This window comes from Zingiber officinale, chromosome 4A (genome assembly GCF_018446385.1).
Source record: "Zingiber officinale cultivar Zhangliang chromosome 4A, Zo_v1.1, whole genome shotgun sequence".
In the NCBI taxonomy this organism is placed as follows: Eukaryota; Viridiplantae; Streptophyta; class Magnoliopsida; order Zingiberales; family Zingiberaceae; genus Zingiber; species Zingiber officinale.
In genome coordinates, this window is record NC_055992.1 from 144,519,365 (window position 1) to 144,581,324 (window position 61,960).

At 38.0% G+C, this 61,960-nt stretch overlaps 3 protein-coding genes across 4 annotated transcripts; 2 read left to right on the forward strand and 1 right to left on the reverse strand.

Moving 5' to 3' along the window:
• Nucleotides 1-17,862: 17,862 nt before the first annotated feature.
• Nucleotides 17,863-26,783, forward strand: LOC121971560 (glucan endo-1,3-beta-glucosidase 6-like). The gene is made up of 2 exons (XM_042522882.1): nucleotides 17,863-18,471; nucleotides 25,562-26,783. Exons 1-2 carry the CDS (start codon nucleotides 18,140-18,142, stop codon nucleotides 26,664-26,666), a joined length of 1,437 nt encoding a protein of 478 aa, XP_042378816.1. The 5' UTR covers nucleotides 17,863-18,139; the 3' UTR covers nucleotides 26,667-26,783.
• Nucleotides 26,784-30,609: 3,826 nt separating this feature from the next.
• Nucleotides 30,610-31,343, forward strand: LOC121971562 (preprotein translocase subunit SECE1). The gene has a single exon (XM_042522885.1). It carries the CDS (start codon nucleotides 30,673-30,675, stop codon nucleotides 31,213-31,215), a length of 543 nt encoding a protein of 180 aa, XP_042378819.1. The 5' UTR covers nucleotides 30,610-30,672; the 3' UTR covers nucleotides 31,216-31,343.
• LOC121971561 (DExH-box ATP-dependent RNA helicase DExH10) lies at nucleotides 31,279-46,298 on the reverse strand. 2 transcript variants are annotated; one of them, XM_042522884.1, is made up of 17 exons: nucleotides 46,054-46,298; nucleotides 44,791-45,777; nucleotides 38,577-38,891; nucleotides 38,223-38,327; nucleotides 37,955-38,023; nucleotides 35,141-35,308; nucleotides 34,979-35,050; nucleotides 34,788-34,904; nucleotides 34,337-34,564; nucleotides 34,061-34,219; nucleotides 33,303-33,392; nucleotides 33,133-33,228; nucleotides 32,524-32,677; nucleotides 32,295-32,443; nucleotides 32,129-32,224; nucleotides 31,761-31,853; nucleotides 31,279-31,551 (listed from the first exon to the last, which is right to left on the reverse strand). In XM_042522884.1, the coding sequence occupies exons 2-17, from the start codon at nucleotides 45,775-45,777 to the stop codon at nucleotides 31,441-31,443; spliced, it is 3,009 nt and encodes a 1,002-aa protein (XP_042378818.1). In that variant the 5' UTR covers nucleotides 46,054-46,298; the 3' UTR covers nucleotides 31,279-31,440. The 2 variants fall into 2 exon arrangements, with proteins under 2 accessions (XP_042378818.1, XP_042378817.1); XM_042522883.1 differs by having other exon boundaries at nucleotides 44,791-45,827.
• Nucleotides 46,299-61,960: the final 15,662 nt, after the last annotated feature.

Sequence of the window (61,960 nt, forward strand, 5' to 3'; positions counted from 1 at the left end):
TTAAAAATAAATAACTATCCAACCAATTAGTTACTTATCAACTATTAAAAGATAGCAACTTTCACTTGGTTAGTCAGATTAAGTTAATTATAATCAGTTCGTGTTAACTTTCAAAGCCCTAACATATTTTTCTACCTAAACGTTCTAGGAGATTTAGTAACACTTATATTATTTACATAATTATCTCTGTATCCTTGGTATAATTGTTTATTTGAGTTTGATTAATCAATAATTAATTTTAGATTCAGGTGCTTAAGCTTCAGTTAAAGGTTAAATGAGATAAGATTTTATTAATTCAATAACAGTTAACCATTATCAAAAATTTATTGATTAATTTTTACTTGATTTAATAATTTAATACTTATTAAAATAATTTAAATTTCGTATTAATTGATTGAGTTGGTCAATGAAAGTGTTAGTTCACGCCGTTAATTTTTTTTATTTACTTCCTTTTAAGTAGGATTAACTTAGTTTGAAGTTAACATGAAGTTAAAGTTATTAAACACAGTTAAATAATATTTAATTCAAGTCAATTTTAGTTCTCAAATAAAGTTAGACTTAAACAATTAAGTTCTACTTATTAATTACATAATTAAGTTTAAAGTTTAAGTTAATAGAATTTAAATTTCTAAGTTAGGTGTCTAAGTTTTAAATGAATTTAAAAGTTTTTTTTTATTTTTTTTAAGGAATTTCTAACAGGATTTCTAAAACAGTGTTTAAAAGGATTTTAAAATAATTTTTATAATATGTTTAATGACAATTAACATACGTTTAATTCAGTTTCGATTTTAGATTTAAATTAATATTAGTGGTTAATTTAAGTTTAAGTTTAATTTTACGCTTAAGTTAAATTTTTAAAGTTTGATTGTAATTTCAATATTAAGTTTTAATTTAAGCTTTAATTTTCAGTTAAGTTAAATTAAGTTTAAAAATATTTTAAGGTTAAAATAATGTTTAAGGTTAAAAATAAGTTTAAAGTCTAACTAATAATATTTTCTTTTTACGTTAACAAAATTGTATTAAAGTGAAAAATAATATTTAAAAGATTTTTTTAAATGATTTTTAAAAGATTTTTTAAATCATTTTTAAAAGAATTTTTTAAATAGTTTTTTAAATGATTTTTAAAAGAGTTTTTTTTAATAATTTTCAAAGAATTTAAAAGAATTTTTAAATAAATTTTAAAAGAATTTTTAAATAAATTTTAAAATATTTTTTAAATGATTTTTTAAATAATTTTTAAAAGAAGTTTTAAAAGATTTTTAAAATGATTTTTTTAAAAAATAAGATTTTTTTAAAAAATAAGATTTTTTAAAGTGATTTTTAAATAATTTTAAAAGACATTTTTTAAAAGATTTTTTAAATGATTTTAAAATAATTTTTTAAATGATTTTTTAAATAATTTTAAAAGATTTTTTAAAATGATTTTTTAAATAATTTTTAAAAGATTTTTAAAATGATTTTTAAATAATTTTTAAAAGATGTTTAAAAACATTTTTAAATGATTTTTTAAAAGATTTTTAAAATGATTTTTAAATAATTTTTAAAAGAATTTTTAAATAGTTTTTAAAATGATTTTTAAAGAGTTTTTTTAAAAATAATTTTTAAAAGAATTTTTTTAAAAAAAATTGAAAATATTTTTTAAATAATTTTTTTTAAAGTTAAAGAATTTTTTAAAATAATTTTTAAGTTAAATTAATTTAATTTTATTTAGTTTTAGTTAAATTAATTTAATTTTTATTGGATTTAATTAGATTAGATTTAATTTAATTTAATTTTTAAACCATAGTCATCTCATCCGATCTAAATTTTCAATTAGAAAATCCTATAATTTTGTGAGATGAATTAGATTTAATTTTTTAGAATTTGATTTAACTTTGTGTTAGATTTAGGTTTAGCTTTGGGCTCAACAAACAAACATTCTTTGGATAAACTTCTGGGTTATGGTGAGTCACCTGGACATCATTAGAGTAACCATGGCTTCGAGGTTTTCCAAATAGCCCTATCCACTGAACTTAGTACAAAACCTTGGTCTAACTGGTTATGATCTATAAAAGGTAGTTTCGGTTAGCTCCACTTAGCTAAATGCACCAAGTTGAAACAATATCTTCCTAGACATGCATAGACTAAGCTTCCCTAACATACTATCATCCAAAATTTCACCAGTACCATTGGTCAAGTTAAACCTTGCCCTTTTACTCTAGTCCCAATTACCCTGCCGGGTAGATTGGTTTCAGTTACCCTGTCGGGTAAATTATTTTTGGAGGTGCCAGCTATTCTAGAGTCTCCCCTAAATTATTGATTTTCCTTTTAAGATTTTTTTTGGTATAATTTAGTTTTAGTTAAGATTTAATGCTTAATTTATAATTTAAATTTAAGTTTTTAATTTTGAATTCATTAAATTGGTCAAATTATTTTTCTTTAAAAGAGTGTATTTAATATTTGAATTTTCTTTCAATTTTAATTTTATTGAGTTAATTGAATTGTCTTTATTTAATAGATGATCGTTAATGATTGAGATTTTATTAATTTTTAAATTTGAATTAATCAAATTATTTAAATTATATTTCTTTAAAGGGTTTATCTTTTAACTTTTTATTAACTGTTAATTTTGAATTTTCTAGATTAACTTTGTTTAATATTTTATCTTTAACATTTAATTTTAAGTTTGTTAAATTTATTTTTAATTTTATCAGAATGTTTAATTTTATCCTTATATTTTCTTTACCTTTTAAGTTGATATAATTAGTAGAATTTATTAGATAAGTCTTATCTTTAAAACTTAATTTTTTTTGTTAATTAAATTATCTTGGGTTTGGATAGGATTTTCTAAATTGATATTGTCTAGATTACTCAACAATTTATTAATTGTATCTAGATCAATATTGACCTTATCATTATTATTTGAATTTTTAGATTTGTTTAGGTTTAAATTTGAATTTTTAGGGTTATTAATTAATTTCAGATTTTCTGAATTTTCTAAATTAATTAGATTTATTTATCAGAAAATATCCTAGGGGTATTTTTACAAGTATTGTCAGCTACACTATTTTCACAGATATTTTCAGAAATATCCAAATTAACATGTATATTCTTTAAACTACTATTAGCAGGGATATTTTGATAAATATTATTAACCTTGAGCGCAACCCCTAATTCAGTAGGTTTTTTTGTTGGATTTGACTCAAGTTTGGATTCGATTTCGACTTGATCGTCCAACTCCAACGGCTCCTCGTGAAGTTTGATCAATTGTGTCCAAAGCTCATATGCATTCTTATACTTTTCTAGTCTGCATAAAATATTGTTAGGTAAAATATTACAAATAATTTTACTTACATTTTTGTTCAGTTCCAAGTCTTGAGAAGGTTTTCTCAATATTAGCACATAATCAAAATCTAAGCTTCCTAAGAAGCATTCCATTATTGCTTCCAGTAGTTGAAATCTTCTTGATCGTATGGTGGTGGTTCATGGGGGTTCCATCCTTCTTGAAGAGTCATTAAATGTTGAAGATGGAAAACTAAAAAGTGGTGCCAAGACTTGGTCTTGGATTAGCAGTGCTGGAAAAAAAATAGTCTTATACTAATTTCGAGAAAAATAATAAAATATTAATAAAAATATTAATAAAAAATATTATTTCAAAATTTTGAAAATGTAATATTTTGTCAATAATAAGCAATGGTGAAAAGATGACGATGTATTTTTCAAAAACAGTTTTGGAGGAAAAAAACGAAAGGCGTGAAGAATCGATACCACTTGTTGGATCACCCCCTTTACTCGATTGGTGGTTGCACCAAATCAGAGCGGTACTTGCTCTGATACTACTTGTTGGATCGTGAAGAATCGATAGAGGGGGTGAATATCGATAAAAAAATTTTGTAAATAGTAAGCATAGCGGAAAAAGAATAAGCAAGAAAAGAGTAAGGCTAACACAAGTTCTTTTTACTTGGTCCGGTGCCTTTGGTGACTCCTACTCCAAGGTCCGCACACAAGGGTGCTTTGGATGGACAATCCACTAGCAATTAGAATAAGTTTTTACAAATTGAAAGTATAGGAAATACTAAAAGAAATGAAGTATCGACAATAATAAAAATAAATGAAAGAACACGTTGTCGGAGAAGCTTCAACGTCGCAAGAGCACAGGAGAGCAGTTCTTCAGTTTTTGAGTTGATGTTCTAGTTCCAGCCTTGACCCTCCTTATATAGGAGGTTTGGGGTGCCCGCATCCCTTCGGGGCGCCCTGAAGTGACATAGTCGAGCCAACCAACGAACTCCACGTGGCACAGCGACGTTGGGGATAAAACTTTACCTCCGGGCGCTCGAGTACCTCCGGGCGCTCGAGTACCTCCGGGCGCTCGGGTACCTCCCAGGCGCCCGGACCCTGTTTTCCAGCGGTTTTCTACCTGCAAGAAAACGTTAGTCCGAGGCAAATATATATCCTGTAAAATAGATTGTTAGCACAGTTCATAGTTTAACAGAAAGAGCATTAATTAGATTCCGTCTCTCCGAGACCGGAATCTAGTCACGATCTCGACTTAGAGTTCCGAGATGGTTCTAAGTCGGATCGGCGCCTAAGTTCCCTTCCCGGGAATGCGTCCTCACAGTCACTCTCCTCCAGTGACTTACCTTTACTTACTTGTCAGACGTCAAGTCAGCCCTTCGACCCATCTGGACTTCGTGCCAGCTATCCGATCAGCCCGTCGACCTAGTTGGACTTCATGCCAAACATTCGGTCAGTCCGTCGACCCGTTTGGACTTTGTGCCAGCTATCCGGTCGGCCTGTCGACCTAGCTAGGCTTCGTGCCAGACATCAGGTCAACTCGTCGACCTGTCTGAACTTATCCTGCACACTCGGTCAGAGTGTTAGATAACAATGAAACTAACTTAACCTACTTTGTCATTCATCAAAACCTGGGTTAGACCGTTAGTGCTAACCGCACCAACACTAGGAAGTGACGTTGGTGGAAGTCGGACGGCTGCGAGTGACATGGCGGATGCCACAACTGACCTTCTTCCCGAACGGTCGTCTATGGTCACGATAGCGGTAGCTTCAGAATTGGCTACCTTCGACGAGCCCCTTCAACATCGAAAAAGGCATCGAACAGAGGGTTCTTCTTGCACTACTACTTCGGCCCTACAGACCTCCTCAATGATCAACTCTTGTCCTCCATCTGAGCAGGGTGAAACTCTTCCACCCCTATCCGAGTGAGGTGAGACTTCCCTTCAACCACTTGAGCAAGGTCTAGGGGAATTCCCTGTATCGATGTCCTCCGACCAGATGCCTTCATTGTCCGAGTTGCCTCAAGGGATGATCTACGCGCCATCGATCACCTTCATACCTCCACTGATGGCACAGGTGTCTCGTATCCGTCTAGTCTCCTCACTGCCTGCCGGCCGGACATCTTCTGCACCTTCTGGCCCAAGCGGCCAGAGATCTATAACGACAATTATCCATTTGCTGACTGACGAGTACCTCCATCCGGATGACCCAGCGTCCCTCACCCCCGAACATTAAATAAGAATACAAGGGCCACTCGCACAGATATAGGCTGACACACGAGCCCGCGCAGTGGTCGTAGCTCCGGGGGAACTGGTGAATAGCCACACCAAGATGTCTGCTGGGGTATGTAAATCTTTCTCCTTTTCGTTCATCCGCTCTGTTCGTATAATGTTTAACGTTCTTTGCAGTATTGGGTGGAAAGCGTGGTTATATGTCATAGGCTCACTTACCTGGAGTGTGAAGTCCAGCAGCTCCATGCTTCAAGCGGCCAGTCATCTGTTTCTCAAGCCCAACTAGAGCAGATGAATGTCGAGATGGCTCAGTTAAGGGTCAATCTAAATAAATGCTCCAAGCAACTCGAGGCGGAGAAAGGCAAGAGCGTCGAGTAGGTGACGCAGCTGGCTCGATTTAATAAATAGGCTACCTCCTTTGAGTCTAAAATCCACTCGGCCAACACCAAAAAGCTTTAAGCTATTGAAGATCTAGAGATAAAAAAATAAAGAGTATCAGGTGTTGGCTCAGAATCTGAAGGAGGTTGAAGCTGTGCTGACGGCCAAGCAAGATGGATGATCAACCAAGCAAACTGCAGTGAAGGCCCAGCTCGACACCAAAGATGAAAAGCTGGCCAAGTTGAAGAGTTGGAGGCTTCCCGAGCGGCCTTAGAGACTTACCGGGGAGCACAATTACAAGCAGTGCCACGTCGTAGTGGGAGGGTTGTTCGGCAACCTAGTAGATTCATATTTTTTGGAGAGTCTTGGACTTGATCCCTGGTGAACATGAACCTGATTCCTGCACATATGATGAAGCACTCCAAGATAAAGATGCATCATCTTGGCAAAGTGCAATGAACTCTGAAATAGAATCTATGTAGGTCTGGGAGCTTGTAGAACTACCAAATGGTGTAAAAGTCATTAGGTGTAAATGAGTCTACAAAAGGAAAAGAGGAACAGACGGGAAGGTAGAAACTTTCAAAGCAAGGATTATTGCAAAAGGATATACTCAGAAAGAGAGAATCAATTATGAGGAAATCTTTTTGCCGGTAGCTATGCTTAAGTTTATCCATATACTTTTATCTATCACTGCTCATATGGATTATGAGATTTGGCAAATGGATATCAAGACAACTTTCCTTAATGGAAGACTTGAAGAAAACATCTATATAAAGCAACCAGAGGGGTTTATTGCAAAGGGCAAAGAGTATCTTATATGTAAGCTCAATCGGTCTATTTATGGACTGAAGCAAGCTTCAAGATCTTAGAATATCCGGTTTAATGAAGTAATCCAGTCTTATAGATTTATTCAGTGTTTGGATGAGTCTTGTGTATACAAGAAGTGTGATGGAAATGTTGTGGTATTTCTTGTACTATATGTAGATGACATTTTGTTAGTTGGCAACAATATCAAAGTGTTGTCAGAAGTAAGTGTATGGTTGTCCAAGCAATTCGATATGAAGGACTTGGGAGAATGCGGACATATTCTTGGGATCAAAGTAATAAGGGATCGCAAGAAAAGAATATTATGCTTATCCCAAGCTTCATATCGATACTATCCTAGCTCGTTTTAGCATGCAAAACTCCAAGAAAGGTTTTCTACCTTTTCAGCATAGAGTATCTTTATCTAAAGAGATGTCTCCTAAGACATCAAAAGAGATAGAGGAAATGAAGGGAATTCCTTATGCTGTAGGAAGCCTAATGTATGCAATGATATGAGACCAGATATTTGTTTTGTCGTGAGCATGGTTAGCAGATATCAAAGTAACCCAAGACAAAGATATTGGACTGTCGTAAAGCATATATTAAAGTACCTGAGAAGAACTAGAGATTATATGCTGGTTTACCAGGCAGATGACTCGCTCCCTGTGGGTTACACGGATTCGGATTTCCAATCAGATAGAGACAATAGTAAGTCAACCTCAGAGTTTTGTGTTTACTTTAGGAAATGGAGGCATAACAATAGAGAAGTGTTAAACAAAAATGTGTTTTAGACTCCACTATGGAAGCAGAGTATGTGGCAGCTTCAGAGGCAGCCATAGAAGCTGAATGTCTCAGTAACTTCATGATGAACTTAGATGTGATTCCTGGTTTGCCCAAAATTATTTGGTGCAGTAGCAAACTCGAAGGAACCATGAGCCCATAAGGCAAGTAAACACATAGAGCGCAAGTACCACCCAATACGAGACATAGTATAACGAGGAGAAGTTGTTGTCGCCTAGATTGCATCAGGAGATAACCTGGATCCTTTCACTAAGACCCTTAAGGCAAGAGCTTTTGATGGGCATGTTGAGGGGATGGGAATAAGATGTATGGCAGCATAGTCTTTTAGTATAAGTGGGAGATTGTTAGAATGTATACTAAAAATCTAACTTTTTGTATAAACACTTAGTTTGAAATAAGAATTACATTTGTCAAATATCTGCATTTATGTTAAATGTAGTTGTCCATTTAATTTATATTGTAGATAACATGGTGTGAGGTGTCACACAGAAGATCATGTTATCAGTTCCTTATAAATTATAAATAGTAGCTCACAACCAAGATGGAATGGGGCAAACCATTGGAGTGGTTGTAGTGTAATTTGGTATTAGTTTATCTTAACTATAAAATTACACTAGTGCACTAGGTGTATTGAGCAGGACCATTTGAGGTAGTTCTTTTTATACTGATTTAATAAAAGAACAAGACCTCTGTTATTATGGAAGTGTATGCTCTTAATCCCGATATAATAACAAGCAAGTATATTTAGTATTTATTTCTTTAATTTATCAATGGGTGAGATTTAATTCGATAAATCAATAAGTCCGATAAGTTGGGAAATAATATTATTTATATGATATGTTGTTGATTATAGAAGGAAACTGTGTCCTAGTAATCTAGGTTGATAATGTCTCCCTGAGGAGCTCATAAGGATTATCATGTAAAACCCTGCAGATGGACTTAGTCCGACATGACAATAAAGTTAAGCGGTACTACTCTTGGAGCTAGATATTAATTAATTGAGCTGTCAGTAACTCATTTAATTAATGGGCATTCAATATCTTAAACACAAGGAGATTAATGCACTCATGATAAGAAGGAGCCCATAATGTAATTTGGGATTGGTGCGGTAGTTCAATAATAACTCTTTAGTGGTATGAGTTATTATTGATGAACTTGAGTTGGGTGTTCGGGACAAACACAGGAAGCTCAAGCTCATTGGGAGACCAAAACCAATTTCTCCTCTCGGTCCCTGTTGTAGCCTCTATAATGTCTTATATCCACAAAGCCCACTTCTTACCCAAGTAATGGGCCGGACACATCCTTGCTTGGAGCAAGGGGGTCGGCCTAGCATTATTTTGGAGCTCATATAGTGGTCGGCCAAGTCATGCTTGGTGATCAAGCACGGGGTCGGCCATAGGTAAAGGAAAAAGGAAGTTTTGTTTAAAACAAAATTTTATTAAAATATTTCCTTATTTAGTTATCTACAATCGTTAAAAGAGATATTTTATTTTGTTAAAATCTTTCCTTTTTTGTAGTTAAAAGAAAGATTTTAATTTCCTTTTATAGCCATCCTCATGGCTTTAAAAGAGAGTTTTAAAATTTTAAAATCTTTCCTTTTATAGCTATCTACAAAAGATTAAAGAGAGATTTTAATTTTGTTAAAATTTTTCCTTATTTGTAGTTATCTATAATGTTTAAAAAAGATATTTTAATTTTTGATAAAACTTTTTCTTTTTGTAACCATGATTTAAAAATGAGAAGTTTTAGTTAATCTTTCCTTTTTGTAGTTGTCTACATGTTTTAAAAGAGAGAGATTAATTTTAAAACTTTCCTTTATTGTCATGTACAATCGAAAATTTAGAAAAGAGAGATTTTAATTGTTGTTAAAATTTCTTTTTTAAATGGGAGGCCACAAATAAGGAAGTTTTAATTATGTTTAAAACTTTCCCTTTTTGTCGTGACCAAAGATTATAAAAGAGAGGTAGAGGGTGCCTTATGGTGGGGAATTGATCTCTTTTAGCTCCTCTCTTTTCCTTGGTGTGGCCGACCCTTGCTTCTCATCTTTCTCCTTGGTTTCTTTCTCTTGTGGCTGGCGGCACCCTTTCTTTATCCTCCCTTTCTTCTCTCTAGGGCTGGCACCTCATCTACTCATAGTGGTCAAAGCTTGGAGAAGAAGAAGAAAAGGAGAAGGAGCACATAGGTGGTCGGTTGCTTGGAGGAGAAGAAGAGGAAGAAAATTTCCTATTTTGGCATCCCTTGGTGGCTCGAGAGTCTTGGAGGAGAAGTGGTTCGAGTGGATCTCATCTTGGTAGATTGTTGCCCACACAACATCCAAGAGGAGGAGAGGAATACAACAGAAGATCAAGAAGTCTTTAGCTACAAAGAAAGGTATAACAAGTTATTTGTTTCCGCATCATAACTAGTTCATGTTCTTTGTGTAGATCTTGAAAAACTAAACACAAGAGGCTATCAATTTTATGCTATCATTTTTGTTATCAATTTTGTGTTTCGATATTGTGCTTTTATTGAGGTCTCTGTAGTTAAACCTAGTTTACTGTAAGAAGTTAAATATCTGATTTCTTTGTGAGGCTTTGTCTAGGAAGTGGTGGATGATCTCATACCCAAGAAGACCTAGTGTCTCACCATGTTTAACCTAGAAGTCGATCTTTGAAATAGATATTTGATTAACTTCTATAATATGATTTAACTTAGGAATATCACATCAGTTAAACTTGGAGTAAAAATGTTAAGTATCGTTTCCAATCCAAGTTTAACTTCAGTAGAGCACATGGGTAGCTAGGACAGTTCTATGCTTTTACAAATTTTTATACAGGGGAACTAGGACGGTATTTCGAGTAGCAACCAACAACTACCTCCTACGTGGTCGAGCCGAGTTTGTAAGCCTTTTAGGATCTCCCAGTTTGTGACCTCCGCCTGGCTGTTGCTTTGGGGGTAGGCGACTGAGGTGAAGGTCTGCTGGATGTCATAGCCTTCGCACCACTTTTTGAGCTTCTGACCCGCGAACTGCCTCCCGTTATCTGAGACGAGCCGGCGAGGGACGCCGAACCGACAGAGGATATTCTGCTAGATGAACTTGATGACCATCTGCTCACTTATCTTTGTCAGGGGTTCAGCCTCCACTCATTTTGAAAAGTAGTCCACATCAACGAGCAGGAACCTTCGCTAACCCGTCGCCATGGGAAATAGTCCTACGATGCCCATGCCCCATTGGTCGAACGAGCAAGATACCGTGGATGACTTCATCTCTTCGGTCGGTCGATGTGAAATATTGTGATACTTTTGGTAGGACAGGCATGTGATTGTCGTCTGAGCAGCATCCTCTTGGAGAGTTGGCCAGAAGTATCCGGCTAGAAGAATCTTTTGAGCTAGCGACTGACCGCTTGGATGGCTTCCACAGGAGCCTTGGTGTACCTCTTGCAATATGTACGTTGCGTCCTCTGGTCCAACACACTTGAACAAGGGCCTAGAGAAGGCTCTTTTGTACAGCTAATCTCCAACCAAGGTGAACTGTCTTGTCCTCTTGTTTAATAGTCGCGCCGCCTCCTGGTCGGTCGACGCACTACCTGATCAAAGAAATTCGATTAACGGTGTTCTCCAATCGCTCAGAAAGACAACTCCCTCCATCCGATCAATATGTGCCACCAAAGAAACCTGTTCAATCGGCTGGCTGATTACTACCGGTGATAATGAACTAGCTAACTTAGCAAGTTCATCTGTTGCTTGATTGTCCGATCGAGGCATCTTCTGTACAGTGACTTCTTGAAAACTTGTCTTTAGCTTCTCGAAGGCTTCTGCATATAACTTGAGTAGGGGCTGCTAATCTCGAACGCCCCCATCAGCTGCTGGGGGCCAACTGGGAGTCTAAGTGAATGAGGATCTTTGTGGCTCCGACATGCCTCGTTGCTTGTAAGCCGACTATCAAGGCTTCATATTCAGCTTCATTATTGGTGGCGCGATAATCCAGCCAAACAGAAAGTTGCATTCGGTCTTCCCTTAGAGAAATGACAGGATGTCGATCCCGCTGCCTTGTCAGGTGGAAGAGCCATCAACATATATTCTCCAAGTGGCTTCTAGCTCATCGTTCTGGATTTCTGTGATAAAATCAGCCAAGACCTGAGCTTTTATCGCCGTTTGGGGCTGGTATTGGATATCAAACTCGCTTAGTTCAGTTGTCCACTTGATCAACTGGCCGGATGCTTCTAGGTTGAGAAAGACTCTTCGCAAGGTACTGTTGGTCATCACGACGATTGGATGGGAGAGAAAGTACATGCGAAGTCTCCGAGCGGCTAGTACCAAAGTGTAAACTAATTTTTTTAAACTAGTGTAGCGGGATTCGGCACCTTTTAATATACGACTTAAAAAATACACGTCATGTTGCTCTTGCCCATTCTTCTTAACTAATGCCGAGCCGATCGCATTCTCGGTGGACGACAGATAGATCCAGAGCGGCTCTCTTGTGTTCGGCTTAGTTAATATAGGCAAGGAGTTGATATAATCTTTAAGCTCTTCGAACGCCCGATCGCACTCCTCATCCCACTAGAATTTTGTCACCCGACGCAGCACCTTGAAAAATGGTAGGCTCCGGTCGGATGATTTAGATATGAATCTAGACAGAGCGGTAATACACCCGGTCAGCCATTGGGCTTCCTTCAAGTTGCTTGGTGGTGTCATATCTTGTAGAGCCTTGACCTTGCTCGGATTCGCCTCAATCCCCCACTTGGTGACGATGTATCCCAGGAATTAGCCGCTCTTGGCACCGAACAAGCACTTGTTCGGGTTCAGCTTTACTCCATAAGCCCTCAGAGTTTGGCAGGTCTCCTTGATATATGTGCAAAGACCAATAACTCTTGGAGATTTTATTAATATGTCGTCGACATATACCTTTATGTTGCGGCTGATCTACCGCCAGAACACCTTGTTCATGAGCTTCTACTAGGTGGCGCCGGCATTCTTTAGTCCGAACGGTAAGACGTTGTAGCAGAATGTTCCATCGGTCATGATAAAGCCAACCTTTTCTTGATCTTCTTGGGCGAGCGGCACTTGGTGATAACCTTTATATGCGTCGAGAATGCAGATCAGCTCATAGCCAGCCGTAGAGTCCACCATCTGGTCTATTCGGGGTAGCGAATAGAAATCCTTCGGACACGTACGCTTTATTTAGGTCATGAAAGTCTATGCAAACCCTTTATTTGTTGCTCGGCTTGGGGACCAGTACGATGTTAGCAAGTCAGCTCAAAAATTGTACCTCCCGCATGTGGCCAGCCTCCAACAATTTCTCTATCTCCACTCGGATGATCAAGTTTTGTTCCATGCTGAAGTCCCTTTTCTTTTGTTTTACTGGTCGAGCGTCCGGTCAGACGTGTAGCTCGTGTTGAGCCACACTTGGTAAAATACCGGAAAGCTCATGTGTCGACCAAGCGAATACATCGTGATTCTGTCTGAGACAGGCTACCAGCTCCATCTTTTTCTCACCCTATAGATTGGCAGTGACGAAGGTAGTTGCTTCCGGGCGATTAGGGTGGATCTGAACTTCTTCTTTCTTCGTAGACCAGCGTGGGGTTTTTCAATGATGGCGTTCACCTCCAGGCGAGGTGTCTTCCGAGCGGCTCGTGCTTCCGTTCTGACCATCTCGACGTAGCATCGCCAAGAGGCTAACTGTCTCCTCTGACTTCTCCTACCTTACCGTCCACCGAGAATTTGATCTCCTGGCAGTAGGTGGACACCACCGCTTGGAACTCATTGAGTGTCGGTCGCCCCAAAATGACATTGTAAGTTGAGGGTGCATCTACCACTATGAAATTTGTGGTCCTTATCCGCTTCAGGGGTTCTTCTCCGAATGAGATGACCAACTTGATCTGGCCAATTGGCAACACTTCATTGCCCGTGAAGCTGTAGAGCGGAGTCGACATTGGCAGTAGTTCACTCCGGTCAATTTGCAATTGATCGAATGTCTTCCTGTATATGATATTCACCGAGCTCCCTATATCAATAAAAGTTCGATGGACCGTATAATTGGCAATTACCGCTAGGATGATTAATGCATCATCGTGGGGGACCTCTACTCCCTTCAAATCCTTAGGCTCAAAGCTAATCTCGGGTCCCTCAACTTTCTACTTGTTGTAGCTAACGATGTAGATCTAGAGCCGCCGCGCATGCAACTTCCTTACTCGGTTAGAATCTCCGTCGGTCGGCTTGCTAGCGATCATTCCTATCTCCCCCCGAGCTGCGTTACTTCGATTCTCTTCTTCCCTTGCAAACGGTCTGGTCCAGTTGGAGGAGGCTCGAGTAGGGATTCGGTTCCTTTGTGGTTGGTGGTGGCGTGGCCCGATCGTCCTTTCTGAATTCCTTCATTCTGTAAATCGACTTCGGTGATGTCGATCCGGAAGTGGCTATCGTCGGCGGTATCTGCGCGGAATAGACCTACTAGCTACCAGGTTATAGCAGTCTCTGGTGTTGTGCGTCGTCGACTGGTGGAAGGTGCAAAACATCGGTGTCCACCTCTTGCTTGTTGGATGAGTGGTTGCCACTTGCTGTACGGCATATGGTCGAGTCTCCTGGTGTGGAGTCATAGTTTGCAAAATCGCGATCCGGATCGTAGGATCGTACAATCCTATGATCCGGAAACCCAAAATCGATCTAGGATCATGCAAAATCATTTTTTGCAGTAGGATCGCAGTAGAATCGGTAGGATCGGAACAAAATCGGTAGGATCGGAACAGGATCAGAATAGAATCGGAGCAGGATCGGTGGAAGCTTTGAGAGGTCATAACTTTTGACTCGAATTGAACCACAGGGCCTATAATATATCAAATCAAAACTCGTTCAGAGATCTTTAATAAATTTCAAAGTTTATCCTTAACCACCCTATTTTAAACCCAAAAAATATCATTTAAATCCTTTTCGAATGTCTAGAAGATTTTATCTTTTTTTATTATCTTTTTTTTCATTTTATTAGGGTTTCAAATTATTTAAATATATGTTTAATTATTTTTTAGTTAGTTTTTTTATCAATAATATTATGTCATTTCTTTTCCCCAAAATAATAAGTTTTTGGATACCTATGGTCTAGTATTGTATGGCATCAACCAGTCTTTAGAAGATTATTTCCAGCGTTCATATTTGAATCAAAAGATTTAATAGCTTCTGTTATATACGTTAGGAGCTTTGTTGACATTTAAATTAAATTATCTTATAAATCAAGAAAATATTTTTGACATTGAATGTGTTACTATTATTGTGTTAATAGAAATTTTATATTCTTTCATTTTATGATATAAAAATATAAATATTATTACTATGCGAGAATGATAGTTGAATTACAAGTTAATTTAAATTTGTACATGTAGTAATGTAATTTGAGGTGTTGAATGTAAATGATTGTATATATATATATATATATATATATATATATATATAATTAGTTAGTTATTTATATGTAAATGAGTTCTTTAGTCATTTTTTCTAATTATTAATCATATATGATAAGATTTTAAGGGTTTTTGGTAGGATCGTACGATTCTACGATCCGATCCTGACCCTAAATCGATCCTGCATAGGATCGCGATTCTACAAACTATGTGTGGAGTGGCTCCCGATCGAGACCCTTTAGATGGTTGATGACTGCTCGGTTGACGCTGCTCGGATGCTCCTGTAGGCTCAGCGGTCGTCTCCTTCTTCTTTGTTGCATGGGCTTCTTCCATATTAATGTATTCATTGACCTTCTTTTGGAGATGACCAAAGTCCTTAGGCGACCGCCGAATGAGCGATCGAAAAAACTCTCCCTCGGTGAGCCCTTGGGTGAAGGCGTTCACCAACACATTTGAGGAGACTATTGGAACGTCCAGTGCCACCTGATTGAAGCGTTGGATATAGGCCCTCAGGGCCTCTCGAAGCCCTTCCTTCAGCGACAATAGATTCACGCTCGTCTTCTGGTGGCGGCGACTACTAGCAAAGTGATGTAGGAATGCCGCTCGGAAGTCCTTGAAGTTGTGGATCAAGCTGTTCGGTAATCGTTTGAACCATCGTTGCGCCAATCTAGATAAAGTGGTAAGGAAGACTCGTCATTTCACCCCGTTCGTATATTGGTGAAGGGTGGTTGCGTTGTCAAACTTGGCCAAATGGTCGTCGGGATCGGTTGCTCCATTGTACTCCCTGATCGTCAGCGGAGTGTAATGCTTTAGTAGAGGGTCATTTAGGATCCCCTCCGAAAATTGTTGATTGACCCACTTGAGCGAGTCGTCTTCCCTCAACTTTTCCCTTTCGTGCATCCCGCACGGGCACCTCATCTGAAGAAGATCCCCGGTCTCTATCCGCTCGGCCTCTTTCTATTGGTACCCCAAGATAATTTTGATGTGATCAAACAAGTTAAGTTAGGTCCTGTTGTGTTTAACCTTGTGTTTAAGTGTGCAAGAACTTACGAGCACAGAGAGTCTAGTAAAAGACGCAGCTAGCGAGAAGGACGGCACGGGAGAAAGTCGACGGGCTCGGTGCGTCTAAGGGACGAGGTGCTGCGGAAGAGTACGCGAGGGAATGAGAAGGAGGCGCGCGACTTTTCCGAGAGACGAAAAGCCGGAGCGGAAGGTTGCTCGAGAAGGCTGGAAGTTCGATTTGGGTGAGCCCTATTCTGGATGGCCGAAATCACCCAAGCGAGCGGAAGACCCGGACCGAAGCAAGCGAAGCCGGAGCGGAAAGCCCGGGCTGGAAAAATTCAAGGTGGTTGACTTTCCTGGTCCGGGCGTTCGGAACGGAGTTTTATTCGGATCGCATTTGATTGCGATCCGTTGCAAAGGGGATAAAATTTTATCTCTTTCCAAACGCCTGGAACCCTTCCAAGCGCCCCGACCAAGGCTATAAATACAGCCTTGGTCCAAGAAACTAAAAACAACAAGCATTTTGAGAAACAACACTTGTACGTTTCCAATTTTCCATTTAGCTTTTTGTTTTTGTGCAATCATTGTTGTAAAGAGACTTTTCCGCTTGAATGAGATATTAAGGCGCTCTACTTTCTTAGATTAACAACCTCCGCGATTGTAAACAAGTAAAAATTTCTGTGCCTCTATCTTTTTTATTTCCTTATTATTTAATTAAGTTAGTTGTCCAAGAAAGGTTGTTCTTTTGTTTCATTTGTGCAAGGGCTATTCACCCCCCTCTAGTCGGTCGTCAAGGATCCTAACACTTTCTTCTGGGGAAGCTCATGATAGCGCTCGGTTGAAGGGAATTGGTGCATTACCGGCGCCCTCATAGGAGCCGATCGGTCTCCTATTTGGCTCCCGAGCGGAAAGTTTATCCGCTTGATCTTCTCTGTCTCTTTCAACCTGTCGACCTACTGCAGAGGCAGTAGGCTCATGCGTTGGCCGATCGACCAACGCCTGTTGTTGTTGTTCCAATATCTTTATCACTCGAGCTTATATTAGTGCATCGAGATCCTCTTACGTCAGCGTCACTGTTGTGAGTCGTCCAACGTCTTTTATCTTCTTATTCGGATACAAGTCATGTTCCCACAGACGGTACCAAAATGATCTTGTCCAAATGAAGAAAGCTGGAAACCCGGGGATGGTGTTACTGACGGGATGAAGACCTCAATCCTGCAAAATAAAACCAAACCAGGGAAAGAGTCCATGGCGTTGGCCCTCTGACGCTTAAGTCAGAATTAAGAAGAGAGAATGAGTAGTCGAGAAATAGAAAAATCTTGTCTTTCTTCATACCTGATGTATCCTTTTATATCTTTTTTAGAGGTCGTTCATCTGCCCTTATTTAATGATATTAATTGTTAGAGGAAGACTTCTTTATCTTGACTTTCGCGCATTAATGATAGATGGAGTGTTCTTCTTTGTCTTGGCTTCTTCATATTTAATAATAGACGAAGTGCTCTCTTTTATTTTCTCGTCCCCTCCTGTGTAATGTCATTCCTTGCATCGGACGGGTGGTCCGAGCGACTCGCTTTCCTGTTAACTGAAACAACCGACTATGAGTTTGTTCATTCGTCCGACCGACTCATGATGTCCATTCGCCTGACCAGTCGAGTAATCCACCCGTCTAACTGATCGGGTGATCCGCTCGCCCTACTCCTTTGCCGACCGGGATAAATAGACAACCATCTTTGGCTTAGGTTCTTTCCGTAAGTCCTGATGTTGACCGCATTGATTTTAATCGACATCGTATCAACTGACCAGTGATAAGTGAGCTCTTCTCATCGCATCAATACTTTTTTCATATATATATATTTTAATAATTAATATCCTTTTTAATCATAATAAAAAATATTTTTTTATTTTTTCTCCAAAATTAAAGCGCGGGAAAAATAATACCATGTGGCAGTAGTAGACAGTAGTCCTTTTGGACTGTTTTGGGTAGACAAAAATATTCCTTTTCTCTTTCTCTGAAAAAAAAAAACCAAGAGAGTAAAAAGTGTATCGAGTTCTCTGTAATCTCCATGATTCCTCTCTATTCTTATCTGTTTCAGAGCTTTCTCCTCTATTTGCAGCTCCCAGTTCAATAATCAAACCATTTTATTGATCTTTTGTTTATTTCTGTTGAACTTTGAGGTTGTTTTCGTAGATTTGTGTCGAATTTTTGGTGGTCGTCGCCGGATCTTGCAATCCGAACTCGAAGCGTGAAGAAAATGACCTGAGTAGGGTTTCTTGAGGATCATGGGATGGGTTTCGATTGTTGCTGGGGTGATCTGTTCGCTTCTGATCTTGATCGATCGCGTGAGTGGGATTGGCGCTAACTGGGGAACTCAGACGAGCCACCCACTGCCTCCTGATACGGTGGTCCAGATGCTCAAGGAGAACGGGTTTCAGAAGGTGAAGCTGTTCGATGCTGAAGAGGGCACGATGAATGCCCTGAGGAAGAGTGGGCTGGAGGTCATGGTCGGCATCCCAAATGACATGCTGGCTGTGCTCGCAACTAGCATGAACGCAGCAAACACCTGGGTCTCCACCAATCTCTCAGCATACATCAATGATGGAGTCCATATCAGGTAAGTTTGCACTTGCTCCTCGGTAACTTATGATGATGAGTCTCGAGTATTTGATTAACATTGCCTAGAACAATCCTTTCCTAGTATCTAGGTTTCTTGTTTTTCTCCTAGGGATTTGATGTGTTACCATCAATCCTACACTTTTCTACTTTTCCCTGAGAAAGTGAGTTTGCAACGGAACCTGCCAAAGTCTCTCTTTCTCCATATCAAGTGAAGTTCCAATAATTCAGACAAGCAAGAATTAAGCAAGAAAAATAAGAACCAATCTTCTTAGACAAAACACAAGTTTGGACAATTAGGTTCGGTCAGATTCTAGATAAGCTCCTATATATTTTTTTTCTAGATTCAAGAATTGTAAAACATTCTTGTTGCCGGAGATATAGGGAATGTAGTCTGAACGGAAATTACAACCGAAACAACTCATATTTATCTGGTGAGATGACTTGAACTGATAATCTCAAACTGTCTGCCTGGGCTCATTGGCCGAACGCCAAGGTTGTTCGAGCGTGAGTGGGACTTTGCTGGGTGCCTGCTGAATGTTTTCTAGCCTGAGTGGGGAGCTTAATGTCTCCCGAGCACTGAGTGGACTTCTCAAGTGGATGTTGCTAGACGAAGCCGAGTGCTCTTGAGTGTTTCCCAAGTACTCCCGAGTGATGTGAAGTTCTATTGAGTGGATCTGTCGCCCGACTACCGAGTCGGTTGAGTCCGAATGGGTTGCTACTGCTTGTGCACCTAGTTAGGAGAGCGATGTTGAGTCAGGAAGATGTGTTCCGACTGTCGAGTTCGCCTGTGCCAAAATGGGTCACTGTACCGAAAGCGATACCGAATCAGGAATTGAGATGTCAAGGCCTACGTTTGACACAGTTTCCTTAATGAGGTCATGTTTGGATGTCTATTTCCCATGATATAATAGGAAGACCATGCATACAACCAAGCATTAGTTGTTTATGGCGAATTGAGCAATACCCGAATGCTATCATGGGAAGATCCGTCGAGCAAAGTGCACAACAAAGAGAAAACGAGGGGAACGAAGGTGGAAAGATTTCTTTTCTATTGCATCTACTCTTGCACAAGGTCATGGCCTTCTTATAAAGGAGCTCCATCCTTCGTAGCAGTAAATGACCAATTAAAGATCATTTAATGTCTTTCCTTGCCCAACTCGATGACCGTTTCACTCGAATACGGATATGTCGTTAACATCCGAAAATTTCACATTCATACCTCCGTTTCACACTTGACCAGTAACAAAAAGTGAATTCATGTGGCAAAATGTTGGTTGATTCGCTTGAAAAAATTTTGCCCTGACCGGTTCGGCATTTCACGCGTGCAGGTCGTGCTCACATACGAGTCACCTTTGATTCAGTGCAATCCGGGATTTGGATTTGCACCTCCTATGCAAGTGCACATGAGAGAGAGTCTTTCCTCATACATTTGTTCACAACCTCAATACTTGTGATACATTATAAACCAACCATAATGTTATTAAAACTCTGAATGTGAGACTAAAATCTCATTCACAATAGAGTCTTCTCCCTTTCCACCTCTCTTGTTTCCCTTCAAATTTTCAACAATCCCCCACATGAATGAAAACATCGTATGTGATAATATGCAACGATTGAGTCTAGTATAGGACAAGTAGGTTTTACCATTTGAATCTTCCCTTACGAAAACATGCTTGTTTACTAGCTGACAGTAGATACGATATCCTTGAATTGTTCTGTCGTTTATGTAAATATTTACACATCTCACCCAATACTCCCTGATACAACTTAGTTCTCATGGTGTATTCATTCTTGGCCATGAATACGTCTAGTTCTGGAAGAAGTTTTAAGAATTATTCATTTCAATTATTTTCGCGGGTCCACTTTTTTCTCACATGTGATCTCTCTAGAGTAATTCACATAGCTCCACTAGATAATTAAAAGTTGTATGCTTAACCTCCAACGTTTCACTAGGCCATCGGCAGTTTTCCCATAGTGATCTACTTAGTCAGTGCAGTTAGATTATCCCATTGAACCTAGTTTTCGCGATTTCCAATCTACATAAGTTGGGTTTTCTTTTCACCAACTTTTTCCATCGACATCATGCTCATTCCTCACAAGGAGCTTGCAACTAATTCTTTGTTTAATCCTTTGGTTAGCGGATCTGCTAGGTTATCCTTTGACTTTATATAGTCAACGATGATAATTCCCGTTGAAAGTAGTTGTTTAATGATATTGTACCTGTAATATATATGTCTAGACTTACCATTATACAAATGAATTTGTGTCTAACTAATTGTCGATTGACTATCGCAATGTATGCAAATTGTCGAGACATGCTTCGGCCATCTAGGAACATCTTCTAAGAATTGTTGTAGTCATTCAGTCTTTTCACCATATTTTCGAAGAGCTACAAACTGATATTCCATCATGGATTTGATTATTACGGTTTATTTAGAATATTTCCACGAGATAGCTACACCTCTCAAAGTGAATAAATATTCACTCATAGACTTCGAATCTTTCATGTCAGATATCCAATTCGCATCAATATATCCTTGAATCACAAGTGTATCTCAAGTATTTTAGTACTCTTATTTTCCCTTTCCAGCGTTCAACACTGAGATTACTCATGTGTCTACTCAATTTACTTACCGCGTAGGCTAAGTCTGGTCATATATAACTCATTAAGTACATCAGATTTCCAATTAGTACTATATCTGAGAGATACTCTTTTCTCAATTCTTTGATGAATATTGACTCGTATTTATCGGAGTTCATGCTAATGCAGTATCACCCTTGATGATTTTTTTAAGAATCTTGTCCACATAATGAGACTGACTTTAAAGTTCATGTCTTTCAAGTCAAATCTTGAGTTCAACATATCTTGATAAATATATCATCTAACATAAAATAATATAGTCATTTTCTATCTTTCATGTAGACACATTGGTCACATTCATTGATCTTAAATCTACTTTCCTTCATGTCATTATCAAATTTTTCGTGTCACTGCTCTGAAGCTTATTTCAATTCGTATAATAATTTCACCAATCTATAATCTTATTTTCCTCCCTAGCACAGAAACCCTTTAAGTTACTTCATATAGATTTCATCTTCTAAATCCTCATTTAGAAAAACAGCCTTTACATCCATTTGATATATTTCTAGATTCCATATAGCGACAATAGCCAACAATACTCTAACGGAAGTTATTTTTGACATCGGAGAATACGTATTAAAATAATTAAACCTTCACATTGTTGGTAACCTTTAATTACCAATCTAGCCTTGTATTTCAATCCTACCATTTGATTTTATTTTATTTTTGAAAATCCACTTGTAACCTAGTGATTTACTTCTCGGAGGATTTATAAGTTTCTAAGTGTGATATTGCAAGATAGAGTCAATTTCAGATTCAATTATCTTTTTCCAGTGAGGTTCATTAGAAGAGCCTATAGCTTCTAAGTAACATTTGGGATCACTTTCCAACATGAAAGTGATAAAATTTATTTCAAAGAATTCTTTCACCCGAGCTCGCTTGCCTCATCTAAGCTCAACCCAAATTGGTTCATCTTTTTCTTCTTGTATTTCATATGTCCGTTTTGAGAAAGTTCCTTCCTCTCGGGTCTTATACAGAAACACATATTCGAAGAACGAGACATTTCTTAATCCAATAATCAAATTCTTGTGTATCTCCGATATTAGAGACTCATACACAAAGAACCGATAAGCACTGTTTCTATGTGTATATCCAATACATATGTAATAATAGATTTTTGGTTTTATCTTAATTCTTTTCGGATCAGACACCAAAACTTTGCCAAAACACCAGTATTTGTAGGATGTTTCTTTTCCATTCCACATCTCATAAGAGCTCTTATTTATTTTCTTTCAGACCACCTTATTTAAAAGATAATTAGTTGTTAACACAGTTTCCCTCCACTTGTACTCTTGCAATCTAGAGCTCAATAGAAAAGCATTCATCATCTCCTTTAGAGTATGATTTTTTCGCTCGACAACCATATTTTGTTAAGGAGCATAGGGAGATATTATTCGTGTTTGATTCCATGTTTAGCACACAACTAAGCGAACAGGGATATATATTCACTATCTCGGTCACTTCGACCTACTATAAACTTTTTATTAAGTTGGCTTTCAACCTCATTTTATATAGAACAAACTTCTCTATAGTTTCATCCTTACCTTTGAGAAGATACACAAAATAATATTTTATGTTATCATCAACAAAAGTGATGCAGTATTTATTCCCACCATATGTCGGTTTACCTTTAAGATCGCACATGTTGATGTTGACTAGGCCGAATGGTTCATTGCTTCTTTCAACTTGTTAAAATGATGACATTGTCATTTTCGCTTCAACACAGGACTCACATTTGTGCTTCGGGTCAAGGTGGAATAAATGTATATATGTTTTGCATGTTTATTAATCTACGCAATACATCGTTGTTAACATGCCCTAATTACATAATCCTTTCCTAAAAACATTCTATTCTTGGACAGTACAACTCTATTTGATTCAAAAATAATGCGAAAATCATGCTTGTTAAGAAGTGCTCCGGATATTAGATTCTTTCAAACCTCAGAAACATAAAGTATATTGTTCAGAGTGAGTTCCTTACCTAATGTCATCTTTGTAACCACTTTGCCTTGCCCATTAATGTCCAAGGTTGCTTAGTTCCCATGAACAATTTGTCCTCATCTTTGATTTCTTTAAAGTTGTGGAGCAACTCCTTGATGCAACACACATGTTTGGTGGCACCGATATTAATCCACCATTGCGAGTTTAAACCCACCAGGTTCAACTCGGAGACCACAACGCAGAGGTCGTCCATTTCTAGTCCCACGTTTAGGTTGGCCTCCTGTTTCTTCTTTAGCTTCATGCACTTTGAAGATTTGTAACCAACTCGGTCACAATTGAAGCATTTCCCAAAGAACTTTTCGCTTACACCTCCTCTGGTCCCATCTTGGAAGATTTGGGATTCTTTCATTTCAAATTTTGACAGTGCTAGCCTGAGAGAACACCTTCCTTTTTGAACTCTTGTTGTGTTCCTCAATGTGAAGACTAGCAATAAGCTCTTCAACATCCATCTCCTTCCGAGTTCTTCAACATTCATATCCTTTCACTTATGCTTTAGGTAGTTCATGAAGTCCTAGCCAAGAGACAACTTCTCAATTATCGTTGTCAGTTGGAAGGTTTCACTCAGATGCATGTCTTCCGAGTGAATCTTGTGCAAGATCACCTGAAGCTCTTGAATTTAGTTGATTATCGCCTTAGAGTTAACCATCTTGTAGTCCGGGAATTGACCCACAATAAATTTCTTGGCCTCCATATCCTCCGTCTTGTATTTCTTGTCCAGGGACTTCCACAGTTCCTTAGTATTTTTCTTCGTGCTATACAATGTACAATTAGTCGACAAGGAATTTGAGAATGTAGTTTCGGCATAGGAATTCAAAATAGTTCCATGCTTCTACTACATTGATGGTCTATACACAGCGTACATTAGTCGCATCCTCAGCTGGCTTAGGAGATTCCTCTGTCAAGAACCGAGTCAGATTCAGCATGCTTAAGTAGAAAAGCATCTTCTGCTGTCAATTAAACCAGTGAACTTCTCTAGCCTTTTCCCATGGTTGATTGAAATTTTTTCAATCGGGGCGGAGAGGACCTTCACATGTTGAGCCTGTTGCATCTCAACATTTTCAATGGTCATCTCTACAAAACTTTTTTGTTTTAAGATTGTTACACAATCTTGTTACCGGAGATACAAGTAATGTAATCTGAACGAAATTACAATCGAAACAACTCAAACTCAATTGGTGAGATGACTTGAGATGATAATCTCAAGTTGCCAAGGTCGTCTGAGCGTGAGTGGGACTTTGTTGGGTGACTGCCGAATGCTTCCAAACCCGAGTGGGAAGTTGAATGTCGCCCAAGCATTGAGTGGACTTCCCAAGTGGATGTCGTTGGACGAAGTTGAGTGCTCTCGAGTGGACCCGTCGCCCAACTACCGAGTCGTCCGAGTGGGTCGCCACTACTTGTGCGCCCAGTCGGGTGAGCAATACTGAGTCGGGAAGCTGTGTGCCCAACTGTCGAGTGTTGCTCGTGCCCGAATGCATTACTGTACTTAATCGGGAAAGCGATGCCAAGTCGGGAAGTGAGATGTTGAGGTCTGCGTTTGATAGAGTTTTCTTAAAATAGATTCGTCCCATCCAACTGCGTTTTGAGATCACGTTTGGGATATAATAGAAAGACCACGCAGACAATCAAGTACTGGTTGTTCGTGGCGAATTGAGCAATACCCGAACGCTATCACATGAAGATTCGTCAAACAGAGTGCACAACATAGAGAAAATGAGGGGAACAAAGGTGGAAGGATCTCTTTTCTATTGCATCTACTCTTGCACAAGGTCATGGCCTTCTTATAAAGGAGCTCCATCCTTCGTAGCAATAAATGACCAATTAAAGGTCATTTAGTGTCTTTCCCTGCCCCGGCTTGAAACGGCAGCCATCGACCATCAATGGTCGGCTATTTCACTCGAGTGAATACGGATACGCTATTAACATCCAGTCATTTCGGATAGCCACATTAATGCCTCCGTTTCACACTTGAGTAGCAACAAAAAAAGGATTCATGTGGCAAAAACGTATGTTGATTCTCTTGGGCAAATTTTGCCCTGATCAATTTGGCATTCGACGCACGCAACCCCCCCCCCCCCCCCCCCCCCATCCCTGCACCACCGCAATGTGCGTGAGAGAGAGTCTCTTCCTATGTGTATATGTTCACAACTTCAATACTCGTGATACATTATAAATCAACCATAATACCATGAAACTCCGAATGTGAGAAGACTAAATTCTTATTCACAAATCACAATGGAGTCTCCTCCATTTCCACCTCTCTTGCTTCCATTCAAATTTCCAACAAGAATTATTGTAGCAAACACACTGGATCCTTTTTAGTTTTGTGTTTTGAATGATTTAGAACTCTTTCCCAAATGCTTGAGGAAAAGGATTAATGCTCAAATCATGAGATTAACTGATTCTTCTTAATATCGCTCAACCAAATTTTGTTCTCTGGTTGGATCAGGTATGTTGCAGTTGGAAATGAACCTTTCTTGCAGACATACAATGGGAGCTTTCTGCAAACAACCTTTCCTGCACTTCAAAACATCCAAGGAGCTCTCATCAAAGCAGGGCTTAGCAACCAGGTCAAAGTCACCGTTCCCCTCAATGCTGATGTTTACAATTCACCGAGTGGCCGACCTTCAGATGGGGACTTCCGTTCTGACATCCGTGACCTAATGCTTACCATTGTTAAGTTCCTTAGTGACAATGCAGCGGTCTTCACTGTAAACATCTATCCTTTCATCAGTCTTTACAGTGATTCCAACTTCCCTGTGGACTATGCATTCTTTGAAGGATCCTCCTCTGGTGTTGTTGATGGCTCAGTCACCTACTCCAACATGTTTGATGCAAACCTTGATACTCTCATATGGGCTTTGAAAAAGAATGGCTTTGCAAATCTCCCTGTGATCGTTGGCGAGATCGGTTGGCCGACAGATGGTGATGCAAATGCAAATATTCAATATGCTCAAAGGTTCAACCAAGGATTCATGAACCACATATCAACAGGTCAAGGCACCCCAATGCGACCCGAGCTGATTGATGCATACCTTTTTAGTTTGATCGACGAGGATGAGAAGAGCATCCAACCGGGAAACTTTGAGCGGCATTGGGGACTCTATACTTATGATGGGTGGCCAAAATACCAACTGAATCTCGGGACAACTAAAACAGGTTCATTAGTTCGAGCTAAGAATATTCAGTACCTGGACAAGACGTGGTGCGTTTTAAAGCCTTCCGTGAACCTTGATAACTCAAAGCTTGCAGCAACTATCAGCTATGCATGTGCCAATGCAGACTGCACAAGCCTTGGATACAAGACCTCGTGTGGTGATCTGGATGTGCAAGGGAACATTTCGTATGCATTCAACAGTTACTATCAGAAGAATGACCAGGATGATGTGGCTTGTGGTTTTGAGAACCTCGCAACAACCACAAACAAAGACCCTTCAACTGGCACTTGCAGGTTTGGGATAATGATTATTGCTGATTCTGGGATCTCACGGCAAATCGAATATCATGGAGCTAGTTTATTGTCTTCAGTCCTGTTGCTGTTTCTCACCCTATGACATCTACATTCTCAACTCTTATGCATGGTACTTTAAATTTGCTCCAGTGCTTTCATGACTGGTTTCTTCTGTCATTGTCTCTATCAGTAATATCATCCACTTCATCTGTTGCTGTTCCTTCTGCTTTATTTAATCTGAATTCAGGTTACAATTGTTTATTCCTAAAAGCATGCTAAATCCTGTACATCATTGGAAAACACTAACCCATTTTTCATGTTACTTGCACTTTGGTAGTTTGGTTAGACTCCACATCTTCTGTTGATTCACCAAATCAAGAGAAATGAGATCAGTAGGTTTTGACACTAACTTAGAAGGGTGCTTAGAAGTATAAGTTCTTCGATTTCAGGTGCATCCCTTCTACATCAAGTGCATCTTTTCTGTTATATGAGCTTTTCTGTTTCAAGTGCACTCTTTCTTTGATATATTAGTTGCATTCTTATTTTTTTTCTTCAAGACTCATTTATTAAGTCAATATCATAAGCTCCTCTTTCATGGAGAGTCCTATGAAGGGAGCTTGTACTTGAGTTATATTCCCGAATCAATCAACAAAATTGAGTGCTTCCAACTGTAAGTGAAATATCATCTCGGGCTAGAGAGAACTTTCAGTTTCAATAGACCATGGCTATCATACAATGGCATATGTTCGTTGACAATTCCTAGAAGTATCTGCTTGTGGATGTGTATTGCAAAGAAATTATCATAGTAAAGGGATTTTCAGGTTACTTCTATTTTACAGAGAGTTAATCATTGTAAAGAACCTTGCTTTTTTTCTTACTGTTTGTCCCCTTTTCAGTTGAGGTATCAATTTTCTCAGATTCCAAAGTATTCGAAGGGTGGTTAAATAGAGATCATGAGGTTCCTTGGTATGTTATACTTTGGGTTGAAGGCATCTTAAACTTAGTGATCGATTAGTAATTAAGTGGTATCATATGAGAGTGTTGGAAAACTTGGTGGGAAAAACCCAATTTCAAATCTAGGAAAAGAACCACAGGTTTTTCGCAGTCCTCTAGTTCCATAACTCAGAACTTACTATCGTTTTGATGTTGTATACATCTTTGTTCCTTCGAGCTCTTGGGAATTTTACGAGTATTAGATCTTGGGCCTACCGAATGGGTTTTTGGATTTAAATCAAACTCAGAGGTGCAGCTCTATGTTAATATCATTTTTTTCCTCTCATTTAGTTGCTACTTTGTTAGTCATTCATGTATTTTGTTAACTCTTCTCGAGCAAAGATAAAAGTTTCTCGATATTTTGTTAATTATTTTTGAGTTGTATCGATATTTTTTCTTTCTCAATCTTCTTTAGGCACTTGTGTTAATTCTTTTGTGTTCATACAATATTCTTGTGACACTTATTTTCCATCAAGTTGTAACTTGCTTGAGTCTTATCTTCTTCCAATTAAGGGAAAGACATCTTCCATTTCTTCTAAATTTTAGTCATGTTGAAAGTTGTATTCTACATTTTTTTCATCATTTTCTCAATCGTATAGCTCTTTTATGAAAAGTATCTTTAGGCTCTCAACTTTCTTTTACATTTTCTATAATGTTTTAAAAACTCTCATTTGTGTCCACTTTTTAGTGTTAATTCATGTGAGACTTCTGCTCCAAGGAAACCCTTCATTCCACTTCCTACACCATAGTCTCCTCCATTTATTAATTACATAACTACTCAAAATATTTTGTCACTAGAGAGCTCAAATTGGTGTCAAATCGACACACATCACTATTGGTCCCTTGAGTCCTTAGAGTTGTTAGATATTTTTGGTCAAAATTTTTTAATAACCTTGAAGAGCTTGAAAATCATTGCACTCAAAAGTAGTTCTTTGATTTATTGCAACTCTAATAGTTCTCTATTTATGTCATTCTATTCTTGGTTTTTAAGACTTCTAAGGTCATTAAAGTATTTTTAGCTAAAAGTTTTCGATGGCCAAAAAGATTTATATTCATGAAGAATGGCCATTATTTGCACTCTTGATATTTTTCTAAATTTATCTATTCTTTTATTCCTTATTTGAAATCATTTAGAGTCATCAAAAACTTGTAATCGAAAGTGTTTGGTGATCTTGAAAGCCTTGGATTCATGCCAAATAATCACTTTTGTAACCCTAGAAATCCCTCGAGTTTGTCTATACCTTTTCCTAGATTTTGAGCTCTGGTAGGATCATCAAAAAAAAAATTAGCTAAAAATGTTTAATGGCTCTGCTTAGGATTTGTGTCAAATGGACATGATTGCACCTCTTGTGGTTTCTTGAGTATGTCTAATAGTCAATGAGGTTAACTGGAATTATCAATTTTTTTTTTTTTTTGAGTATGTCTAATAGTAGAGTCCCTGGGGTCATGGTGTCACGGTAGGATATTCAGGTTATCATCTAGGTATTTGCAGTTCAAACCTAAGCTACGGTGTATTTGTAGAAATTTTTCCTCCAAATAGGAGGTATAATCAAAGGATGTTAGATTTCTGAGCTGGTCGTCGCATGTGTTTTCCGATTTATCCTAATAATCGGTGAAAAATTTCTATGGGACCGGATCGATCATTCTCAAGAATAATCAAGGAGGCTAATTAATATTATTATTTATTTTTTCTTGAGTATGTCTAGTAGAGCTTTTTCCTAATTTTTTTAACCCTTTAGATTAATCAAACACTGTCGGTCAACAGAACTTGACAATCCTATAAATCGTCCTATATGTCTATTTATGCCCTTTTTCCAATTTTTGGAGTCTTCAAGTGCATCACACACTTTTAGTCAAAAGTAATGCATGACTTTAGAGGTCCCAAAAATAAGTATCATTGCACCTCTACTGGTTTTCTTAGTTGTGTTCCTTAAGATTCATGTCAGGATGCTTTTGCAACCCTAATAACCCCTAAAGTCTATCTTTTTTTTTCATACTTAACGTCATCAAACACTTTTGGCTAAAATATAACGACTCCAAAAGTCTTAGATTCGCTATATAGATTCATATTATGACTATCATTATACCTCTGGAGGTTCTGTGTCTTTTTTATTGCGATTTTTTATATATATACTCAAGGAACTATCAGGGGTGCATGGTGCCAATTTAGCATGAATCTAAGTCTTTTAGAATTAGCCTCGATGCTTGATGCGATGGTAAGCAGTGAAACGATATACCTATGCAACGATAATTCAATTTCCATACAAGGCATATTAAACGTAATGCTGTTCCGCCCACTAGGACACCAATCTATGGAGCTGAACTGTCCACCTCAAAATTAATCAGATTGTAAGAATAGGACACTTGTAAAAAAAATAAAAAGTCTTTTAGAATCATCCAACACTTTTAAATAAAAGAATTTGATGACTCTACAAACTTAATCTTAAAAAAATATAAATAAACGCCACGATCAATAAGGATACAATAAATAAAGTCACTTTGATATGAATCCAAGCTTTTATAAAAGTGTTCGATAAAAAAATGAAGATTAATTTTTTTTTCAAATAGATTTTTTGAGAAACAAATACATTTTTTTATAAATATTCAAATAAAATAAAATCTCTTAGTACTTGGTAAAGCACAGTGTGTGGCAATGGATTAAATTTGAATTAGATTTATTATCCTCCGTGTCCGTATTAAAATCAAATATTCTTATTAAAAAAACAAAATCTTTTATACTTAATAATTTTTAAAATATCTATATAACCTACTCTAATATCAATAAAAATTAATATTTTTTTTAAAAAAAAATTTATATATATAACCTACTACTCACCGGGTCTTCCATGTGAATCGGATATCTAATCCGGATGAACATCTCAAAAAAAATTAATAATAATGAAATATATTCTTTGTATTAATTTTTATTTTGTAAAAAGGAATTAATAGAATATTAGTTTTTATTTTCTAAAAAGTTAAAGTTAAATAGAATATCAGTCTTATTTTTCTAAAAAGTAAAAATAAAAAACGAAAAGGTTAAAAAGGATCAATGGGTTCAGAAACGGCCCTAGAAGTACCCGAGTAGTGAGCTCGGGTCTGAAGCCCTATCCAATAGCATGGCCGTCTCTTGCTCCCTCTTCCAGCCCTCGCATTCTCCGCCACCGCCCCTCCCTCTCAGCCCAGCTCTCCCCATCCTCCACGCGCAATCTCTCCACCTCCGCCCGCCTCACGCCTCCCGCCCGCTTTTCCCCTCCCTACCCACCCGCCGCCCGCGACGCTTCTCCGCCCAGGGCAACGGAGGCGCCTCCGAGATTCTCGAGGAGTCGGAGGCCGACGAGGAGAGAAATAAGCCACAAAGAGAGGTCGAGAATGGCGGGGAGAAGAAGAAAGCGCCCACCGACGCATCCGTCGCGGAGGAGCTCAAGGAGGTGATGGCGGCCCGAAGGAAGGAATCGTCTTCATCGTCGGATTTTTGGGTAGGTGTGGCGGAGGAAGTGAAGGAGATCGAGTGGCCGCCGTTCGGAAAGGTCGTGGGCACAACCGGAGTCGTCCTCGCCGTCATCGCCGGCTCCAGCGTCGCCCTTCTCACCGTCAACGCCATCCTCGCCGAGATCTCCGACAAGGTGTTCGCCGGAAAAGGTATCCAGGACTTCTTCTAAAGAATGTTCCAGAAAGTGCGATTCCCTTCCCTGCCAATTTCGCCGATGGATGCCCAATATATGTAAAACAAAGATCACTGGTAACCGTATTAATATTTGCAATAAATTTCCAAAAAATAAGAACCGAATGATCATCGTTGCTTGCTGTCTGCTTCTAATTGTACCAAATTCAAAGAGTTTATTTGCCAGAGAAACGATCCCTAGCCAAACATACTGCCGTACCGTTTACAAGTAAAGTGAGTTGGCGAACATTATACCTCGTCGGAGAGTCTCACTTCCAGCTTGAAACTTCTTCTCCAACGTCGCCTCTCCGACGGCGTGAGCAGCAGTTGCAAGCTGGAAAGATGGAACAACATCGCAGTATAGAAACAGTGCGAATTTAGATAACATTTTGGAAGGTTCAAGAAATCTTAAGAATGTTATTGAAAAAATATATATAATTTAATTAAGAGTTTAGTCATAGGAAGAATACGAAGAAGAAAAAATTCATCAAAACTAACTCATGATAAGCTTTAAGTGAGGAGGTAGGCTAAACTCAAACTAACCTGATTCAAAAATTCACCCAATCGTCTGGCAAGTCGTATTATGCTGCCTTCGAAAATATCAGTCATCTCAATCACCTCAGCAAATGATGCGCCCTGGAGATAAAATAACCAATTTAAAGGCAAGGTAAAAATGTATCTTAATAGGAAAACTTCCAATCTTTTCAACACAAATTTATCCAGGATGGCAAGCCGAAACTGGTGAATGTTCAATATTTACACATAATATAGTAGACTGAAGTACAAACATACATTATGATCAATGTTTGTTTTGATCGTAGAAGATAAACTACATTACTTGAAAAAGAAGATTAAGGAAACATATCGGAACTCAGTCCCCTGATCAATCATAACCAAAATTGAATACCGACCTTTGACCAACAATATATGACGTCCATCAAATACGGCCGAGAAGTTGATTCCACGTACTCTTCCACGTCAATGTCCAATTTGCATTCACGTTGTATCTAAATTCCAGCATGCATGTATCATTATTGAACATTTACATCTCTCTTGGACAGCAAAAGTTTTACAAACCTGTGCAATTCTCCTTGCACTATCCTGGAGTTGCTGTAAAGGCTTGGCCAGTTCCTTCCTCAGTCGTATTTCTTCATTTGATTTATCACATTGAATAAAACAGCTCGCAAGGGCAGTTACTTGGTGATGATCGAGATCATTGAACGTACCTATTCAGCCACCCATTATGGTTAGACCTAAATCCAATAAGAGAAAAAAAAAAATACCAAGGAGCAACCGAAAGGGATACCGTTGAACATCAGTTCAGTGACAAGGAGTTCATCACCAGTGTCTATTAAACAGGCCGCACGGCCTTTTAACTGAAGAACACCATCAGCATCAATATGACCGAGCATCTTCAAAACTCTAGAACGATTCTTTAGCTCATCACGAAATTTTTTCAGCTATAGAAATTTAGGTAAAATTTGTCAGATATCCACTTGTGCCAACAATATTATTACCTTGGCATATTAAAAATTTGAATGCCCACTTTATTCATCTGTTCATAATCTTATTTAGGGGAAAATAACAAGGGTTGTGCTTGAACCCAGGCAAATGCAGTTCGAATCCTCTGTCCCCAAATTTCTCTGTCCCCGTGTCCCCTACCGATCGGACGGACCAGATTACATCTCAAGGCATCATGGCATCCTTAAGATGTGTGCAGTATCCTCGTGATGTGCAAGGCATCCTTGAGATGTAATCTGGTCCATCCGATCGGCAAGGGGACGCGGGGACAGAAAAATTTGGGGACAAAGGATTCGAACTCAGGCAAATGGACCCAAGCATGTGCATGAACACTTAGTGTGAAAAAACAAAAAAAAAAACTACATCTGCAAAAAACAAATCAGCACATTCATACTTGTGATTCGCGCATTTTCGACTTGAGCTGTTGTATTTCATGATTCACCTCAGCTTTTCTTTGGTAGGACTTGAACTGCGACTCAGTTTGACCAGACTGTAAAGCAAAAAATAGAACATAAGGAGTCTTATTCAGATGAATCCCACAATCACGACAAAAAACAGAAGTACTTTACGCAATGGGTGAGCAAATATTTTGTGCTCAAGCTCTTCAATTTGATTAACCAAGTTAACAAGTTCAGGTTCATTGATTCCCATATCCTGCCAAAAATGCCAAAATAAATTTATTGAAAAAAAAATGGATAAGAACCAGCAGCTTCAAAGATTCATAAATATTTTCTTTATTAGACAAGTTTAACCCCATCACTTCTGTTCTCAATCAAACCTTCCACTGACAGTCAACATTTTCTGAATACTGCTAAATGTAGGAATACCAAATGCTACTACAATCCTACTACAAAATCATCTGGTTATATACAGTGCTGCCACCTACTTATTAATGTGCCAAGTAACAACTTCAGCGAAGGACAATTCCTCCCTCACACAACCCAAATAAAGTATAGCATAAATACAGTCATATCCAACACTATATAAACAAAAGAATCATCCAACTTCTGATAAAGTTTCTAATTTGATGTGGCTCCTGTTAAGCTTTACCTCATGGCCTTCATTATCACTTCTCTATGGAACTCATTGAGCAAAAAAAAAAATAAACTATTTACTTTCCTTTGTATTTCCTTTGGCTTTATTGAGGGATTTACATAGATAACATTATTTAAATTTCTGTATTATATTTTGGCAGAGGCCCAAATGAAATGTCACTTCACATTCTAATAAAAGATATTCAGAACATGAGAAAAACAGGATGTTCAAGCATGGAAACAAGCACAAATAAGACTTTAAAATTCCTCAACAAGTTAGTAATATACCTTTACTGGATGCAGCTTAGGTAGTCCTTGTGGATATCGATTTCCTAGCTCTTGAAGAGCAAGAAGAATGTTTTGTCTTGCTTCTGCGGGTCGTAGGTCAGAAGGAATTGCAATCCTTATACTGCTAAGACCAGAGATCAGAGGCAATGGAACTGGAACCTATAAAATATTTATAATTGTCAATATTAAACCATGCGATTAAACAACTTGAATTCCATACCAATTTAAAAACATAAATTCTTCCATGCAAAAAAATTGCAAAGAGCATCAACTCACCACATGCATCTCACCCTTTTCACCAGGACGAGGTGGGCATGGCTTTTGACGTGAGCCACTTTCACTTAAACCAGGAGAGCAGTGCAGTAAAGTGTCAACAATGTATGCACTACTACTTCGGATGGAAGCCAAACTAGCAGGCAAAGAACTTGATCCAGTGGATGGTTTTTTCACTACATTTACCACCACTCCCCAACCCCAATCATTTCCACCATCTCGTACTTTGACCTGGAAGAAGAAAAAAACAACGGATTTGCTCTAATTGTTCAAGACACTATTGGATCTCAATGGCGGGTTAAGTTTCAATATAGTTAAGCGTCATGGTTTCTTGACGTTTTTATTGCTCAATACATTATGGTGAACATAGATGTTCCACATTCAGAAAATGCTGAAATAATAGGCAGCACAGATATTTGCAGAGATTTACCAATATTGTAGTATTGCAACTCACCAGCCTACCAGGTACCAAATACATAAGAATCTTTTCAGGTCTGGTTATCTCAGACATGATCTTCTTTTCAAGTTGAGCTAACTCAAGCTCCATTTTGTGATATTCAGTAAGTTCGGCCTATGTTATTCCAATAGATTAGCTTCAAAGGAAAAAAAAGAGAATGCTTTTACAGTTTCACCCAGATAACTTACTTCTCCAGAAGAATCAAGCAAAGCAACTTCCTGCTCCAACGTCGAAATCCTTTGGCCAACCTCAGGTAATGCCTGAACTAAGTAAATTAATTATCTACCTTAAGTAATTAAATAAATAATATAATGATCCAACATTGATTAAAATTTTAAAAAGGACAAAACCTTCTCATACTGAAATTGGTGAAAGGAATTTTTAATAACATGCTCAGCTGTAAATTGACCTTCTGCACGGCTCATCAAATTCAGAATTGAGTAATAGCTCAATCTGAAAGTACTGACAAGGGGAGCAGGTTTACCCAAAACCATTTCCTTGAGAATTTTCATTTCCATCTGAAGAGGCAAAAGAGATTGTGATGACCAATTGCTGAGTCTCCAAAAAGATCAGTAAACTGAGTGTGAATAACTTGGAAATCCTATAAAGAAATATTAAGTACTAACGAATTGAACTCTACTAATACCAGTAAAATACAAAATCATGTTAATATGGACAAAAGGAGGTGGTAAGAGACATCAATCTCAACTTCTAATAGTCAAGAGGATTGTTGTTGTTATATTACCACTGTTAATTGAGGTACAATGCTCATACATTTTTAAATCATTAAATCAACACTAGCAAATGTTGACACAGATTGCATTTAGTAATTTAGGTTTCTACAAAATGGTTTTGTACATTTAAGGCAGCACTCATCTATCTATGATTATAAGCTGTAAAATTTTTAGCATTTTCGATAAGTAGTTTTTAAGTATTCTAGTTTAATTCTTTTTAAGTTTTACCCTTCCCACTGAAAATTTGAAACAGGGTAAACTGCAGAAGCCCTTGTAATTTGGGGTAATGAGTCTCTGTCTTCTAATCACATGTGTAAACTTTCAAAATTGATTCAAGATGATTCAATTTACTTGAAACAGGCATAATTCCAACAAAACATCTCTTGCCTGATGTTCCATTGACACTCTAATTGGCAGTCTCAAATGATGAAGCAATCCTATACAATTATATGCATCTTGTCATCTACCAGTGATGATAATTATGATGCAACAGGGATTCAAGAATATCATAGGAATTACTGTAATGTAAGGTAGTTTATATGTTAGTGGGTAGTCCAATTGTAATGTAAGGAATTACTGACACTCTATGTTTAATTGAAGGTAATTTATATTTTATAGCTAACAACTGTCTTATTGTCAGTTTCTTCCCTATTCTCCCTTCAGTGGTATGGTACTTAATCAATTGTTTGCTTCTTTTTCCTCCTCTTCCTCCTCCTGTCTTCTACAATCAGCAATAGTACAAAATAAAATAAATCAGTTCAAATTAACTAAACTAGTTCAAGGTTGGGGTTAATATGATATCAGTTTTGCTTTCTTTTTCAATTTATTCATAGCTGCATTGTGTTTGGGTTGTAAAAGCCTATACAAGAGGCGCATGCGTTAGGGGATAGTTTTGACAATTAATAAAAAAAATTCCTTGTTCTCTCTCTCTTCAATTGTCTCGCGAACACCGACTAAGCCATGGGACCTGATGCTACTGAGGCGGTAGGAGTCTACCAATATTGGATTCCCTCTCTATTTGCATGCCAAAAAATTCCCTTTTCCCCTATACTTCCCGATCTCACAATCTGATATGTTCCCTATAGTTTCATACAGTATAAGCAGAACCACACAGTGACACTGATGAAGAAAAGGAATAATTTAAATTTTGAATTCTAATCTTAGGTTGTTAATAATTATTACAATTTGATTTGTTATTTTTTTTTAGTAGTTTGTTCTTTAAATTGGTAGTAAATTAATAGGGCCAATTGCTTGCCTAGTTTTTGGGATCAAATATACGTCATTGTCTTATATTCAATTTTGAGATAATATCCTACTTTTCCTCTATATGAGGTTAGGGTTTTTGTCACATGCTATGTCAAGTTGTATCAATGTTGAAATCCTAGATCAGCATGATACAAGCTCACTTCTCCCCGTCGGTTCCACCACCAAACCCCTTTCTTCCTGTCATGAGCACCAACACGAAACACCTCTCACAAAACCCTTTCTCTCCGAGAATCAAGAACCAACATCTCCTACAGCTTCGGACTCATCAAACAGCAACCCCTAGTTGGCCTCTGCTTGCATCATGTCCTCGGCTCCCTTCAGCGTCACAACATCTGTGCTTGCCTTTGATGCCGAATGGTGAATGCAGCCTTTCCAGATGTGCTGCTATACCATCGTGTCTTGATAGGCACTCACCAACACCAATGCATCGGCTGTTCATTGCATTGCCAACAATCAATTAGACATCAATCAGCTACCCTACCTTAGATCTCCTTGTCAAAGAGAGGCCCAGTCTTCTTCCCGTCCTGCTCGCATGGAACACACACAAGCACGAACCCACACAGCCTAGGCAGCGCTATCACTTCCAGCCTACATTGTCAGTCCCTCTTCCCTAGAAGGATTTTGATCTCTGGTCGCCATTGCTGCATAAATAAAGCAGGCTTGCCTTCATTTCAGGATCAAAAAAATTAAAGAGGCCATGTGAACCCCTCCTTCGAGCAAGGATATGTTATATCAGATACAGGGAGCTTTAATTATGATTGATTAAAGTAGAAATTTTGTAAAATTGGCTTAGAATTGAATTTTATCATTAGTAGATGTATGGCTAGGTTATTCATGATTCAATGAACTAGGTATCATGACTGATATAGACTTAGAGTTCCAAAAAGAAGTAAGATTAGAGTTACTTTGCAGACCCAAATAGATGAGAGGCAATCTTCTGTTGTTATTTAGATGTTTTTACTTCCTAATATTTTGAACCTAGAGGAAAGTTGGGGAAAGTTGCCCCAGAAGGGATGTCAATATACTTGAAATATGATAGATGTTACAATAAAGTTGCATAAAGTTCAAAGGAGCGATAACATACATGAAGCCAACACAAACACATCTTGTTCATGGTCACGATGATAATGATTTTATCTAATAAGTTGCTTAAAGAATGTTTACCTCTTCATCAATCATTATCACACAGATACCACGCTCATCTTTGCCACGGCGTCCAGCTCTTCCACTCATCTAACCAAGAAAAATTAAAACCCAAGAGAGAAAAAGAAACATTTTTAATATAAGAGGAAAAGAAGGACCATTAGGTTTAGCTAAGCATTTGCATGATATTGAGCATATTTTAACTTCCCCTTTTATTTTAAAAACATTTTTGCATGATAAGTTGATAACCCTTCTATACCATGAGGACTAGCACATGAAAACCTTTTACCTGTATATATTCACCTGATCCAATGTAACGATTGGCATCACCGTCCCATTTCTTAACAGATGTAAAGACAACTGTTTTGGCAGGCATATTTAATCCCATAGCAAACTGAAAATCCCAATGAGCAGTATTTATGAATAAATGATGCATCCACTTAAACAAAGTAAAGAATAAAAGAAGTATGCTCTTATTTGAAATTACAACTGCATGGCAGATGTAATTTCAGTACCAAGAGATATTCTTCCCAATCAACTATATGGTAGCCACTTTATACATAAAAGGCTTTCACTCCAGCATTTTTATCAAGCGAGATAAAGAAATAAGTGTCGTGAGAGATATTGAGAGAGTAAAGCATACTGTTTCAGTAGCAAAAAGAGCTTTAACAAGTCCTTCTTGGAAAAGAAGCTCCACCAATTCCTTGATTATCGGAAGAAGTCCAGAATGATGCACTGCTATACCACGCTTCAGTAGTGGCAGCATTAATTCTATTGCAGGCAAAGACCTATCTTCTTCACTCAAGCAAATGATTGCATTACGGAAAACTTGTTCAACAGCATCTTTTTCTTCTTCGCTGTTGAAATCTAGTTTAGACATAGACATAGCATTGTGTTCGCATTCCCTTCTACTGAAACTGAAAACAATAACTGGTTGAAACTTTCTTTCCATTATCATCTGCAAGTGACAACATTATGAAATCAAGCACTGAGGGAAAGATAGATAAAAGACCGTTGTCCCTGTCCAGCTGCAAAATATTAAGCATGCCAACAAAACATATTGACTCACAAAGTGGAAACGCCGACCTCCTATTACATGCCAAATTTACCATCAAAGAAACATTAGATTATATGTTCCAAAGACATTGTAATGACATGTCGGCAAACTTCAAAATCTCTAATTCCTCATCCTCATTGTAAATTACCTATTGATAAAGATGCAGAGGAATAATGAGCGCAGTGAAGCCACTTCTGCAAAGACCTGTAATATTTTTTATCATAATGCACTCACATCCCTATCATCTATTTGCCCTAAGAATGTCTTATTTTTCATATAGTGGTGAACTAGATACTAGTGACAACCACTTCTTGATAAGTTGATCTAATGTTGTTTTCTTCAATATTTTTTAACACCTCCAAATAATTTGATTTTGTGCCATGTGGCATCATAAATTTCAAAATTCAAAGCATTGATGGAAGTGTTAATGACCAAATGCACATATTTCCCAAAGAAAGTGTACTTGTCTATATAATATAATATAACAGAATGCTAGTTTCTGGATCTTGGACCATAATAAAATTTGTGTTTCTCATCCATTGTTCAATGTCCATATGTTAACCACTATCTCAATTATTTACCTATCAATATCTGGTGAAGTTAAAAGAGGTTTTTACAATTAAAAGAAAAAATAAAAACAAATAAGCAGTTGATAAACCAGGAACATCTACGAGGGAAGGAAAAATGGGGGCTCATTAAAATATAACCCACCGCGCAACTCATTCTGGAAAGAAAATGCTGGTTTTCTAAATGGATAAAGTGAAAGGACGTTTGAACTGAACCCTCGACCAACCTTTTCCATGAAGTTACATTCTGTATGCTTGTATAGGTATCATACAAAATATTAACCCTCATTAATTGGTACATTGAATTTTCTGCATTTCTTGTTTATTCTACCAAATTTTCACAATCTTTTAACAGCACATGATATTTCTCAAACCCATTCGATTTCCAATGAAAAAACCCCTAAACCTCAAAACTAATCATGCTGAAGTGGCATATAGATTACAACTAGCAGCTACCACAAGATTTATTCAATTTGTAAATGCCTTCAATAAGTTCATCCTCATGAGAATTTTAAAATATTTGAGAATTTCCATTATGATATTATAGCTTCCAAGGAGTTAGTATTAATTTTAGAAATATGAGATTATGCTTAATAAATTTTATATAATAAAATAGTATGAAATTTATATGTAATTAGTTTTTATATATATATATATAATTGTATGTAATAGTATTAAGGATATATACGAGGATGTAATGACTAAAGTAAAAACTTTAGGCAGAGTAACTGAAACATTTCCAATAAAGATAGGGTTACATCAAGGATCAACTCTAAGTCCTTATCTTTTTATACTAATTATGGACGAACTACTGCACACATTCAAGACACAGTACCGTGGTGCATACTATTTGCAAATGATATTGTTTTGGTAAATGAAACATGTGAAAGAGTAAATGCTAACTAGAATCTTGGCAGGAAACATTAAAAGAGAAAAGTTTTAGGCTTAGTAGAATAAAGACAAAATATATAGAATTTAAGTTTAGCAATATTAGACATAATGAGACAATTGTTAAGATAGGAGATGACGAGTTGCCGGAACCGAGAGCTTTAGATATCTAAGATTATTTTTGTAAAATGATGGAGGGATTGAGAGAGATGTTTTACATAAAATACAAGCAAGATTGTTAAAATAGAGGAGAGCGTCGAATGTTTTATGTGACCGTAAAGTACCTCTAAAACTTAAAGGAAAATTCTACAAAATCACGATTAGACCTGCTATGTTATATGTACCTGAACGTTGGGCTATGACTCGAGTATATGAGCAGAAGATGAGAGTTGCATAGATGAGGATGTCAAGGTAGATGTGTGGACATACGAGCATTAGAGAGAAAGTCGAAGTTGCATCTATTGAGAAAAAATTTCGAGAGACACGTTTAAAATGGTACGGGCATGCGGCCAATAAATGCTCCAGTTAGGCGATGTGAAACTATGACAAACACGCATATTAAACGAGGAAGACCAAAAAAACTTGGTTCGCAACAATAAAACGAGATAAAATTTATTTAAATATAGATGATGATATAGTAGGAGATAAAGCTCAATGGCATAAAAGAATATATAAAGTCAACCCCACCTAGTGGGATAAGGCTTAATTGTTGTTGTATCCTTCCGAATCTTCAAGGATCAACTCTCTATCTTTTTACACTAATCATAGACGAACTCACTAGACACCTCCATTATACGGTACCACGATGCATGTTGTTTGTAGATATTATTTTGATAGATGAAACACGTGAAGGACTAAATGTTAAACTTGAATCTAAGTGGGAAAAGCTAAAAGTGAAAGATTTTAGATTTAATAGAGTAAAACAGAATATATGCAATTTAAGATAAGTAATACTAGACGTAATGCGACAATTATTAAGATAGGAGATGATGAATTATCTATAACTAAGACTTTTAAGTATTTAGGATCATTTTTGTAAAAAAGATGGAGAGATTGAGAAATGTCTTACATTAAATACAAGCGAGTTGATTAAAATGAAGAAGAATATCAAATAAAGTACCTCTAAAAATTAAAGAAAAGTTTTACAAAATGACAGTAAGATCTACTATGTTATAAGGAATTACCATGACTCTAGCACATGAGAAGAAGAGGAGAGTTACTCATATGAGGATCTTAAGATGGATGTGGAGATATAGAAGGATGGACAAAATAAGAAATGAAAATATTAGAGAGAAAATCGAGGCTGCACCTATTAAGAGAAAATTCTGAGAGATGGTATGGATATCTACTTAAACGACCAATAAATGCTCTAGTTAGGCGATGTGAAACTATGACAAATGTGCACATCAAACAAAGAAGATCAAAAAAAGGCTCGGTTAGCAACAATAAAACAAGATAAAATTTATTTAAATATAAATGATATATTATTTATATATAAATATATAATAGGGGATAGATAGAGTCAAATGACGTAGAAGGATCCATACAACTGACCATACCTAGTAGGATAAGGATTGGTTGTTGTTATTATTATCTTTTTGGATTCCTTATTAGTTATGCTTTTCAGACATTAAATTTATAAAGTCTTTTATCGTATTATATATGTATCATATATAAAATATATCAAACTTCACCTATAGAACTCCATATCGCCCTATATCAAATGATACAGATAAAAAACCAATCCTAAGGTTCGTGATGTCATGGACACTGGACCAAATGGCACCACATAGGACCCTAGACCATGTGGTGGCTATTTGGCAAGAAATATAAAGGAGGCCAAGAGCCACATGTAAGATGACTTTACAGATGGGAGCATTGGAATCAAATTTTACAGCAATGATCTAGAGAACTCTGAAGAATAACAACTCACCACCTTGGATCAAAAACTCTCCCTTTGCACTAACCTTCATAATTCTCTTAATCTTAGCCTTGATCAACTAAAAACGCTTTATATTTTACAACCTATCTCCACCTCAACCAAGTTACCCCACATTCATCACAAGTTGCTTATGCTTCAACTAAACTCAACAGCTCAACTGAATTAAACCTAATGCACTATCCAGCTTGATTGAGCTCTTCCATACTTGACCTTTTCTAGTCAACTTCCAATCAAGGTCAAAGCTAGCTTAAACAGCGAGCAGACTGCAGTATTTGTTAATTTTGATCAAATCAGATTGGCTCCATCTGTAGGAAGGTGCTAAGCATGATGCTAGCCATAAATGCAAGAGGAAGAGAAGAGAAGAGGTCAATCTGGAATTCGCTTGATTTGGGAGTGAATAAACCGTTAAAGGCTCCAGCCAGGCAGGAAGAGGTTGAGCTAGTCGGAAGATGTTTCTTGAACTGATCGAGGAGGAAGAGAAGAGACCCAACGAGAATGTTGATGTCTTAGAAGAGTTAAAGGTAAAGTATGAAACTGATGGAAAGGAGGAATTTGAGGAGCACCTAAAGACATGGAAGACAGTGTACCGAGGTTGGAAAGTAGGGCAGAAATGTGAAAAAGAAAATACATGGAGCCATTTGAATTAAGGCGTCGACAGTTAGGATATCCGTCATCTTAAAGATATTAGAGAAACCAATCTAAAGAACTTGATACATGTTAGTGCTTTTTACTTCCCAAAGGTCCTTATATGGGATTTTAGATGACCTGATGTGCCATGCTTTTCCAATAGCATTGCTAACTTTGAGGCATATTTTGCTTGTAGTAGCAAAATAGCCCAAAATGCAAGTAGTCCAATGACATTGAAGAAAGGTGGTGAATCATTTTCCAATTTTTTGCAGAGGTTTTTTAAGTTGTCTAAGCAGGTAGACAATTCTAATCTAAACTGCCTTGATAATTACCTTAAAGGTTTCCCTAAATTGTCCTAATGGAGTTTGATAAATGCCCAAAGGAGTTCATTCACTTAAAAGTGTCAATGATAAGTTAATCAGGAAGGGGGCATTTACACAAGTTTGTGGGTCCAAAAAGGACAAGAAACAAGTTAGGATCCAATGAAGAAGCATACAGACATGATAATTTGGAAGTCTATTTCAAGAGGGGAAAGTTGTAGCAAGTCTAAGTCTTCTCAAGGAGAAATTGGTACGTCAGGAGGATATACCAATTCATTTCAAGTTACAGTTCAACTTATTTCAATTTGAGGACCAACCACTCTATTTCCATTTTCAATCCTAGTAAATTTCAACCAATTTCCTTTCTTGATAGAGAATTTATTACTCAGGAAATACAGTATTAGCATTTTGCAATTCTGATCTAAATCACTTAACTTGTATCAAATTTACCAATTACTCATATCGAATTAACTAATTACCCAAAATGTACAGAAAATGCCATGACTGGACTTTATAGTTTGAAAACTCTTTTGACATTGAACTGACTTGGTCAGTTAGATCAGAAATGTCCATGGATGATCCGAGTTTATTTAATTTTTGAAAGATATATAAATACATGATTAAGAATTGGCTGGTAATATGAAAGATCAGGTGAAACTCAAATGATTTAGGAATAGCATCGAGCAGCATATGAATAGTTGACTCAAAATCTTCCTAAATTAAAATCAAGCATATGGAACGATGGAACTCTTGCTTCAACCTACAATGGAGCTCTTGCTAGTTGTTATTGAGCAATGACAATAAACCCTCACGGCCATGATCTTGTGAGAGACATACTACGCAAAGCAGAGGAAGCAGAAGAAAAAGTTGGGGTGTCTCCATGCAGCATGCAGGAATAAAAGACATAGGTGGGATGTCTCGAAGTGGAGCAGAGAGGAAGAGCTTAATTTGTATCTCAATGTTCAATGAAAGAAAAAACGAGGCTAGGGTGACTCAATGCAAATCACTCATCCTTCGCATCAGGTACTATGAAGGTGAGTGTTACCTAGGTCCTATCTCAACATTGAACAAAGGACAAATTGTGCTATCTAAGTCTTGGCTCAGGTACTATGTTTTGCCACATTATTCGTTTTGGGAGACCTGTGAAACAAAATATTTTGGCAGCATCGACAAACATGGAACCGTAGTTTGAGCCATGATTTTAACATTTAAGCAGCTGCACATTATTTATTTCTATTCAGCAAAGACCTTGGATAAGCTCCTCAATTACAATCCTATACTGACCAATTTAAAGACTATAATTATACAACACTGTTGTGTTTATATTCAATTACTCAAGATTTCACCAAATAAATGAATCAGCATTTCCTATGCAATAAAACTATAAATATTTAAGATAAGAATAGCTTCAAGAAAATATGCATGCCAATAAACTCTCTAGGCTACAGAACGCGTACCTTCACAATCTTATATATATCAGAAACACCAGATGCAGTTCCACCTTTTGCAATTCTAGCACTCACCTTCATACCGCCCTTATTTCCACTTGACTGTTTTCTTGTTTTAGTGAATGTCTCCTGCAACTTCATGAAATTATCTTCTTTAAATTGCTCATTCTCATCAACAACGAGATAAAGACCTGAGCCACCCAATGGAAACATGTAATGTTGCAATGGAGTGGGTCTGTAGTCAGTGTACACAACATGACATGGCTGCTTATGTAAGTTGCATATCCACTCTGCAAACTCTGTGGCATTAGACATTGTCGCTGAAAGAAAAACCATCTTAATGGCTGGTGGCAGGAATATTATACTCTCTTCCCATACAACTCCCCTCTCACGATCTTTCATATAGTGAATTTCATCAAAGATAACCCACGCTACTTCCTTTATCACCTCAGAGCCCCTGAACAACATACCCCTCAAAATTTCTGTTGTCATGACCAAGCAACTTGCATTTGGTGCAATTGTAACATCACCAGTCATTAGCCCAACATCAGAAAACTCCTGGCTGAGCTCCCTGTACTTCTGGTTGCTCAGAGCCTTTAGCGGTGAGGTGTATATGACCCTTTGTTTGTCTCTGAATGACATTGCAATGGCATACTCAGCCACAGCAGTCTTACCTGCAGATGTGTGTGCTGAGACTAACACTGATTCCTTCCTCTCCAGGCAAGCAACCGAAACTCTTTGGAAAGGATCTAATTCAAATGGATAGGTCTTTGCCATATTGCCATTGTACACAGGGTCTGAAAGAGTTCCATAAGTGGATTCATCGGTTGGAGAAGTATAACCTTTTGGCACTGCAACTTCATGAATACATGTACGAGCAAGGCTCCTTCGCTTTGGAATGGGTTCAGAGTTCGTTGTCTCATTGGCAGATGCATAATTGTTATCAGATTCTTGCACTAATAGCTTCCGCTTGCCAGGAACTGAAATTTCTTCCATCTATGTTGATAATTACGTGTTTGTCAAAATATAACCAAGCCAACGAAGAGCTGCATAATTAATCTTAGTAAATTATACAAGGGAAAAAACATATTTTTGCAGAATATTGGGACATGAATTTACTAAATAAATCCGCATTAGAACTCGGATGTACTAATTACTCAAGGGTGGTAGCATCTTAAACTGCGAGATGAAAACTGAAGCAACTGCCGCAACTAGTGGGGATGACCAAATGATTAAGACAGAGAGAAGTATAGAAATAATGGAATAACTTGCCGGTAAAGAAGCCGTGACCACTGATCCAGGGTGCTGCTTCCGAGTGGACAGAGAGGTGAGGCAACGCGCGGGTCAAGAAGCTCCTTCCACAGCTTGTCGTCGCCGCCGCGGTGTAGTCGGGAACGAGGAGGGGGCGCCCAAGGCGAAGCAGATTGGGGAATAGAAAAAATGGAGGGAGAGGTAAAGAGACGGCCGCGACGTGGACCGGACTAGGGTTGGTGTTGGTCCGCTTGGATTCTTTTCCTTCTACTGGTGCTTCTTTTTATTATTGATTTTCGTACATACTAATTTTTCAAAAAAAAAATAAAATTTAATTACAATTATTAACCCATTATTATTATGAGATATTAATCTCACTAGTTTTAATCTACTCGTTCATTTGTAACAAGCTAAAGCGAGGAACATGCTTTTATAATTTTTTTTTAACTAAAAGTAATTATGCTTATACGATGTCTCTGATAATCCGTCCCTAGATTATACGTGTTTACGTGTACTTATGCTCACCTTTGTAAATTATTAAATTTATTATAATTACAATTACTCATATTTAAGTAACATTGGTCCATCAAATACTTTTATAGCAAAGTAGTAGGTAATTTGGAGTAAAAAAAATGGAACTAAGAATACATGCAACTCTTGGACGTTGAGAAATATATCAATGCAAAAGACACTGATAATTTAAGTAGAATAGATTTAGTATTTGCAAATAATTTCGAGTCCAAGTACCTAACAATGTATATGAATTATAAAATGCTAACCAAAAACACATGGCATGCGCTACTAATAACTTTCCTCAGGTTTCACTGAATAACAATTGATGAAATCTTTCTCACTCGCTCAGGTACCTCCTATCACAGTGATGTTCGTTCTTCGATCTATTTGCTATTGGTATCTACTAATCAAGAAGTGTCAACAAGGTCTTACGTGCTGACATGGCCTCTCCAACGATCAAGTCAGCAGGTCGAGAAAAGTAGGGTGAGTACGAATGTCCGGGAGATGCTAGAGAATAGGAGGAAGAACAAGAAGAGTTGTCTCCGCATAAAAGAGAAGAAAATTATATGCCTGCATCTACCTTCGTAGGCTCTTAAATAGTTGGGAAAAGGAATCTCCACATGGCTTGTCATGCATATGAAGAGCCACCGAATGGTCATACAAGTATTAGCGGAGACAATGATTAGACCATACTCAGACATGGTCGATCCGTTAGTCGTAGGGGTGTAAATGAACCAAGCCGCTCGCGAGCTATTCGAAGCTCAATTCGATAAAAACTCGTTTGAGCTCGTTTAATAAGGCTCGTTAAGATAAACAAACCAAGCTCAAGTTTCGCAATATTCGGCTCGTTAGCTCGTGAACACGTTCGTTAAGCTCATTATGCAACTTTTAAATAATAATAATAATAATTTTGATATTGAATTTATATATTTTACACTCTACTTATGAAAAATATAGACAAATATATTAAATTTATTTATTAGAATAAAATTATAGATTTTAATATTATTATTGTAATTTTCTCTAAATATATAATTTAGTTTTTAATGAATATTTAAATTTATGATTTATATTTATTAAGCTCGTTTAAGCTCAATAAAAGTTCGAATAAGCTCGTGAGCCATGAATATATTCATTAAATAAAGCTCGAGCTCGGCTTGATTATAGACGAGTCAAACTCAAACATTCAAGAGTTCGGCTCGGCTCGGCTCAGCTCGATTACACCCCTAGTTAGTCAGGTGTCATCCTCTCAAATGAATCGTTAACTACAAATCATTCCTTTGGTCGGGTCGTTAAATAAGTATCATTCCCTTTGTCGGAAGTCAGAGTCGGAGAAATCTAGCTCAACCACACATTTGTTGTCCCAAGAAAATTCGTGTATGCAAGTACAACCTAACGGGGAGAGAGGGAGGCGTATAACTTGGGCGGGGTAACTCCACACCCCATCAACAACAAATAAAATACAACCAAAATAAATTTAATAAAGTTATTGAAGTGAAAATTATTATAAATCGATTTGGTTTACCTTCTGTAGGCCCTAAATACAGCACTCTCATGAACATTATCAATAACAAAAGGATTGAATGAATGATTTTCTTTTATTGAGTCATTTGAAGCTCCTTTACGTATTGATTTTTTCTATTGATTTAAACTCTTGTCTGATCGCTCAGATAAAGATTTATTAGTGTCCGTTCTTCGTTCTTATCCACTTTTTGGTAGCCCTCATCTTGTTTCCTATTGACTAGAAAGTCTTTTCATACATGGATTGTACTTCACGGAGGTTTATTCCGCTTGTTAAGTTGCATTTTTTGTCTTGACCAGGTCTTTCGGTTGCCAAAATCAATTTGTGATCATGGTGATGATGAGTTTATCTTTGTCATGCTACCTTCTCCTTAAATTTATTCATGTCACATCAACTTTTAGATGAAATTTATGCTTCTAGAATTGTTCGATCACTCAAAACCTTGATTGATTGAAAACTCCTTTCAATCGTTTGAGAAAATAAAGCTCACCTGCCTATAATAGAATAGTTAGCTGGGAACTCATTATTATGCTACCTGCTTGGTATTTGGTCTATATATATATGACATATCAGGACTTTACACCCATTATGTGGGTGGAACAACAAGCACCATGTGGCAAGTCCAAGGCTCAATTAATGTGAATCCCGATCAATCTAATTCAAGATAGAGCTTGGGTCAAGTCAGCCAAACTCATGGTGAGCTTGAGTCAGGTCAAACTAGTTCTTTCGAGTTCTTCTACAGTCAACTTGACACTCATCCGACCTGAGTCAGACAACTCGATAACGTGTCCAAGCTGAGGGTGAGTTAGCTAGAGTCATGTCCAAATTAAATCCAACTAAGATAAATTTATGACTAGGCTCAACCCAAGCTCTGCTTGAACTCAAACGGGACCAGATGCTCATAGAGAAGGTGTCAGTTATAGAAAAAACATCAATTATAGAGAAGACATCAATTACGGAGGATACATATGTTACATAAAAAGGTGCACATTATAGATAAGTACTAGCAGTTATAATAACATCAGTTAAAGGAAGGGGCACGTCGGTTATGCGCATCTTTGGAGTCTTGCCCACCCCTTCACCCGCTATAAGATAACAGTGACAATAAGGGGAGGGGGAAAAAGGGGGAAATAAGATATTACTATTTTTCATTTCATTATTTTCTTTAGTCTTAATCATTCTTTCTCTTAATATGGCTTAAGTGTCTTCGCGCGCGTGTGTTGGTCGATGGTGTCGAAGGTCTTTGCCAGAGTCCTTATGTCGCTTTGCCCAATTGAAGTAAACTCAATGGTTGCTGACTCGATAACTGTTGAATTCAATAAAAGCTAACTCAACCGAAATCAACCTGACATAAGCCAACCATAAAAGAATCATCCAAATTTGCATTCAATCACCTAAAAGAGCTCGCCCATTAATATTTCGAAGAGTCAAGTCGTCCACTACTCTCGAACTAGATCAACCTATTTAAAGTTCACTCTTAATTACAAGACTTTCATATATGTGTCTAAAGTTCACTCCTTGAGAACATTCCAATCGAAAATTCCTTTCAGTCGCCTTACAAAATAAAGTTCGCCTATTAGGAAATAGAAAGTTGAAACTCATAATTGTGTTACCTGTTTCTTCTATAGTATACATGACCTACTGACACTTCACCTGTATGGAGTTCTTTCCATACATATCTAAAATTTACTTCTTTAAAATTTCTCCACTTGCTTATAATTCACTCATGACGGTCGGTCATGGTCGGTCCTAAGTGTTCGAAAAAATAATCTATTGTCATAGATATACGGGGATATTAGCTGAATTTAAATACTCGAATTAAATTCAACTTACAGTTGAGATGACCTGAACTAATAATCCCAGGCTGCCAACAGGGGTTGGTTTCTGTCAAGTGATGAAGGTAGTCTGCACAATGTTGACAGAGTGGGTTGATCGACCGAGCAGCATAATAGCATGAGCGAGCGTAGTGGATCAGAAAGGTCGACCGAGCAACACAATCGGGAGGCAGAAAGAGGCTTACCGGGCAAAGTAGTCGTCCGATCAGAGAGACAAAGAGCCGACCGTGCGAGTAGACAGGCCTAGCAACAAGTCGGTCGGGTGGACAGAGAGGCAGGTTGGGCGAGCTGGTGTTAGTTGGTCGGACAGGCATGCAGGTCGGGCGAAGCAGGCAGGTCGGGTGAAGCAGACCGACTAAGCGAGAGGCAGACTGGGCGGACAGACAGGTTTGGCGAGAGGCAGATCAGGCAGGTAGACAGGTATGGCAAAAGGCAGATCGGGCGGGCAGACAGGTCTGGCGAGAGGCAGACCGAGCAGACAAACGGGTCTGGCGAGAGGCAGATCGGGCAGATAAATAGGTCTGACGAGAGGCAAACCGGGCGGACAGATAGGTCTGGCAAGCAGACAGGCCGGACGCACAAAGACTGGCAGGGCAAGTAGAGAAGTCGACTGGGCGGATGAAGAGACCGACCAGGAGAACTGACCGAAGCTTGCGACTAACGCAGTTTCCTTGAAACATATTTGCCCCACCTCCGGCTGTGCTTCGAGGCTTACTCGGGTCGTCTGTTTCCTAGGATACAATGGTTGACCATGGTTCCACCAAGCACTGGCGGGCATGGCGAACTAAGTGACACCCAATTGCTATCATGGGCACTTCCTCGAGCAGGAGTTGCACGACAAAGGTGGAAGGAACACCGGTGGAGTGCTACTACTTTCTCTGTGTGTATTTTGCCTGTGATCACAACTTCTTTATATAGGAGCTCATATCAACGGTAGCATTAATGGTCGATTAATGACCATTACTCGCTGAGCAGTGAAACGCCGACCATTTCACTCATTATCACTCGACCGTTTTGATTATGTATTAATCTCAAATTTAATGCTTCCGTTACACAGTAGCAAAAGGTTTACGTGGCAAAATGTTGGTTGTTCCACTTGGGCAAATTTTACCCCAACCGATCCGGCATTCGACGCACACAGGTCATGCCCGCACACAAGTCAACATAGTTCAGTGCAAATCCAGATCATGGATTTGCACCCCCCCCTGCGCACCCACGCATGAGAGAGAGTCTCTCCCTATGCATTTGTTCTCATCCTCAATGCATGTGAATTAATATAAACCAACCAACATGTCATGAAACTCTCAATGTGGGACTAAAGTCACATTCACAATGGAGCCTCTTTTCTCTTCCACCTCTTCTCCATTTACATCACTTATATCCAATAATCTTCCACATGAATGGAGATAGGATATGTGATAGCATTTAACAGTTAAGTCAAGTATAGAATATATAGGTTTTACCCTTTAAACCTTCTCTTGTAAAGATTTGGATGCTTACTGGCTAATAGTAGACATGATATCTTTGAACTATACTACCGTCTACGTAAGCAGTGACAAATCTTACCCAAGACTCTCCCTGATACAACTCAGTTCTCATAAGTGCATTCGTTCTCACATAGGTGATCCCTCAAAAGTTGTCATATACTCTTCTTGATCATTAAAAGTCCATCGGCTTATCATGGTCTAGTCACTATTTCATTGGGTTATCTCCCGCAGTATATTTAGTCAGTGCAGATTAGTTGTCCTTTTGAACCTAGTTCTTGGGATCTCCAGTCAGCATAAGTTCGGTGTCTTCTGCGCTGACAACGACATCAAGCTCATTCCTCATGATAAGTTTGTAACTAACTCTCGATTTAACCCTTTAGTTAGTGGATCCGCTAGGTTATCCTTTGGCCTCACATAGTTAACAGTGATAACTCCCGTTGAGAGTAGTTGTCTAATGGTATTATGTTGACGACATATATGTCTAGACTTACCATTATACATATGGCTCTATGCCTGACCAATTACTGATTGACTGTCGCAATGTATGCAAATTGCCGACATAGGTTTCGACCATCGTGGAATATCTTCTAAGAATTACCATAGTCATTCAGTCTCTTCACACATTTGTCAAGAGCTACAAACTCAAATTCCATCGTGGATCTGATTATTATGATTTACTTAGAAGATTTCTAGGAAATAACTGTACCTTATAGAGTAAATATATATCCACTCGTAGACATAGAGTCTTTTATATTAGATATCCAACTTACATCGCTGTATCCTTCGATCACAATAGGGTATCTTATATAGTGCACTCCATATTCACGAGTATACCTCAAGTACTTCAGTACTCTTGTTATCCCTTTCCAGTACTCAATATCGAGATTACTCGTATATCTACTCAGTTTACTTACTGCGTAGGCTAAGTCTGGTCGTGTACAACTCATCAAGTACATCAAACATCCAATTACTCTATCTAAGAGATACTTTCACCTCATTTTTTCTATAGATGTTGACTCGTATCTATTTGCGTTCATGTCAATGCAGTATCACCCTTGGTGAATTTCTCAAGAATTTTATCCACGTAATGCGACTGACTAACAACAAGTCCTTTTATCGATCTAAAAATTTTGATTCTTATAATCACATCGGCTAGGCCAATGTCTTTCGTGTCAAATATTGAGTTCAACATATTTTAGTGGATTTGATTATCTTATTATTACTCCTAATGATAAGTATGTCATCTATATATAGGCACAAGATGATATAGTCACTCTCTGTGGCTTTCATGTAGACATATTCATTAATCTTGAATCCACATTCCTTCATAACATTATCAAATTTCTCATGTCATTACTTTGGTGCTTATTTCAAGTCATATAATGATTTCATCAATCTACAAACCTTATTTTCTGTCCTAGCACAGAAAATCCCTCGGGTTGTTCCATGTAGATTTCCTCTTGTAAATCCCTATTTAGAAAGGTTGTCTTTACATCCATCTGATGTATTTGAAGATTCTATAGAGCGACAATAACCAACAATACTATAATGGAAGTTATACTCGATATCGGAGAATACGTATCAAAGGAATCAAGACATTCTCGTTGTCGGTACCCTTTGATTACCAATCTGACCTTATACTTATCAATCGTGCTATATGACTTCATTTTTTTCTTGAAAATCTACTTGCAACCTAGTGGTTTACTTCCTGGAGGAAGATCCACAAGTTCCCAAGTATGATTTTGTAAGATAAATTATATCTCAGATGCAATTGCCTCTCTCCTATGAGATCCATCAGAAGAGTTTATAGCTTCTGAGTAACTTTGGAGTTCACTCTCCAACATGAAAGTGATAAAATATTATCCATAAGATTTTTCTACTCGAGTTATTTTGCTCCGTCTAGGCTCAACCTCCATAGGTTCCTCATCATCATCTTTATCTTGTGTTTCATATGCCCGTTTTGAGGAGCTAGCATCCTCACGGGTCTTATACAGAAACACATGCTCGAAGAAAGAGGTATTTCTCGATTCGATTATTGAGTTCATGTGTATCTCTAATATATGTGACTTATACACACAAAATCGATACACACTGCTGTTCTGTACATATCCAATAAATATGCAATCAATCGTCTTTGGTCTTATCTTAATCATTTTCGAATCAGACACCAACATTTTAGCAAGACACCACCACATCCGTAAATATTTGTAGGACGATTGTTTTCCATTCCACAACTCATAAGGGCTCTTATCTATTTTCTTCCGGGACACCTTATTTAAAAGATAATTAGCCGTTAACACAGCTTCCCCCCACATGGACTCTACCAATCCAGAGCTCAATAGAAGAGTATTCATCATCTCCTTTAGAGTTCGATTCTTTCACTCAGTAACTCCATTTTGCTGAGGAGTATAAGGAGTTGCCGTTGTTAGTGCAAGTTGCACCAGAATCAAACCTAAGTTTTGATGTTGTCAAAGGTTCAAGTTAAGTCTTGTTGTGATCTAACAAGTTGACTGAGTGTACGCAGACTGTTTACTCAATCGAGAAAGACCTAGTTGGAGGCTAGGCAGGAAAAATCTTAGCATATCATGGAACTGAGGTGCAAGTCCAAGTGGGTCGAGAGGACCCGATGCTTGGCGGTGTGATCGAGAGGTCTGAAGGACCGAAGAACAAGAAAAAAGTCCTGGCAAGCCGATTTAAGCTAAGTGAAAAGTCCAAATTAGATCTGGAGGATCTAAGTTTGGTAGGTAGGTTGAGGTAAACAACTGGAGGAGCAACAGTGAGGTCGGGTTCCCGTAGGGAACAACCTTAGGTCGCTGATCCAACTGAAGAAACCGGGAAAGTTTCGAAGTTGAGATCAAGACAGTTCTACTGTCCTACATTACTCATGCATTATTATATTGTTATGCTAGCATCTGTTTTGCAGGTTTATTGTCTAACACTGTTTTGTAGGTTTGGCTGGATCGGTCGACCGAACTAGAAGAAATCAAGGCAATGTTCGGATCAGACCAGAACATATCATAGCCCGATCAAAGTTTGATCAGTCGACTGAATCATTATGACTCAACACTAACAGTAACAATCAGGAGCAGAAGGAAACTGCACTGATTGGTCGACCGAACCAGATGATCGGTCGACCGAACCAGTCAACATTAATGAGGCATTAAGTGCAGATCTCAACGGATTTCGACGAACAAAGAAAGAGTTTGTTCGGTCGACCGAACCCTTTATGATTAATTAATGTCATAGATCGAACCAGCATCAGACTCCAGCCAGGAAGGAAGGGAGCTGGTTCGGTCGACCGAATAGAGGGATCAGTCGACCAAACCTTAAAGGTACTTATAAAAAGGGGCTCGAGGTCTGAGGCAAAAATATAGTTTTCTTATTATCTCAAAGTTAATTTCTGCAAGCTGACTTTACTGCACGTCTTCTACGTCTCTTCAAGCTACTTCATCCGGAAGAACCGACTGAGCTTTAACCTTTACTTACTACTGTTGGTATATTTTATTTGTATTACATTTTCATATGAGATAGTAGGGTTGTTACTATCTTATATCTTTGTATCTGTACGATCTGCTTCTTTCTGAGGATCTCGGAAAGAAGGATTATAGTGATTTGCCCATCGGTGCGATCGAGGATCGCGAACCTTCGAGTAGGAGTCAACCGAGGCTCCGAACGAAGTAAACAAACTTGTCTCTTTCTTTACTTTCCGCTGCATAACTCTGTTTTCCAAAAAGAAAAAGTTTTTAAAGAGCTCGATATTCACCCCCTCTATCGCACTTAATCGATCTATCAGTTATTTCGCGTCTGATCCCATGTTCAGCATATAACTCAGCAAACAGTGATACATATTCACCGTCTTGGTCACTTCGAACCACTTTAATCTTTTTATTAATCTGGTTTTCAACCTAAGTCTTATAGAGAGCAAATTTTGCTATAACTTCATCCTTACTTTGATAAGATACACATAACAATATTTTGTGTTATCATCTATAAAAGTGATGAAGTATTTATTACCACAACGTGTTGGTGTACCTTTTAGGTCGCACATATCAGTGTGGATTAGGTCAAGTAGTTTGTTACTTCTTTCAATATATTGACAGGATAACTTTATCATTTTTGCTTCAACACAAATCTCACACTTGTGGGTGGGAGCAGGAGTCGACGTCTCCACCCGTTCGGTGGACCGCACCCCAGAAGTGGCGGAACGCGAGGAAGGCTCCGCCCGACGCCTCTTGCGCCTGGTCAGTGGTTCGTCTGAAGAAGTTGAGCTCGAATCCCCCTCAATTCGAACAATCGAACGTCGTTCGAAAAGAGGTTGGGAGCCACCGGTCGCTCCACCACTTGCTAGAGCGGGAGCCGCCTCACTCTCATCCTGCGACTCCTCTTGCGTATTGACTTGCGTACTGACTAACTGCAGGTCGCGACTCCCCTAGTTCTTCGACAACAGCTGCGTTGATCGTGGCATCCGCGAGCTTCGCCTTGCCAGTTAGACACGTGCGCAGTATGACTTCGGCTACACGAAAGGAAGAAAAATTAGTTAGAATCAAATAAAGGAGTAAAGTGGTCACATACCTAGGCTGAAACAGAAGCCGGGTGCGGATCGGACTCCAGCCAAAGATATAAAGGATGCCCTCCAGTTGTAGTTTGTGGATGTCATATTTTTGACCGGCCAACATGGAAGATACGTTGAGATAGTCTGATCGGCTCTTGTACTTCTTTAGTGGAGGCTGAGTCGCCACATTGAGCTGCCGATGTGTTGGGAAATCCAACCGCTCAGGAAAGTGCACAAAAAAGAAATACTTCTTTCAATGTTTATTGGAAGTCGACATTTTATCAAAGAAAACCAAACCCACTCGGGCTTGGAAAGGGAAAGTCCCCGGCTCGAAAGATTTGGGATAATAAAAGTAATGAAAGAGCTAGGGAGTGAGGGGAATGCCGTGCAGGCGAAAAAGGACCGCCACCCAGCATAGCAGCCGAAAGGAGTTCGACACTAGCTGATGGAGGGAGACTCGAAAATATTTACACACAGAAGAAAATAAAGGGTGGATGGGAAACCACAGATCGACGGTAAAATGATCCCGTAAGAATGTTATACAGCCGAGCGACGGAGAATTCGGTCGATCAAAAGGAGAAGGAAGGATGACTTCATATTAAGGAGGAAGCTCAAAAGCGGTTTTCAGACTCTCATTGTCGCCGGCGTCAAATCAGGACTCGGTAGAAGTGTACCAAAACCTCAAAATGTCGACAAGTGGTTGTGAAGAACTCGCCATCTCAAAACAAGGTGGAGATTCGAAGGACAGTAAACCTACTGGAAGGATTATCACTGGAACACTAAGATGCCGAAAAACTCATAAGACAGGGAAGGACAGACGCCGAGAGAGGAGCAACAAGGAGGAGTGTTGCCGGATCACGGAGGAGCTAGCGCAGAAGAACCTGAAGATGAAGATGCGAAGAAAGAATCGGTGTCGCGCACAGGATTATAAACCCAGGGGTCGACTAACCGGAGCCGTCCGATCTAGGTCGCAAAAACCTAGGCCGAGATCTGACCGTTGAATTTGAATCACCAAACGTCACATCACAACGGATATCTATCGATCACGTCAGGCGTGCGACAACAGTGAGCAGGACACGTGACGCCTCACCACAGGTCGACATTTAATGATGGCATAGGAGCGCGCTCAGCCTTATTGCGCAGAGATTTGCATGATTTCCTAGAAATCCGGGTGACGTAAGCCTCCCTTACGCTCGCCTAAGATAGCCCAAGAAAAAATTCCACAAGTACAAACCTTCGGCGTGTCGATCAGATTGAGGGAGCATACTTACGGCCGAACGACAAGCTTCAATAGGTCGATCGACAAGGAACGATCGCATCCCGATCAAAAATCACATAGTGTCGAAGGCCGATCGGGAGGAAATCTGCTCAGACAATTGTCCAGTCAGTCGGACTTACAACCTCATTCGACTAAACTTGAGGGGGAGGCTTGTGATGCAGTGATGATGAAGGGTCACACCCCGCTGCCATGGTGGAGGTCAAAGTCAAGACGGTCAACACGTAGATGACATCGACCGGTCGGGCGAAGCCTCGACCGAGGAGAAGGCTTCGACCCACCGTTGCCTTCGACGCGGGGAGCAATCAAACAAACCGACGCTCAAGAAGACAATGTGCAAAAGCCGAGCCGATCGACTACTCCGCTCGGTCAGATAGCAGAGCTTGATGTGTGCAGAGTTTGAATTCGACCAAGCGGCTACCCTGCTCGGCCTGGCGGCCTGGCAACAAGCTTCGGCAATAACAAAGTGGACCTTCGGTCGAGCAACCTCACTGAGGAACAGCGAGGTTCTGGCCGATCAGACAGGACACCAGGGTGGCGGGGTTCAAGTTGAGCGGTCAATCCACTCGGCCTAGCAATACACTCCTGATGATATCCAGTGATATTTTTTTTGGAGTTAGTTCCGCCGACACCGGGTTCAGGAAAAGCTTTGAGAAGCGTGCTTACATTGGGAAGCGTGCACATGCACTACCGCAACTCTATATAAAGGAGGTCCAAGCATTGACAGAGGTATGCGATATTCACTGTTTGTGATACAGTCTTCTTGTTGCTCTGCTTTTCACTTCATCGCTGGTGATTGAATTGAACGTTGGAGGACCACCGCCGGAACACCTTCCCTGGCTCGGCACTGACGTAGTCTGTGTTGCAGGTCCGTGTGAAGTCCACAGGAGGTCAGCGTGAGTGCCACATCCCCAGCTTTCCGTCTCTTCGACTTTCGGACAAGATAACATGTGAATCAATATTAACTAACCAACATGTCATAAATCTCCCAATGTGGGACTAAAGTCTCATTCACATTGGAGTCTATTTCCTCTTCCACCTCTTATCCATTTACATCACTTATATCCAACACTTTCTTCTTTTGATACTGCTACAAAACTTCAATTCAAGGTGACTGCTGATGAAATTGATGTGTGCGAAATTGATTTTTAGCTTCTTAAGTTTGGAAATAAAGTTGCATTTAGATCGCTGAGAATTTGGAAAGTCCACCAACTGTTAATAGATTTTATCGATTTCCGCCTGGATTACCACCTAACACTACTTTAAATTTGAGGATACGTTCTTTCAACTCGAGGTGACTAATGAAGGAGGATCTATATATTTTTATTAGAAAAATGATATGCTCAAGGAAAAGCTCAATAATAGACACATAAAGTGATGGAGCCCACAAAAAGTAAAATGGTGGGTCATGACTTTATGTGTCTATCCTTGAGTTTTTTTCATATTTTTTTATATTTAGAGTCTTTTTTTTGGTCTTTAGGGTATTTTTATTTTTTAGGATTTTAAGTTTGTTTTAAATTTATAGAATTTATTTTTTCCTTATTATTAGAATTTGTTTCCGAGGTCTAAAATTATGATTTCTTTCATTTTTCCATCTTAAGGTTTAGAGCCTATATAAAAGTCTTGTTTTGTTATTTAAAGACAATCATGTGTTATTATATACAATTCTCATTTTTTGGAGACATTTGGAGGATGATGGTTATCTCTTCTAGCATTCTTCTCAATTTTCCTCTTTTTATTAGCCGATAGGATAATTATTATTTTGCCTAATGTCAAGGGTTGATTGCATTAATAATGTAAATTTCTAAAACTTAAAAAAAAATTATATCCATAGTGATATTTGCCTATTGGATCGTATTAATGATTTTGGGAAAATTATTTGACAACTTACATGTATGCAAAATATTAATGTAGAAAATATCTGAGGACGTCTAAAATCTTTTATATCAATGTAGAAAATATACGAGGACTTCTAAAATCTTAATAAAGAGGTTTTCTTTCTAATCTGAAGTGATATGGTCGCTATTTAGTTCGCTCCAGGTCTGCAGGATACATTTACATGATCTCATCCTAAGTTGTCAAGTTAGTTTGAGTTGGTTCGACTTCCCGACCTCCTAATTTGCCGAGCTGATCTAAGTTGTCAATATCTCATGGGATGTTGCCATATGATATCCTGAGGTCGAAACTTAACGCGTTTGAACATGCTCTCTCCTTATCTTGATCACTTGTACTAATGGCTAGTAGTGACTCGTAATTATCTTCTTCGTGTTGGTCTAGAGACAGGTTGGTAGGAGCGCTGGGATGAATGAATCACCTTTTACCAACACAAGAGCAATCCTTATTTTATCTTTTCTTATCGTCGGAGTTAGTTGAGACAATCAGAAAAGAGGGTAAAATTTTCATTCTCTTTTCCTTTTATGTTTGTAGATATTTTGTTTTTTATTTTTATTTTCCCTTTACTAGATCAAGCAAATTAGTAGTTTCTGTTGTTCTGTTTGATTTATCTTTTGGTTTAATTTGTTTGGAAAGAATAAGTCACCATAGTAATTTTTCAGCCTATAACATCAAGCCTTAATTTTTATTTTGCCCAACCTTTCTATCCTTCTCTCTAAGTTCAACAAACTACAAATAGGTTTGTTTTATTTCGTTTTTAGTAAATCTAGTCCCCTAATAATAGTAAAATCTTCTTTCGTATAACCAACTATTCTTAGTTTTTCATCAGCAAGGTTAGTATTTCAACACTATCTTCACGATATTTTCACCTTTCTTTAACTAGCCAACAACAGTAATTAGTGTTACTATTATTCTCAATATTCGTTGCATCAAATGTTGTTGTTTAGTATTGTATTGGTCGAGTAAGAGTTTGATTTTTAAGCAATCCAAATATCAATAAAACACCCACCTTGTTTCATTGATTGAGAGACTTTTATTAGCTTGGGTCATCTAGTTTTTCAATAGTAAGATATGTTGAATAATAATTTAAAATATATTGAGACGGTGAGATCAATATTCAATAGTAACAAATGTTGAATATCATATTCAAAGATGAGGTTTTTATTAGATTGAGTCATCTAGTTTATTCGATTGTAACATATATTGAATAATAATTTAAAATATATTGAGGTAATGAGATCAATATTTGATAGTAACAAATGTTGAATGTCGTATTTGGAGACGATCGAAGGTAGTCAATTCTGTTGGTGACGATGGAGTGAGAAAGAGGAGGAGAGCAAGACTCCGCGTATTCCCAACTCTAATTCAAGTCTCTCTCAACATTAATTTCTATATTTATCCTTGGTGCATCCCTTCTTTTTCTCTCCCGATATAAGATAAAAGAGGGCTCTCAAAAGGTCCGATCAGTGAATTTCATTTAAGCCATCATATACCTTTACTCTATTTTTTTCTTTTTATTATATTTTTTTTTGAGCTCCTTTTATAAGATAGACATTGGAGGGACCTCGTTGGGTAACTTCTAGCGATCACTTTAACGAGTATTATGTCTTGTAGAATAAATTGCGTCACGAGGAAAAGCCTATGCCACAAGGAGAAAACTTCAACATTATTGCTCTTTTGGTGCAAGATGAATTTTTATCGTCGCGTTATTGCAGTAAGATTTATGCTGCCGCATCATGAAGTATTTTTTTTAAAAAATACTTAATAATGTATATGCAGTTGGAAAATGTTAACTAAATAAATTATGACCATATTTTAACAATTAGGATGAGAAAAAAAAGAACAATTTCAAATGGACAATATATTACACGTTTACTAACAACAACATAAATCATTCTAAAAATGTAGTTTTACAATCCTTTATCAAATTTATTCTATCAAAATTGAAGATCGACATAGAATAGATGAAGTTGAGAATGAAAATGAATCCCAATGAAATAGAAATGAATGTAGGGAAAAAAAGAAAAAAAAAAAAGAAAAAATCAAAAGAAAAAACATGACACTTTAAATAGAATTGTAATTAAATCAAATATTCGTGAGTAAATTGAAATTTTAATTTAGTAAAAGTTTATTTATATTAACTTGACAAAGAAAAATGAATAGTATCAAACAATTTATTAAATTAAATAAATAAATTTAAATATAGAATTATGATATCCTGTCCAACTGTCAATCCATGACTTTTATCCACAAAAAAGTAGTCGGGACGTCTAAAAGTGATCTGGACATCTCGAGTGCATTCACTTTGGGGGTGCCCGGATCACTTCTAATCGGCCCGACCACTAAGTCACGGACAAGTATCACGGATGTGAAGTTTGATAGGATAGTAAATTCGTTTAAATATATATGTATTTAATTTGTTAATATTTATGAATAAAGATTATAAATTATTCATCACATACATGTGAATAAAATTTATAAAGTTCTCCACGGAATATTTAGTTGGCTAAAGGACGATATATTTATTATAATAGGGTAGAAATCAAATTTAGACGGGTGAATATCTTAGGAAAAAAACTTCTCCCACCCTTATCCATTTGATAGTATCTTATGATTTATCTTCTTTCACGTAATTTAGGGATAAATCATAAATAAAATTTATAAATTATATTTATTAATAAAATTGATTAATCAAATGGATTTAAAATATTAAAATTTTAAATAATCAAATAAACTTAAATTAACATGTAAATCAAACTTAAGCCAAATATAATCAAATTCCAATTAGACTTGTTTTGTTTATGATCCCAATATCGATTGAGTTTTACCCTAAATAAATCTCACTTGGGA

Excerpts from the sequence above, each read along its gene's own strand:
- LOC121971560 (XM_042522882.1), top strand. The coding sequence starts at position 18,140 with ATGGGATGGGTTTCGATTGTTGCTGGGGTGATCTGTTCGCTTCTGATC. Across the intron at positions 18,472-25,561 it reads AATGATGGAGTCCATATCAG|GTATGTTGCAGTTGGAAATG; the intron begins GTAAGTTTGCAC and ends TGGTTGGATCAG.
- LOC121971562 (XM_042522885.1), top strand. The coding sequence starts at position 30,673 with ATGGCCGTCTCTTGCTCCCTCTTCCAGCCCTCGCATTCTCCGCCACCG.
- LOC121971561 (XM_042522884.1), bottom strand. The coding sequence starts at position 45,777 with ATGGAAGAAATTTCAGTTCCTGGCAAGCGGAAGCTATTAGTGCAAGAA. Across the intron at positions 34,565-34,787 it reads ATTTGGTACCTGGTAGGCTG|GTCAAAGTACGAGATGGTGG; the intron begins GTGAGTTGCAAT and ends TTCTTCTTCCAG. Across the intron at positions 33,393-34,060 it reads CTAAGCTGCATCCAGTAAAG|GATATGGGAATCAATGAACC; the intron begins GTATATTACTAA and ends CATTTTTGGCAG.